The sequence below is a fragment of the Amblyomma maculatum genome, chromosome 10, assembly GCF_055883805.1.
Source record: "Amblyomma maculatum isolate TAMU_Amacu chromosome 10, ASM5588380v1, whole genome shotgun sequence".
Lineage (NCBI taxonomy): Eukaryota > Metazoa > Arthropoda > Arachnida > Ixodida > Ixodidae > Amblyomma > Amblyomma maculatum.
In genome coordinates, this window is record NC_139353.1 from 89,042,299 (window position 1) to 89,114,387 (window position 72,089).

Genomic DNA, 72,089 nt, shown 5'->3' on the forward strand with positions numbered 1-72,089 from the left:
CTAACTTATTGAGGGATTTGTGTGGTGTTGGGTACTCCTTTCTGGCTGTTCTGTATGGCGCGAGATTGTCAGCATACACTGCTAAACCTATCAGGTCACGGCACCCTTTATGGTCATCAGGGGGAGACGCCCGGTATAGAAGAGCTCGGGCATGCCTGTGAGCGGCTTCGTTTCCTCCTGGTAGTTCCAAGTGACCGGGAAACCAGATGATTGATGCTTGGTTGGGTGGGTGCTTAGTTAGCAATGACAACCCTGACTTATGAATTAATCCGTAATTGAAGTTGCGACAGGCGTTTTGAGAATCAGTGAGCACAACGGCGTTGGGGTTAGATGCTACAGCTAATGCAATAGCTGCCTCCTCTGCGTGAGTGGGGTTAGATGTTTTCACCGAGGCGCAGTTCACCATCGACCCCGCAGGCATTGAGACTACGATAGTCATGACTCCATTGTGTGGTCCTGCTGCGTCCACGTAAAGGGTGTTAGTCTGCTTGTCCCATTTCTTCTGCAGGGCCTCCCCTCTTGCTATCCTCCTCTCGATGTTATATGCGGGATGCATATTCCGCGGAATGGGGTACACGTTGATGCGTCTTCTCACATCGCGTGGGACCTCTTCCCTTTGGTCAATTGTATAGGGCTGATTAACATGGATCTTCTCGAGCAGTTTTCTGCCGGGTGTTGTAAGTGCGAGCCTATTGAGTTGTGAGAGCCATTGTGCTTCCCACATCTCTTCGAGGGTATTATGTACTCCTAGAGCCATGAGCTTGGCCGTTGGCGTGGAGTTCGGTAGCCCCAGGGCCGTCTTGTAGGCTTTCCTGATGAGTGTCTCCAACTTTTCAATTTCCGACCTGGAGAGGTTAAGGAATGCCGTCCCGTACATTATCCGCGAGATCACGAAAGCTTGTACCAAGCGGATGGTGTCCCTTTCCTTCATGCCATGGTGTTTATTTCGGATACGATGTATCATCCGGAGGATTTGCTCGGTGGATGTTGTAAGCTTCTTCATTGTGGTGGTGTTCTGTCGCCCCTGCGGGATATACTGCCCTAGGATCTTGATCTCCGTGGGTTTCTGTACTGGGTGGCTCTCTATATACACCGAGATGTTCTGTGCTAGGGGTGTCCTCGGGTTCTTCAGAATTAGCAACTCGGACTTTTCCGGCGAGCACTGGAGGCCTCTCTCCCTGGCGTACCGGGCCACCGTGTCCGCTGCTGCTTGAAGACGCTCCTCGATCTCGGCGTCACTCCCCGAGTTGCACCAGACAGTGATATCATCCGCATACAATGTGTGTTTGATGCCGGGAATTTCGGAAAGAAGGCCTGGTAGATCTTTCATAGCTAAGTTGAACAAGAGGGGTGACAGTACCGCCCCTTGCGGAGTTCCCCTCGGGCCTAGAGTGATGAGATCTGATTTTATTCCACCGAAGTTTATAGTGGCTTGCCTGGCTGATAAGAAGTTTTTGATATAGTTGTAGGTTCTTGCGCCACAGTTGGTATCGGCGAGGCTTTGCAGGATATTTTTATGTAGAACGTTATCGAACGCTCCTTTCAAATCAAGTGCCAGGATGGCCCTTGTCTGTGACTTGGGAGGTGTCTCAAGGAGGTCTTTGTACAAGTACAACAAGGCGTCCTGTGTTGATAGGTGTGGGCGAAAGCCGAATTGAGTGTTAGGTAGGAGGTTGTTATCTTCTAAGTATCTACTCAGTCTCATGTTGATGACCCTCTCTATGAGTTTCCCCAAACACGAGGTCAGCGATATCGGTCTTAGATTATCCAGTTTAAGGGGTTTGTTCGGCTTCGGAATGAACCGAACCTCGGCTGTCTTCCAGGATATTGGTAACGTTCCTGTAGCCCAATGCTGCTCGTTGAAGCATTCCACCAGCGAGGTGATGGTGTCATCGCTGAGGTTAAATAAGAGCTTCGCTGTTATCTGATCTGGACCTGGAGCTGCATTTTTTCTCATGGCCGCGATTTCTGCTTTTATTTCTTTCGTGAGTGGGATGTCCAGCTCGGGTTTCGGCAGCCCAGAATACACCGGCTGTTCCACGACTTGGTCAGTGCACAGATACCTGGTCTTGAGCTTTTCCATCAACTCTGTGTCCGTACCCGGGGTGGCGTGCACGATCTTCGTGAGCCTGTCTTTAGTGGCCGACTTGCTGCTGCTGGGGTCGATTAGGACACGTAGGAGCTTCCAAGTCTTTGACACCCCTAGCTTCCCCTGAATACCGTCACAGAGCGAATTCCAGTTCTGTCTGGCTAAGGATATGGCATAGGAATCTGGCTTTTTGTTTATCTCCTCTATTTTTTTCTTGAGTTTGCGGTTAAGCCGCTGTCTGCGCCATCTCTTTGTCAATGAGTGCCTCGCTTCCCATAAATGTAGAAGGTGCGTATCGACCGCTGGGCAGTCCTCTGTCGTGCAGACCTCTTTTGTAAAGGCTTTCAAAGTGTGCACCTCATCTTTAACCCATTCCTCTAGGTCGGTAATAGGGTTTGCAGGAGATGTCTGGGCCTTTCTCCACCTGTCCCAGTTCGTAACTCTTGCGATACCTATTTTGCGCTTGCACGCATTTGTGCTTATCTCCAGAGAGAGTATGAAGTGATCGCTTCCCAGGTGCTGTTCGGTATTCTTCCAAATGGCGCTTTGTATGTTCTTGGTGAACGTCAGGTCAGGACACGTATCTCTACTGACACTGTTTCCCAGCCTCGTAGGGTAAGTGGGATCGGTGAGGGTCGATAACCCTTCTTGCGTCACTACTTCTTCCAGTTTTCTGCCTTTTGGTGTCGCTGCCGGGTAGCCCCATGAAGGGTGTGGTGCGTTGAAGTCGCCCCCAATCACGCAGGGGGAATGGCCTACTGAGGTCAGAAATTTCTTTATGAGGGAACCAAATTTTGCGTGCCTGTCTTTAGGAGGGCTGTATACATTCAATACGTGCGTGCTTGCCGCTCCTCTTTGGAGAGGAAGAATAGTTATATAGCAGTGCGCAATATCCGGCTCGAAAGGGTCGTGCAATATGGCAGTGTATAATTTGTGCACTAACGTGGCAGTTAACTGGTCCTGCTGGTAAGTGACATAGTCTTGCAGTTTAATAGGTATTAGGTGGGGTTCTTGAATTAGGATAGCTGCCGGTGGGTCAGACTCCTGAGATATAAGTAGATTTAGAGCAGCCTGCTTTCTCCTGTATCCCCGGCAGTTCCACTGCCAGATCTTTACTCTAGGTTTGGCTGGCATGTTGAATCCGTATCGGATGGCTCGTCCACTTGCATTGTTCGAGCGAATTTCGACTTATGTCTTTTATACGCATGTTCCTTCCGAAGTGCAGAAATTGCCGTCTCCGTGTATCGTCGGTTGTTTGCAATCTGCTCTCGAATTTCTTGGAATTGGGCGTTCACGTAAATTGGAAAAGCTTGAAACTCCTCCTTGAAGGACCTCAGTTCTTGGATAATTTGTTGATAGACCTCGCCTAAGGCAGGCTGGGAGCTAGGTACTACCTGCTGTTTTTGGTTTTGAGGAGTCGGCTGAGTTACCGGGGTTATTGCGCTAGTAGTAGCTCGCTTAAGCTCTTGGTTTTGGATTGTTAAAGCACTGACTTGTTTTTTCAGACTTTCTATCTCTTTTTTGAGTGCTGCCAACTCCGTGTTATTCTGAGGGGAGGACGAGGGGAGGGGAGGCCACTCTGCAACGCTCACCTTCGAATCTGAAAGCTGACCCGAGGACGTCTTCTTCGGCGCCCCGGTGGTCTTGATGAGGTTCTCTTTCCCTTGTTCTTTACCCGCCTCCACGTGACTAGCGTTCTGGGTGGAGCCTGTTGCCCGGCGTCTTGAGCTGGAACGGCCGCGGGAGGCGGAACGAGAGCGGGAGACTGATGACGACACTCCTCTGTGTCGCTGTGCAGGCTGCTTCTTCTGCCTTGGCCTGCTCCTATCTTCTTCATCTTCAAGTTTCGTTGTTGATGCCGCGTTTGATGACGCGGCACTAGCGTTCTTGTTCAGCGGTCTCTGGAATTTCTCCTTGCAGTCTCTTGCATAAGTCTTGTGCGGGCCCTTGCACAGTGCGCAAACGGGTGTGCACTCGTGCGTCTCATCTGGACTCTGCGTTCCACAGGTTTGGCAAGCAGCCCCCTTGGGTTTCGGGCAGACATCTGCTCGGTGACCTGGCGTTCCACAGTTTATACAAGCCGCCCTTGTTTTCCGGTAGATGTAGCAGCGGCGCTCTGACCACCCGTAGTTGACCGTGAAGGGAACCTTCTGCCCGGCGAAGACGATGACTGCCGACGTAGTCTTGCCCAGTCGGCGCGCTCCCAGGATGGAATGGCTGGGTGAGGACACGTCTTGGAAGATAGAGTCATCACTCACTTCAGGCTTGATATTATGTATGACACCCCTGCAGACATCATCTGGCAAGGCAACATAAGCGGTGACCGTTATACTCTTGCCGTCGAGGTGCACACAATTAAGCTTGGCGAGGCGGAACGCGTCTTCCTCACAGTGAGTACACACCATTATAATGTTCTGCTGGCTAACAACGCGCAGCGTTGGCTTTTCTTGTAGAGGGGTGTTGAGGGCTGCTTGGATCCCTAATTCGAGATCGTAGGAGCGTGGAGCCACAGATTGCAGATCCACCGTGGTTTTAGGTCGGATGATGACTTTGTATGGAAAATTCCTGAGACTCGGTAGACGCGGAGGTCTCGGTGCAGGAGGCTCTCGGTGTTCTTTGTTCCCCTGCTCTTTCTTGGGAGGCGTGGATTTAGCTTGCGCCGCTCTGTCGTTGTTGCGCCGGGACCATATGTTCCAGCCATGGCTGTTGTCTTCCTTCGGGAGATCCTGCGGGGGCATCAGCTGCTGCTGGGATGTTGGTACAAGAGTGAAGTCCATCTCCGTCGGGTCGTAGCCTCTTAGAGAATTCATCGTGGTCGTGGTAGTCATCAATGAAGCGGGAGCACTCACTGGCGAGCGTCGTTAGACCCGCGTTGCGCGAACGCTATGCCGCGCATCCGCGGGCGCACCGGCGTCTCCGCGGCGGTAAGGCACCCCAACCCCTTGGCCGTTAGGGTTAGCGCTCTTCGCGGGGTAGCGAGAAGTCAGACAGCCGAAAATGTGGCACTCACAGGCTCACTGGTGGTATCAGGCGATGTCAGGTGTTGAAGGCAACCCGTGGATGCTAAATATATGGTGATCCAGTATTCTAATCCGCCGCAATCGAAGATTGTCAGCGGAGCCCATGAATCGCACGTCCGCTCCCAGTGGTGGAGGAACGCGCTCTCCCCGGCAGGAAGTAAACAAACTCTGTTCGGTGCCCGATTATTATCGCAGCATGACTCCCGCCCTGTAGCATTTTTTTTTCTTTTTTTTTTACGTCTTGTGGTGTTTGTACAGAGCGCACTCTGAAATGTCGCGCGAATGGAGCCGCGTCCAAGTTCACCAACCGGGGCAGCCAGGAAAGAAACACGTGAAACCGAGATGGGCGTTGATAAGAAGAAAGAGAAGAAAGGTGGGACACTGTCAGGAATGAAGAGATGGAAACAGAAAAAAAAAAAAAGTTCCAAGAGGCTTTACCCTTCAGCAAAAAGGGGGGAGGGGGGGATCGCAAAATAAACGTTATCACTCGCGTGAACTGGCTTAGTCGCTCAAAGTTGTGCCTCTTTATCCCTAAGCGATCAGCTGCCGGTCGGAAGTGTAAGAGTTGGTTTTGACAGGAGCATAGACAGGAGTTATACACAACTAGATTTTTCCTGCGGAAAGGGCGGGGAGCGGGGGGGGGGATAAACCGCAACAAAGGAAGAGAACTTCTCCAAATGGCTCACCGACAGCAATAAGAGCAGGAGCCTTCTCCGGTTCCTAACGGAAAATAATTTGCACGGGTTCTTATATATGCCTTATGGCAAGCTTGCGTAATAAAAAAAGAAAAAACAGCGCGCGCATGCAGTAGTGCAACGATCGAGTGACACAGTTCGGCACAATGTTACAAGTGGCTCACAAATGCACATTTATTTTTGTCCCAGATTTTCCAGGAACAGCGGGTACAGATCATCAGCCAGCTGGATGGAATGGAAGTGGACCTCGCAGGAGATGGGCGTTGCGACTCCCCGGGCTACAAAGCCAAGTACTGTACGTACAACGTTGTTATCATTCAGACTGACCATATTCTACAATGGGAACAGGTAAAAATAGGAAAGGTAAGGCAATGCTGCGATACGAAAATTGGCAAGCTGCAATTCCTATTAACTGTGTGAAGTCAGCTGCAGTGCCCAATAGTGCGAGCATGGGGCCTGGCCTCAACTAACGAGTCTCAGTGCAGTCTTTAACAAAAGGCGCCAATTTCTGCATATTATAAGGAGAAATTTATTTCAGCAGCAGCGCTGTTGTGTCCTCCTCTTGTCCCGTCCGTCTTTGCGCTGTAATAATGAACTCACCAAGAGTGCTCTTGGCAAGTGCTGCTTGCACGTCTATATATAAAAAGAATCAAATTAATCATTATATAATACAAACAATTGAATTACAAAATGTTTTATCGTTGCAAACCATTGGGGAAGAGGTACATTTGCTGACATATATTATTATGTAATGAGGTTTTAATTTCATCTATCTACAAACTGCCACCCAGCTATCTGGACATATTGCAAGAGCAGCAAATCGCCCATACAGCACTACTTTGATGCTTGGTGCATTACTAAAGATGCATGCAGTTGCTTGCTTTAATAATTAGGGCGAATACATGGTAATAACATTATTCTATACTGTATTTACTAAGTTAAAAGCTGTGAGCAGGTCAAAGGGCTGTGAAGCAACAGAACCATGGATCCAGACAATCGCAAGTCTATGTTGCTGCCCTGGGCCAGGGTAATGATGACCTGATCATCAGCATGTAGCGCAGCCTGTTGAACCACATATGCGATAATCGTGATGGCCATGATAGACCATACAGCAAATGCCTGCATTAGCTCCTTGCAAACAGGCAATGGATGAGCAGAGGTAATCTGTTTTGTATAGGTTTTTTTTTCTACAGTTTTTCACTTTCATGTTGTTTGGAAGGTGCACGGCTCACACTTGTGGCATTTGTCAACCAATGCCAATGATAAATTTAAGAGATATGTAATGCAAATAGAACTTCACGGAAAAAACTTTTTACATATCTGCACATTACAGCAAGACATAGCCAAGAAAGAAACCCATAATGAAGTGAAGAAACAACATAATGTAAATGTGAGTGCTGAGACTGCGAGATTAATGTAATACTGAGGCAGCTTGGTTATAACGCCAGTAAGAAACACAAAAACAATAGGATGTTCTATACTTTCTTATACTGACAATTGTTGGTCAACAACACCTCTTAGATTTCTTGTCACAGTAAAATAGCAGTACAAGACCAGGTGTCTTTTAACGAATATGTTGCTAAAACTGTTTTCAACTGCAATGCAGCAGCTGTAAGCAGGTTCAGCATCTATGATTGACTAGAATACACACCAACACTACCAACTCATCAGTCAAATATATATATATATATATATATATATATATATATATATATATATATATATATATATATATATATATATATATATATATATATATATATATACCGTCGGCGCGTTGTTTTTCCTTCCGCTTTGCATTTAATGCTCTTTATTCCAATAATCATCATAAGAGGAATTCCTGTAAATGTCAACAATATAAACATAAAAAAGAAATGTTTGCCTTGCACTCGCAGACTGTTCGCTCCTTTAAATGCTATATATAGATATGTATATGTATATATGTACATTTTTACAGATTCATGTGTTTTAGGAAGCTAAACTGCATTCTCATGAACTCCCTGTTCCTGAAGGTCATTCGACAACTCTCCCCCAAAGCCCAAACATCCTCCCTTGAATCATTTCATAGTTTGGTCATCAGATTTGCTCCCAAATCAATTGCATACTCGGATGATGGGATGCAAGCAAGGTAAGTTTAATGAAAGAAAGGATACAACATTGTTTTTTACTCCAGTGCCAGTACGCATTCCAACTTTTCTGCATTGCATATGCAAACAATCAATCCTTGCATGAAGCATTTAATGTATGTTCATAATATTGTCATTGTAAAAGGAACAGAGGCCAGATAAAATAGAATTCAGTAAAAAAAAAATCAGAAGTTCATCTATGAAAGCCTGTGCTTCATTCGCACCATATCATTTTCCTCCTTTCGATTCTTCAACTTGCTAAGTAGCCCAACTAAGCAGATCGCGTTTAGTTAATGCTACAATAGCCACTACGACCAGCACTCCCCTTAGTACAGTGCTTGATCTGGAGCTGTCATGTTATCAGGCCAGGTAATATGAGACCTTACAATTATGACTCACAGGAGTCAATTCTGACATCTGCCAAAAAAGGGCACCCACTATGTCAAGTGAATCCCAACTCCTGCTCGAAGTATGCACCCATTGAGAAATTTTTCACAATCCTTCCATCCTGACATTAAATACTCTGCTGTAAAATTAGCTGAACCTATCTTGTGTCTTTCTCTTCGAATCTCAAGACTGCTGCCATGTCAGGTAGTTTTCATACATTTTGAGGAGACTGCGATGCACATTTCTGACATTCTAAGAATGCTTCATATAATATCGTAAAAACATATTTGCTAGCATGGTAGCACTAGCCATTCTATAATCCCCTTCCATAGAAAAAGTGAGACAGGAGGCTGCAGACTGCACAGGCCATCTAAGGGTCCTCATTGGAAGTCACTGCTCTTATGTTGTAATAGGCAGATGGGATGACATAAAGAACGAAGTTGAGGACAAGCATGAAGCGCAGGCTGAAAAAACACCTCGTCTCTCTTTTGTGCTCCTCATCTTAGTGCAGTCCCAAGACAAAGGCAGTTTTTAAAGAACTGGAAGTTATCAGCGCAAGTTTCCGACCCCACTAGAACCATCTCGAATGTCCCGAAGCTACTGTATTGAAGCTGCAAGAACGCTCAAGGTTCACTTGACCACTTGAACTAATGATGATCGCTAGAATACAACAGCAGGGAGAACACAGGTGATTCACGATATGATGTTGTATAGCCCATGTCATACATTCATTTTGCTGCTTGGAAATCATTGCATCACATTCTTAATTCTAAAGGCGCTGAACATAGTAGCTAAATCAGAAGCAATTTCTTCTGCAGTGTTGTGAATATAATGCATAATGGTTCCTTATGGTAGCCTCTTCTGTATAATTTTGCTGGTAGGCAACAAGAAACACATTTTTTTCCAAAGTATGAAAAATTAATTCATATTTACCTTCTTTATAGGTCACATCTGGCTGTAAATCACTTTAATGAAAATTCCTCAAGGCTCCAGGCACAGACAAAAAAGGAGATGACCGCTGGAAAGTAAAGATGGCAAAAGCAAGGAAAGGACATTTCAGTGTCGCTCCAGTGAAAACGCAGCCTACGTTTTGTAAGTTCAAAGTTTGTTCTACTTATAATATTACACGAAAAACTAAGTGCACTGTTGTAATCTCGATGACTATTTCATGCAGCGTACGTCCACAAGCTCCTCCAAGATGTGGAGAAAAGGTCTGAGGGCTCTTCGCACAGAGTGACAGCTGCAAGCACAGCTTCAGAGCATCACTTTATGACGGATGCCTGTGAAAGACCGTCAAAAGAAGAACTGATTGCTGCTCACAGACACAGATTTGCTCTTCACAATGACTAGTCAATTACACAGTACAACTGTCAGTGTGCTGAACCTAGATGCTAAACAGACTGGCATCATTTTTTAAAAATACACAGCGCAACAAACATAGGACAAGCGAGTAGACGGGAACAGCGCTGACTATCAACTGCATGATTTATTGAAAGAACGCTAATATATACAAAAATGCTCTGACAACCAAGTGCGCATGTTCGCAGATAAAACTTGAAATGTTGTTTTATCTGCGAACATGCGCACTTGGTTGTCAGGGCATTTTTGCATATATTAGTGTTCTTTCAATAAATCATGCAGTTGATAGTCAGCGCTGTTCCCGTCTACTCGCTTGTCCTATGTTTGTTGCGCTGTGTATTTTTAAAAAATGATGCACCAACTAGCTCAACTCACAGTTCTTTTGAGACTGGCATCAGCGCCGCAAAGCATTGGCCACTGGAGCCAAGAAAATTGTTTCAATATGTTTGCTGCGGCTGACAATAGCTGGAGCGCAGTTTCATATGACATTTGTTGTCTGAGTGAGTGCAATCTTTTTACCCATATCTCTGCGTTTTCCTTGTGGCTGCGGCTAAGCAAAAGTGCGCACAAAACATGTTGCTGTTTGCTTATCGCGGCAACTACACATGGTGTGCGACCGTTCGCAGGCCTTTCCAGTATTATATCAAAGCTGCCACTTGAAACAAAAGTAAAAAAGGCAGAGCAACAGTGGGTTCAAGGTGTGTAAGGCTAGATTGCGAATAATTATGCCAGTCAGAGTTTTTCAGCTTCTTGAGGCCAAACTAGAAGTAAATGGAAATTTCAAGTCAGCCCGCTTCACAAGTGACCATGTAACATCTTTTTCATGGGCTTGCTGTTCCCCATTCGTTAAGCTGCACAGTTTACAAGACACCCACATGAAAATGAATTTTATTTCCAGCTGGATTATGAAACCGGAAATGTTTCCAGCTGGAAATGTTTCCAGCTGGAAATAAATCCAGCTGGAAATATTTCCAGCTAGAAAAGTTTCCAGCTGGAAATATTCCCAGCTGGAAGCATTTCTGGTTTCATAATCCAGCTGGAAAATTTTCAGCTGGAAATTGGTAACTTCTAGCTGGAGGTAGGTTGCTGGAATGTGGCTGTTTGGTTTTCTTGAAAAATGAAAACAGTTGTGATTTTCATGTAATACCATTTATTGGCAATGCATGCTTGAGTAAACAGCTGCAGACCTACATATCCTTGGACAATTTTCTCTTTGTGTCCTGAATTTTTTCACTTAGTGTGCGCATCACACTCTTCTTCGCCGATGACGTGTCGACGCCATTCACTTTACCCCAGTGGGCCAGGCAACCTGCAACAAAACAGTATATCCAGAATAGCTTTCCATCCTGAGGTAACAGTGAAAAACAAGAACGGGAGCAGAAGACGAGAAGACAAGCTAAGTGCAGTCTTCTCGTCTTGTGCTCCTGCACGATGCCACATATATTACTTTGTGGCCAACAGTCCCGAATAGTAGACTTGAAAATAAGCTTACCATATACAGCTTCCACCTTCACTGGAGTCAGCTGCTTTGCCGGTTCTTCATTGCTGCCCATTTTTGTTGGGGCTAGCCTTCCACTTATACTCCTTTTTGCAAGTGTTTCAAGGCCCCAAATTGCCTGGGCTGCTTCTCTAACCATAATAGTAGGCTTTTTGTTTTTGAAAAGCTTGTTAGCCTGCTCCTTGGTTATGAATATTTTGTTTTGAAGATGGAACTAAAAAAAAGGAAAATGCACAGATAATTATTTTGCATAACAGCCAGCACTTCCAACAAGACTGTAGTTTAAAAGCAGTATTCATGCATTTTATAGTTGTCTCAATGAGTGGCAATTGTATACTCACACGTCCATCAGGACACAGCGAGTAATCTTCATTGATGCCAGTCAAAGCACAGGCGGCTGTAATACAAAACACTAGTTCAAGATATAGTGCACACAGAAGTGATGACAGCGAAGTTCCAGACTTGAAATTAAAGCACACACAGGTTCTAAGAATGGTGCGTGCACCAAATTTAGCCATCAGCACATTTAGCATAACTAGACTGAAATCCTTCATTTACTTACACTCAGAATTTACTGCATTTTGCAGAGAAGTTTCTGCAGTGGTGTCGGCACCTTCACCTGACCATTCGTTTTGATCAGGATCCACGTCAGCATCTGCAAGATACAATAGACCATGTGACGACTCATTTAGCAAAATCAAAACTCAAGTTTCACCTTAACGAAGTGTGTATGTGACGAAATCAAAAAACTATCAGAAAAACTTGCTTACAGTTCATGATAGCCTCCTGGCCTTCTCCAATTTGTTTGTCGGCCAGGGTAGCTGGTGCTGCAACAGGGGTTGCTGCAGCCACGGGGACTGTGGCGGCCACGGGGGCTGCGGCGGCCACGGGGGCTGCGGCGGCCATTTTCACCACGCCTGCAAGTTTGAAGAGCACCAATAGTAGCCATCTTACCTTTTTGGCCCACATAAGTGTAGGCTCTCAAGCGACATTATTTTACAACTGAAGGCCATAGCAGCATGTCCATTAAGATTTTCTGCAGACTTACCATGCTGGCCATCTGCTACCTTCTGTAGCGTCTGCTGGACTGAAAAAAAGAACAAATTTTTAGAATACATAAAATGCTCACACCAATACAAAATCAGATGCTGAAGGTATGACTTACATGAATCCAACTGTTTTGTTATCTTGCTTTCAAGGAAAGCCACATGCTTGTTTAACGACGCTATGTATTCTTTTGGCCATAGTATTTCGTTTTCCAGTGCTTCGCCTCCTTTTGGGCAGCCTTCAAATCTTTGGATGACACCAGGCTCTCATCCGAGCTCGAAGTATCAGCTTCGTCGTAACTCTTCCTTTTCTGCCAATGATGAAAGTTTTGAAACACCAAATAAGTATTGTGACATAGAACCATGTTTACAGCTGCAAGCTGCTGTAATACAGGGCTTTTAATTGAGTCAAGATGTTCTTATGCCATGTGTCAATCACAATAAACGTTGCAGACATTACTTTGATGAATTAAAATGTTATCCAAGACATTTAAGCAGAGAAATGAAGGGGAACTGAGGGGCTCGTTATTATAGAATTTAAAGGAGCGAACAGTCTACGAGTCCAAGGCAAACGTTGGGGATTTTTTTTGTTTTCTTCTTAGTACTGACAACAGCTAATCTCATGATGATTTTTAGGGATAAAGAATATTAGATGCAAAGAGGAAGGCAAACAATGTGCCGATGGTGGGAGTTAGCCCCACTTCATAGAGGCACCTGTCAGTTGCCTGCAGTGTGTACACCAATGGATTAACTGCAATGTCATGAGAAGCCATTGATGTGACTGGTTCGACGGCCTTTTTGAGTGGCATTTTTTGCTTCTGCATTCTTGAGCTGTAATGCAACTGTAGCTCTCAATAGTCTGTAAGGTGGTACTACAAATTCAGAAACTAAAAAGCAGCAAAACTGACTAAAGTTGTAAGCATCAACTATCATCTACTATCGTAGGAATTCACCTCACCCTTTCGCTCAAGCTGCATGTTCCAGCAGCGGATGTAGCTGCATTGTTTGCCAACGTGTGCTGGACATATTTCCCAAGCACAGCTGAAAACTGCTTTTTTTTTGTTGTGGCTTGGTATTGCCGTCTTTTCTTTGCATCCTGAAATGTTACAGAAATGGTAAAACATGGAGTAAGGGATAATGCATACTCAAAAGCACTAACACATGCTCTATCGCCACAAGCACAATATACACCTTCTACAAAAAGAAGGTCACCTGTTTTGCAGCCTTCTTAGCAGCAGGCATGTCATCTTTGTCCTCAAAGTCAGACTTATTAATTGGAGGGACTACCACTCTTTTCTCTGCGAGCTTGTCTTCCATCTCTGGTCTTGACTCTGCAAGCAGTTGACACCAGGCAAGACACTATTAACCACTATTAACAGCTCAATCATCAGGGATAGGAAACATTTAAAAAGAATGCATATTAATGCTTATGTGCACGTAATATATCCCTGCACACTCGAAGGTGATGTTTAACAGATACATGCATGCACTTGCTATTATGCAGGCTATAAGGAATAAAATAATCGCGCGCGACCCGGAGCGACCGATGATCGCTTTTGCCACACCGCCTCATCGTGTCAGTCGATCTCACTCACTCTTTAACGATCTATTACGTAATTCCAAGCAATTCCGTATAATCCAGTAATAACAGCGAGCAACAGGAACCAAATTACAGAGATTTAAACTGCCAGAGTTTTACCTGGTCCAACTTATTAAATAAAGCCTGTGTTGTGTGGATCGCTGCATACTGACGGCATGCGGTCGCAGTTATTCACGATAGCAAAAACTAGGAAAAGCGGGCCTGTACGAAAAAGGTTGAACAATTTGTTCACTTACTGGCAAGCTTCAGAATTTGCACGACATATTCTCCGCTGTTCTCTTCGTCCTCCGGATCGTCCCAGTAAGCGCTGTATGTCTTCTTGTTCTGAAAATCTGCTTCATGCTTAGGATGGAAGTCTATAATAGCATCGGCAGGTATAATATGCAGCCGATTGTCTGTTGTGTCTTCGACAAAGCGCACTAGCGCGAACATTTCTCGGCTGAACTCGCACACACCGCTTGGGCCGAAAAAGTCACGAACGTCGTCGCCAACACTTCGACCACGGGTACCGAGAAAACATGCAACGTGCAACAAAGTATGGACGTTCAGGCAGTACAGGCCTGCATGTGCGCCACAAAGAAATGCGTAGCGCCACCTGGCGTTCGTGGCGCCAAATTATCATCTAGCAGACAATCTTGCAGAGAGCTACGCATTTTATATCATTCAAACTATTTTTTTTTTCATAAAATGCAAACCAACTTTTATTAACAATATTACAAACTAATAATTGTAAATTATGAGGCTTTCATTATTAAGAGGCTGGGGTCACTGACGTCTCCGCTTGGATTTTGGATTTGGATTTCTGGCTTGTAGCGCATGGCGCGTATCTCCTCACGGACCTCGAAAGCGCGATTGTGTTAGTGCGGGCTGATTCCTTGTTAACGCGTTTCGCGAACGGTTCTAACAGCCATCTAAAGCAACAACGTAGCTCGATTTTGATAGCCGATGGCTCCACGCAAGAGGCGCAAGACTTATCTCGACCCAGACTCAAATGACTGCGTGCCAAAGGCAACGAAATGGCGTTTGAACGCTGGTGCTTCGCCGCAACATCCAAAGAACGTTGCAGCTGCGTCAACTTCGCAGGACCCGCCGCAGGACAGCCACAGAAGTGTGCCTACGTCTCCCAGCAGTGAAGCACTCGATGCCGCAGCGCCATCGACTTCCCAGCATCTCGGGCAGTACCCGCTTCAGGACGACCGTACATCTTTGCCTACGCACGTGGGTGCGCCGCTGTCACCTTCACAGGACTCGCTGCACGATGACCAGAGAAGCGCGCCTTCTTCGTCCGAGTTCAGCAGTAATGATGAATCTTCGGAGGGGAGTTCCTTTTTTCAATCTCCCGTCGAAACATCGCCGGTATCTCCTCCATCACTGCAGAACCTACACGACTGGGTTAAGGACGCTGAGCCGAGTCAACTTTTTGACGAGGAAGAGTTGAATGCCCCATTTATTGATAGTGGTAGTCTTACTAGAGGGGATGCATTTATGATGTTGCTGGATGTTGCCATTAAGCATGGGCTGTCGTGGACAGCGATTGAGGCAATTCAAAAGTTGTTAAACAATCTTTTGGGCAAAAAAGCATTTCCCGAAAGTAAATATTTATTTAAAAAGTTCTGTGGTGTGGAAATGTCTGACATTGTGTTCCATTTTTACTGCCCATACTGCAATTCCTTGCTGGTTGAGTCACATGGCAGTGCCGAAGAGCGAAGGAAGCTCCAAGTGCAGTGTACTGTTTGCCACAAAGCACATGTTGGGCATGAACTGATGCGAGATGGAAGTTTTTTGTGAGTCTGCCACTACAGAAGCAACTCTCTACAATATTGTCAAGCAAGACAGCAAGCAACGCAGTCATGACCACCCTAAGGCGTGTACCCCCTAACAGTGGTGTTATGACTGATATTACAGATGGCCAACAGTACCGCTCAGTGCGTACTCAAGTAGGCATGAGTGAGTATGACCTAACACTCACTTTGAATTCTGATGGAAGTCCCGTTTTTAAATCATCGAAGTATAGCATCTGGCCTGTGCAAGTGACATTAAATGAACTGCCACCATTGCTTCGTTGGAATAATGTAATGATGCCATTACTTTGGTATGGCAAAGAGCACCCTGACATGACATTGTTGATGGAGGCCTATGTCTCTCACTTGAAGAGACTCAACATCGAAGGCATCACATGGATTCATGAGGGAAGGCTTGTACGCTCAAAGGTATGACACCATATATATAATTATCATATATGGCTTCTCTTTGTGGTTTATTTTATGTTCTCACGATCCCTGAACCTTTAATAAAGGGCAGCTGCCAACACAAGCAGTGACAGTTCTCGGACATTAGAGGTAGGGGGAAAAAAGGAGAGACGAGTCAGAGAAAAATGAGCTTACAGAATTTTCTCAAGTTCTGATGTTCTGTTATTTGAAATATCTGATCACCATTAATTTGTAAACATGCTGAGTTCTTCAAATAGAGATCCTCTGTCACCTTTGTTAACACATCAGCAAAGCTTGACAGAAACAAAGTTCAGGATAGCGTGATTATTTTACCAGCAGATTATAGAAAAGTTTATTTTGCAGGTGTTCTGCATATGTTGCTGTGCTGATGCTCCAGCCCGGGCAGCAATGCAACATGTTATCCAGTTCAATGGATATTATGGTTGCAGCTGGTGCTACCACCCAGGGACCAATGTAGATGGTAAGTATTTGCAGTGAATGCAAGTTGTTACTGTTTACTTTTTGTTTCTAAAAGGAGCAGCATATTCTTTGAAACTATTTACACTAGCTGGCGTTTAGCAGGGAAAGTTGAGAGGGCCAACCTTGAACACTCTTTGACGCATGAGATAAAAATTTTATTCAGAAAAGTTAGAAGGTATTGCTACAGGTACAAATCTTACTACGTACTGTGCATCAGTTTTTTGTGACCCAATATAAAAGGGACAAATGTTTTGCTAAACTTATTAGAAAGGAATAACTTTACTGGCCTTAACTATATATAGTAGCAATTTGGCTCAGTTAGCTACTTCTTAATCTTAGCTTTATAATTATGCACATATTTTATCGTTAGTGTAATCAGGTTTCTATGGCCATTGACTTGCTTCATCATTAGCACTTCTTCTGACTGGCTGTTTATGCCTGAAATGGAGCTGAATTATGTGATTTTTCAGATAAGGACATGGAGTCGACAACAGCAGTAGAATCGCGATATTTTGCTTGGTATTCATAACAAAATATCATGTTTGAGTAATATATATGACAGCATAATGTCCATCTCGTGTTGAAGCAGTTATGAGCACCTGAATATAGTGTATAGTGGCTCATATCATAAAATGAATTAAAACATTGTTACATGCTTTAATGTAAGAATGCATCAACATTAAAAAAAATAATTCATAGCACTGAAAAAATGGGTTTACTAGCAATGATTCTAGGAAAAATTATAACACATTGCTTTAAGGGTCACAGTGTTTGTGGGCCTAGTGAGTTGAGCATGGCCGAGAGCAGTGGTTATTCAGTACTAGCCCAACAGGTCTGCTGCCATCACCTGCACTGTTTTTCTGATTTCTTTGTGAGACAAGTCAACCCAGTAAAACCTAAGTTTGAAAGAATTTGCCTTCCTGCTTTTCATGGTGCTAAACCATTTAATGGCAGTATGATCAAACCCAATTAAAGCAAGTGTTAATCATGTTCTTCTGTTATAACTTCTGCAGGTACTGTGAAGTATCCAGTGACTGAGCCCTTTCCTGACCGAAGTGACGAGGAAACTCTGTCAGACATCCAGAGGTCCTACCACACCAATACCATTGTACGGGGGGTTAAGGGCCCAACTCCTCTTATAAATCTTACTGGCTTTAGCCTCACTTGGGCTTGGTGCCCTGATTACATGCATTGCGTGCTGCTGGGCATTGCACGAAACATGACAGAACTCTGGCTGTCAGAGACAGGGGCTGATTTCTATTGTGGCAGGCCATCTTCAGTGGCAGTTATAAACAAAAGGTTATGTGGGATCAGAATGCCAGGGTGCATAAATCGCCAGCCGAGATCACTACTTCTGAGAAAGTATTGGAAGGCATCAGAATGGCAGAACTGGCTGCTGTATTACAGCATCCCATGTCTCACTGATGTTTTGAATTCTGACAATTTGCAACACTGGAGCCTCCTTGTTGCAGGAGTGTACATTCTCCTTAAGGACTCAGTTTCTAATGCAGATGTCGAAACAAGCTCCAGGTTGTTAACAGAGTTTGTTGTGACTATGCAGTTTCTGTATGGGGAAAGTGCTATAACGTACAATGTGCACCAACTATTGCATATTCCAAAATCAGTTATTCTTTTTGGCCCTTTATGGGCACATTCTTGCTTTTCGTTTGAGAATAATTCCGGTAAACTTCTCAAGCTAGTGACATCGGCTAATGGAGTTGCGCTGCAGATTGCTACACGACTGCTTCTGCAAGGCAGCCTTTTTGCACTAAAGGCACTGGCAAGTGAGCAAGCACTAGAGATGATATGCGAAAAAAAAAGTGATCACACTGCTTGTGCTCTTGTCTCCTTGGGCAAGTCTAAGAGGCTGGATGGTCATTTTTATGCAGACCATGCACATCTGCAACATGCTGAAGCTGTTGAAATCAAAAGAGCTAAAGTGAATGGTGCCACAGTTGCAACAGAAAATTACACAAGGCACAAAAAAATTGACAATTCGGCATTGAAATTGGAAGATGGCACATACCTTAAAGCTCAAAGAATAATTTATTCAAAGGGGCCATCGGGCAGTGAAGAATTTTATGTCTTATCACATGTTTACAGTGCACTGCGCACAGATCCATGCAACCACATAAAGGCTGCAAGAAGGCTAGGCCAACAGAGGCTGTTCAAACTAAATGAAAAAGCACGTCCTTGTATTTATTTTTCTGTTGAGGACAAGGAGTATTTCTGTGACTTAGTAAATAGTTTTGAATGGTCATAAAAGTATTCCAGTAACAAGCAGAAAGATTGTTATATATTTTTTTATATATTTGTGAATAGTTCAGAGTTCAGTAAAGCTACAACGAAAAATGACGTTTGTGTATTTATTAGTTTTGCAAGGTGTTATTCAGAATATATTGGTTTATAGTTAAGTTTATCCGGTTTAACATCCCAAGGCGACTCAGGTTATGACAGATAACAGTGTGGGGCTGCACACATTTCGGCCACTTGGGGTTCTTTTATGTGCACTGACATCAGAGAGCACACTTTCTTTTTGGCTCACCAAAAAGCGGCTGCCATGGCCGGCATTTGTATTACATTCGGCACGGGCGGCATTTGGCATCCTTGGGCAAAGAAGTCGAGTGCCCTAATCACGGCATGACCGTGACGGGGTTAATCGAAAATAGAGGTCCTAGGATTCGAAGCATGCTAAAATTGAAAGTGTATAATATGGCTGGTGAATTTAGTATTAAAGTCTATAATAACATTTGCACTGGATTAATGTCCTTCATATTTGTTCCTGCTGCTTGGCAACGTGAACAACCTTGCTAGGATCAAATGCACAGTTTGTCTGCAGAATAGCTTTTTGTTTCCTAACCTGTATGCTTTTCTTTATGTGCGTGATATGTTTGAGATGCACTGTCCTTATTTGTTACATGCATAGACTTTTATCACATTTCAGAGCCAAACGAGCATTGTGTCTTGCTTAAATTGCATATGTGCTTAAATCTAGAATTTTCCATGCCATTTTATAAACCTTGAACACTACTGTAACTATAATCAGTGCACAAATAAAGGTATCACCTTCATGTACCCATTGAGCTTGTCTTCTTAGCCGTTTGTGCTTTGCAGGGTTGTCCTACTTCCTTCAAATGGACAATAGTGGACCTATATGTACCATATTTTTGCATCCAGATATAATACTGAATTATCAAAGAAGCCGTTCAGTGTCTTTTTATTTGGTTAATAGGCCTCCTTGGTGAATTTGTTACATTTCTCTGGCTGGATTTTCTATTTCACCAGGGAAAGTTTCAGCTACAAAATTTGATCTGGGAAAATTCCAGCTGGAAAATACCGTTCCCCACTAGAAAAGTTCCAGATAGAAAAATTCCAGCTAGGAAATTTTCCATTTAGAAAATGCCATTTCCAGCTGGAATTTTTCCACCTGGGATAATTTCCAGCTAGAAAAATTCCAGCTAGGAAATTTTCAAGCTAGAAATGGCATTTTCCAGCTGGAAAATTTCCACCTGGGATAATTTCCAGCTAGAAAGATTCCAGCTAGAAAATTTTCCAGCTGGAAATTTCTGTTTTCCAGCTGGAAAACGCCATTTCCAGCTAGAAAATCTTCACCTGGAATTTTTCCAGCTAGAAATTATTTTTTTCCAGCTGGAAAATGCCATTTCCAGCTGGAAAATTGCATTTCCAGCTGGAAATGACACCTTCATTTTCATCTGGGAACAGTGTAATTATGGTGATTAGTATTATGTGCGCGATATAATAGTGTTCTTAGCGGCAATTTAAACTGCTGAGCGACTCAATCAACTTCATTCAGATTTTTTTCCTCCTGTCGACAGAAAAACAAATGCTAAGGTAGGAAGAAAAGGCTACTAATACAGTAGCTTGACGAGGTTTTTACCCCTGTTTGACATGGACGACAGACAGTCATATTTTTACAGTGATCTGCTAGCGAAAAAAAAAAGATCAGCAAGTAAAAGAAATGTGCAATATGGACAGGTGCTGTGTCGGAAACAAAATGTGAGAAATGTACATGTATTTACATTCACTTGCCACTGACTCTTGTACACACTTTGAGTATCTTTAACGCGCAGAACATAAAAGAAAGACATGGTGACAAAAAAAATATTAAAGTGTCACATACAATCGAATGTACACCGGCTCAAGCATAAGAAACAACAAGGTGGTCAGTTATAAAACTAAGAAAGCACAGTTTTTCGCCGAGGAGAGCAATTCTCTAGGAATAATCTCGAAATAAAGTCGTTTTCTTTGTTTCTTCGGTGCGTCCTCATCACTGCACGTCATGTGAAACCTTGCAAGGGCCAGATACAGCATGCGTATCCTAATACTACATGTTTACCGCGGCGGCTTGTACCTCTCCGGCTCTACCGCTCAGTCGTTTGTGGTGAAACTGCGCACGGAGCTTTGATATTACGGTAAACTTTATTTGCTCGTGGGAAGTTAGGTAAGGGTGCTTAATTCGTTGCTGCTGCGTACAATTCAAACCCGCAGTCTGTACCGGGATCAGGGCCGAAAGCCGCCAACGCCGGCGAACGATTCCGCTGGTTCGCGCACGGCCGAGCCAGGTAGGCGCGGTTGTCTTAGGTAATTTACTATAAGGCAAAAGTTTATAACCTACAAACTTACTACGACACAAAATGCAACCTCCGTGAGTAGTTTCACGCAATCAAGTCACCGGTTAAGACGGTAGGATTTTAATAGCCGCCACAGTAATGATGCATCACAACAATGACTAACTCATTGCACCTGTGAAACCGTCGCTTATCTGTGCGCTATGTTCAAGCTAGTAAACACATTACTTACCAGCGTATGTTGTCGCCTTGACTTGATCCGAGGTGCGTATTTTGGTTAGGTGGACACAGGAACGGAGCAGCGGTTGCCTCCGAAATTTTGCTGCACTACGTAAGGCGCAGTGAAGTGGGGCCCGACATTTAAAGCACCGACTTAATGCTGTAAACCTGTAAGCCGACTTCGAAGTTCATTCCGCATGGGCGACACAAGAAACGAGAACATTCACAGGCGGAAAGTGCCCCGCAAGTACACTGCAAGGAACTGAAACGAGATCGCCGCTTGCGACCGCGCCGCGTTTGCCGTGGTGCCTGCGCGCCTGCGCTGCCTGCATGCTGCCTGCGCCGCCGTCTGCGCGAAGGGCAAAGATGCGCGCGTGCGCGCGCGAGACCGGAAGTGCAGGAAAAAAAAGCTTTGAAAAAATGTTTCTGTCTACAGAACATCCTAATTTTCTTTCCTGATAATTAAAAGTTAAGCGTATTTCAATTTTTCTGGCATAAGCGATAGTTTAATGGCTGTGTGACGTCGCAAAGAAGCAGACCAATAGTCATTCGAAAACGCATGCACGTAGCAGCGTTGCACCGAGGAGAAGGAGGACTGGCAAAAGTCGAAGGAAAGAACGCGCCAACTTTCGAATGGGATTGTGGGACCTGCACTGCGCGTAGACGTGTATTATTGCGTTCAAATGTGTATCGCAGCATAATCTAGCGACTGAGATAGTTTGTGAGGAGTGCTCGGGAGGTGTTTGTGGGCCCCTTTAAGCGCGAGCGAGATGGGCGCCGGAGACAAGCGATGGTGATGGCGATGCCGCAGCGTTGTTTGTTTTTCGTCTTCTTTACATTTCCCCCGACTCACGGAGAAGAGACGACCAGAGGGTTGTAGTACGGCTTGAGGCGTCTAACATGGACAACCTCACGGCCGCGGCGGCGGTGGTCGGAAGAAGGGGTGACTGGCTCGATGATGTAATTAACAGGAGATGTGCGTTCCAAGATGCGATAAGGTCCGTGGTATTTCGTTTCTAGTTTGCTGGTGGCAGGAAGGCATAGTCAAACGAAGCTGTCGGCCAGGAACGTTGGAGCAGGGGTATCGGTATCATGCTGATCTTTGCGATAGCCTTGAGTGTTGGAGGTAAATGTGCGAGCTAGCTGATAGCATTCCTCAGCCTTCTGTACAATATCGAACAAAGCACTTCACTCAGAGGCATCTGGATGGTATGGCAAAATTGTGTCCAGAGTACAAGATGGTTCACGGTCGTATAAGAGAAAGAAGGGCGAAAACCCAGTTATTGCTTGGGTGGCAGTGTTGTACGTGAATGTTACGAATGGCAGTACCTGGTCCCAGTTGGAGCTCCCAGATTCAGATGTAACATACACTGCATGTCCCCAAGCGTACGGTTGAAACGCTCCGGGAGGCCGTTGGTTTGCGGGTGATACGCGGTAGTAGCCCGATGTATTGGTTTGCAAGACGACAGGAGCTCTTGGACTACTTCGGAAAAAAAGACACGACCTCTATCACTCAGTAGCTCGCGAGGGGCGCCGTGTCAAAGAATGAAGTGGTGCAGAAGAAAATGGGCTACCTCTCGGGCTGTCACCGCGGGAAGTGCAGCAGTCTCCGCGTAGCGGGTCAGGTGGTCGACGGCCACGATGACCCATCGATTACCGGCGGCACTGCATGGTAGCGGACCATAAAGGTCGATTCCCACGAGATCAAACGGGCGAGTTGGATACGGCAAAGGCTGGAGAGGGCCAGCGGGGTGGCGGGAAATCTTGCGTTGTTGACAGGCGGTACAGGAGCGAATGTAACGACGTACGAAATTGTACATTCCCCGCCAGTAATACCTCTGACGAATTCGATCATGGGTTTTCAGGGCGCCGGCATGAGCGCTTTGCGGGTCAGTGTGATGGTGGGCACAAACCTCGTAGCGGAGGTGGCGCGGAATGACAAGAAGCCATTTTCTGCCGTCAGAGTTGTGGTTCCTTCGGTAGAGGAGGCCGTCCCGAATGGTAAAATGGGAGGCCTGTCGGCGGAGTGCCCGAGGATGCATAGCCGCGGAAGTACTGCCTAGGATATCTAGCAGATTATAAACCCAAGGATCTTGTCGTTGCTCGAAAGGCATATCCTCAATGGTGAGTGTTGACAAGGATGCTTGAGGAGCGGATCAGTTAGGCGAACGTACCGGTGACCGAGAAAGAGCGTCGGCATCAGAGTGCTTGCTGCGGCCAGAGCGGTACACTACACGGATGTCGTATTCCTGAAGTCTGAGAGCCCAGCGCCCAAGACGGCCAGACGGATCCTTGAGAGAAGCGAGCCAGCAGAGAGCGTGATGATCTAACTACCTCAAAGGAGCGGCCATATAAGTATGGGCGGAACTTCATTATAGCCCACACGATTGCTAAGCACTCCTTTTCGGTAACGGAGTAGTTGGACTCGGCTTTGGTAAAAGCACGGCTTACGTAGGCGACAACGTATTCGGAGAAGTCAGGCTTTCGCTGGGACGAGCACGGCACCGAGGCCGGCACCCCTGGAAGCGGTGTGAAGTTCTGTAGGTGCAGTAGGGTCGTAATGGCGAAGGATTGGCGGTGACGTCAGAACATTGCGCAGCGTCGCGAATGCATCATCGCAGGCTGGCGACCAAGAGGAGAGGTTAGGGCCGGCTTTCAAGAGCTGTGTAAGGGGGTCTATGATAATTGCGAAATTCCGAACAAAACGACGAAAGTACGAGCAGAGGCCCACGAAGCTTCACAGTTGTTTCAAAGTGGTCGGTTTCAGAAAGTCAGCAACGGCGCGCAGCTTCTCAGGATCAGGCAGAACTCAATCTTTGAACACAACATGTCCGAGTATTGTAAGCTGGCGGGCACCGAAGCGGCACTTTTTGAGGTTCAGTTGAAGACCGGCGCGGGTTAGGCAGGTGAAGATCTGGCGAAGTCGAGTCAGATGGGTCGGGAAGTCGGTTGAAAAGACGACGATATCATCGAGGTAGCGTAAACAGATGTTCCATTTCAGGCCACGCAGTACTGTGTCCATCATTCTTTCAAATGTGGCTGGGGCGTTACAGAGTCCGAATGGCATGACATTAAATTCGTATAGTCCGTCTGGAGTAATAAAGGCGGTCTTAGGACGATCCGCCTCTGCCATAGGCACCTGCCAATATCCGGAGCGTAAATCGAGTGAGGAAAAGAATTCTGCGCCTTGCAAGCAGTCTCGGGCATCGTCGATTCGTGAGAGGGGGTAGACATCACGACGAGTAATTTTGTTGAGGCGGCGATAATCAACACAAAATCGTATGGAGCCACCCACAGGAGACGACCATGGACTACAGGATTCTCTGATTGCTCCGCGTTGCAGCATGTCATCGACTTGTTGGGCGATAACACGGCGCTCAGTCGGGGACACCCGATACGGCCGCTGATGGAGAGGTGGGTGAGCGCCAGTGTCGATGAGGTGGGAAGCGGTCGTTGTGCGGCCCAAGGAAGATTGCGGAATGTCGAAGGAGGCTCGGAATTGGTGTAGAAGGTCAAGAATTTGCTCGCGGTGGCGCGGTTCTAAAACGCTGTCCACAGAATGGTCAAAAAGGTCCCGCTGTAGCGGATCCGAAGCCACACGAGTTGGAGTCAAGGCGTCAACTTGGCAAACGGGAACGACATAACATCAAAGGCGTACAGAAGTTCCCAGCACCTCCACCAAGTGAAATGTGGATTTAATAGTTGGTTGGAACGTCTAGCGCTGGCAGTAATTCGGACACAGCAGGATCGAATTACCAGCCGCAGGGCACAACTTCAGCGCGAGCGAGATGGGCGCCGGAGACAAGAGATGGTGATGGCGATGCCGCAGCGTTGTTTGTTCTTCGTCTTCTTTACAATATGAATAACATGAGATACTTTTAAGTCAACAAAGCATGCATTACCTTTGCCCTGACAACTTTAGGAAGTCAGTGACATCCCCATTTATCTAAATCTAGTTATCATTTTGCTTATGTATGTTAAAGTTCTTCACATTATTAGCGGGAAACACAATCTTCTCGCCGTTTCTTAAGGTGCATGAATTTGCTAAAAGGCATTCTGAAAACATATTTCTAGCTCCGATTTTTTCATGTCGCAAACGCAGCCTGTTGTAAGATACTGAACGTAAGGTTAACGTTATCCCCGTCAGGATACTAAAAAGCTGCTTTGTTTGCATGAACCTTACTTCCTGTATGGTATTAAATAAAGCGCCCCCTTTAATTGTGAAAACATGCTATGACCAGGCTACGGAAGCGCCGACGCTCTAACGATCGCGCACTCTTCATATTACAGAGACGTTCGTCCTCAGAGTCACACCGAGCCTATTATCTTATGGTTTCGTTGTGTTCATTGTTTCACTGAGTGGTTTAAAAAGCAGTGGTTTCAATCAGTGGTGGAGCGAGGGGTACCAGTCTCGCTTGCTTGCTCATTCTTGAAACGTGCCTTAGCGGCGCCATTGTTTCGCTTTTGAAAGCGTTTCTGCCGCCATACATGTCCCTCATTCTGAGACGCTTACCCGTGAATGACGGAGTGCCAGGGTGTTCGCTGACCCGCTGCTCACTGCTTGTTTTCTTAAATCCAGTGTAAAATATTCTCTTGTCGCACTTGTGATGTGCTCCCAATGGGTTGTTCGCCGTAACCCGTATTCCCGTTCTGAAGCGTGCTCTTCTTCTCGGCGCAGAAGAAGGCGTTCATTACCATCTTAACACATGGAGTCATCATTAACGCAGAAAGGATATGCACCCTGTGGTCACAAGCTTCATAAGCATGTCTTTTTTAAAACCAGTCCGTAGTGCCCGAAAACGCGATAACTGAACAAATGCTTCAACGCGCTCCCACACCTCTGGGGAGAAGGGGCACAGCGACAATCGCACAGTGGCGGCTGACAACAAACACCCAAAGTGAGCAGGTTTTTAAAAAGCGTGTGCTGCCGCTACCGCTCAACACCAGCCATGATCAGTTATGCCGTAGCATTTTCTTCCAGGCTATATACCGTCTAGATTGGCTATTTGCACATGCCCACGGTAGACGATCTTAAAGCTAATTGTAGTGGTGATTGGGAAACGTCATCGTGATGTACGGAAAAGGCGAGATGCTTCAATGAGGACTTAGATTCAGGTCTCAGGGTCTCACTGAACCGCATTAGAGTTGTCTCCTGATTTCCTAGACACTTTACATCAGGGAGGTTTCCCGGATTATCGTGCGCAATTCGCCATAGGTACATGTTTTGAGAACTCACGTGAGTTTCCTGATAACTGGTTTCAGACTTCGGCCTTAGAGTTGTCGACGTTAACGACTCGCAGGGCACAAGAACAGATTCCCCGTTTTTTCCGCGGGTCAAGCGGAAGCAAACGTTGTTAGCGAAGACCGCAGCTGGCGGTCCCGGTCTAGCATCGGGCTTTGGATTCTCCCTGCTGTTGTGCACTTCATGCGCCGTCACTCCGACGGCGCTTTTGCCATCCTCTGCGTGATCATCCTTGACTACCTGACCGTTGCTGACACTGACATTTGTCTGCACGACGGTGTAATCGTCGACAGGCTCGCCGCCTCGGACGCCGGCAGCGGGCTGCGAGTCGACCTTGACCGAGAGGTGGATGACCGTGTCTCCACCTGTTGTTGACTGCACCGTGTCCGATGTCAACGTCTTTTTAGGTGCTGCGTGGTTGTGCAGAAACCAATGCTCGATTTCACAAATGTGTATACGGAGGTGGTTTCACATTTAAAAGCACGGCATATCATACCCGGACGGAAAAAGCTTCTCACTGGACTTGACGGGGTTCACGGCCCCGCAACATGAAAATGTACAAACGAGGATACAAACACAACACATAAGACAAAGGAGAATCTGGCACAAAATAAAAATATAAGAAAGAACAATTGTAAGATAAACAGAGTGCTTAATGAAGTATACAGTGCATGGTGCCGTGCAGACAAAGACAAAAAATGCAAGGTATTGTGGCTTCGATATATTTACAAAGACAGTACTGTGGCCATGAAACAATTTGTTTGTTTAGAAGCAATCGGGCATATTACGTAGCATCTGGTAACCATAGTACGTGCGTGCTCGAAGGTTTTCCCACAGTTCAGTACTGTGAGTGTTTCATGTTTTTCTTTTAGGAGTCAGGTCTCCTATGCAGCCTAAAATGTTTTATTCTGTTTAATTCGGTTAACATAATGCCTAAGGGTCAATTGTTTTATAAATGTCAGAAATTTTGATAACGTTCAGTTCCTTTATGAGAGGTGCAGTGTGGCTATCGTATAGAGGGTTTGCAACTATCAGAAGTTTGGTTAGTGAAGTTTAGTGGCATTTGACAAAGTAGTTTCACCCCACGCTAGGTGACAGTAGTTAATATGTTAGGTAAACAAGTCACTTAAAATAAGGCGTTTATGCAAGCTGGGGTAAAATATTGAAATTTGCCCAAAATTTTCATAATATGCAAAATTTTTGTTACAACTCTATCTATTTGAGCATTCCAGAACCTGTATGTTCGAACTCAAGACTAAGACATTTACCTTGCGACAGTATCATAATAGTTGCAATACGGAGATGGAGTACGCCCTCCGTGTCTATGTTAAGCTTTATCGGCCAGAAAACGAACAGCTTTGGTTTCCCTGTTGTTTATGGCGAGCGAGTTAACGATACTCCAAGAATTTAGTTTATTTACAAGTAGATTTGCGCTTGAAAGAAAAGGCTCGGCATCAGACCCCAATAAAAGTATGCTGGTATCATCGGCGTGTATGGCAAATTTCGCTGTTGTCAATGTTAACCAGATCATTAATGTACACAAAAAACAGCAGATCCCCCAAAATACTTCTCTGAAGCGGTCCTGCGTTAACTGCTCGTACATCAAACAAATTATTATTGGTAACTTGCTGGCAGCGACTCTGAAAGTATTTTTGGTAGCAACTGAAGAAAAACGCCCCGGAAGTCATAATGATGCCACTTTAATAACAGGGTTTCATGGTTAATAGTGTCGAAAAAATTGGAATAATCTATAAATTGACCTCATCCGCACATTTCTATTAAAAGCGTCTAATATTATTTCCTTCGGTGTCAAGAGGGCTGTCTCGACAAACAGCCCATCATAAGCCTACATTTCGCATCTGTGATCAGTTTGTTTTGTTGCGAACGACACCACACGAGAACGGATGATATGTTCTAGACCTCTTAAAATAGTGGTAAAGTTGAAACAGACCTGTAGTTAGGGAGTTCGTTTCTTTTACCGCCATTGTGCAAAACTATTAGCCTTCCAACCCATAACTGTTTCGGGAAAACCCCATGCTGTAAAACAGGATTAAAAATATGTTCATGTGTAGAAAATATTACGTCTGAAGCCTGTTTGATCGGTCGTAATTAAAGCTTGTCATGTCCCAGCAGTTGCTATCTTTAACTGACTTTGAAGGTAGTTAAATATTCGTCATCAAGAAACGTGCACCACCGGTAATCCTATCGTATAACACTAGTCATACACTCTGCCAAGACGACATCATCCATAAGGTTAACATTCACCCGAATTTGACCTTATAGGCAATACCAAAATATCGACAGATTGCATTACCGTCACAATGTGCCCCCACGGCGGCATATCCGCGAATCTTAACCGTTCACTCTATTAATGTACTGCAATTCTAACCAGTAGAGTGACCACACAGTCCCAATCACGCTTCTCACAGATACCGACACATGGCTTCACTTAGCGGCGACCGGCAGCCAAAGCGGCTTGATCGGACCGGTCAAAGGATGTCGACGAAGGCCAATCTCGTCGGCTACAGCCATAGCAGGAAGAACTCGCATATCGACGTTTACCTAACCCTCTTTAGCCATTCCGGTCACAGCGGCAATACTCCGTCGTCTTTGAAATAAATCTCTCACTCAAGTGCCCTAAAATCTTTGCATTGTATTTGATCGCATATATTTTACAAATTACATCTCTGAATTTGCCCTTCTGCCACAGCTAACTGCATGACAAGCAAATGTATCACTAAATTACTGCAAAGCGTTAAAAATGTTCTAGTAGTCCACATCGGGACCCATAGGCCCTTCATTCTTCGGTCCGATATATGGCTGCGCGATCTCCAACTTTGAACATGGCCTAATGCGCCGAGAGTCTCAGAGCCGCTCTAGTTACGAAACAGTCGCTCATGGTACGGAACCAACTTAAATGCCGGTGCAGTTGGGCAGGTCGGGAAAGTGAGCTGGAAAATTCACTAGTTTGTTTATTGCGCAAAATCTTCTTTCCGTAAGTATTTTACCAACGAGATAAAGGTTAAGTAAATAAGTGTTTTTGTTCTGAAATTCAGTATCATTATCAAAAAGGGAGTATCACTGTCCAGTTATAGTTGTGTATCAGAAGTTAGAGCGACACCTGCGGAGATACTTTAAATTTACGGCATATTGATAAAAACAATTAGAAAGCGACATGCGTATGTTGTCTAGTGCATGGAGAATATTTTTTATTTCCCCCTGTGCTACAACTACAACGACACGAAACTCAATCAACAGATTCCTTCTTTCCCGGTATGCGTTCTTAATTCCACGGTAAGCTTGTTAAGCCTTTACCCGCCAAATTAACCGTAGTCTGCTTGGTTCCCGACGTAACATTCCTTCAATTAAGCACTCAGGCTATTAACACCACTATACCGACGCGAATCTAAGGGAGTAGGATTTACCTGCCATCTGTGGAAAAACGCTTGCGAAATTGCCCTGATATATGGGCCGGTTTCGGTGAAGGTCGGTATAATACATATATTGTTGAGGGTAGCGAATGTTTTAGTTACACCGATCCATCAGTAATTGGTCTGTCTCCCTCCAGATAAAAAAGGTCGTATAATACTGGCAATGGGCAAAACATTGCAAATTCCAAGCAATATACTGGTGGAGAGAGGAGGAATGTGTGTACAGGTGTGAACATAAGTAAAAGGAACAAGTCAATCGCATGCACGTATTTTAGCTGTAAGTTTATCTTTGACGGTGTGTCAAAAATTTTCAAATCCAAATGAGTGCTTCTGTAAATTTAATTGGGCTTGTACAGTCAAATGTTAGGGTTTTATCCAAGCTTCTTGAATGCTCAATTGTAGTGTGTGTTTACATATTAGGGAAAAAACATAGTTTTTATGGGAAATAAGGAGCGCGGCTGCAGGGGACAAATACGAAAAGGAAGGACAAGCGCTTGTCCTTCCCTCTGTTCTTTGTTTCCTGTCGCAGCGCTTGTCAAGTTTCCGGAGATGAGCCATCTCGTTCAAATGTCTGTTTTGCTAAACAAGGTTTCAAAATGAACGTTAACAACGAAAGTGCGTGGTTGAAAAAGCTTGTGGCGCATTGTAGGTACTGTTGTTCGCGGTAATTTTGTAGTTATGGACAGGGCTCAAACATTGTTCTTTCGGCCACATTTTGATGAAGGCGAGAGGCTACGCCCCGTGTGCTTTGTGATGACAGTGCGCGTTGCAGAAGCCTAGTTGGTCAAAATTATCTGGAGTCTTGTACTATGGAATCTCTCAAAGTCTGAGTCGCTTTGGGACGTTAAACCCATAAACAACCGAAAGTTAAGAGCACCATCAGCCCAACTTCATGCTCTGAGATTAATTCAGTTCCGGGATATAGTAGGGCCATGTGGTAAACAGTTTAATAATATTAAGCTAGACTAAAGTTGTAACTAATCTTGTACTTCTTGGAGGCATGTGGGGATGATACTTTTAGGATTACATTCAAGGGATTTCACCAACTGCCACTGACAATATGGGCTCGTTTTTTTTTCCTGGTTTCTTGACAAAAGAGCACGTAATCTTCGTGTATTCATGATGCAGTGTATGCATTCTATTTACGTCAAACTGAAGGGCCGCGCCCACCGACTGGTCCGTGTTTCTTGCGAGAGACAGAGAGAGAGAAGGTATTTTTTGGTAATCTCACTGATAGTATCCTCTTTTGAACACTTTTTGTAGATCACTTGCGTCAATGGGGACAATGGGAAAATCCATAAACAAACCTAGTAATACCTTTGAAAACCTAATAAAACACTTAAATATATCAATCAGACCACTGACATTTACTCATCGGGGCCTACTGAACTGGTAGTAACTGGTGAACTGGCAGCAGCTGAAACAGTGACTAGTCAAGCACAGCGCTTACACGAAGTGGACATGCCGTCGGTGAAGGCGACCAAGAAGTGGCGCATAGCGTAGAAGCGCCCGTCCCTGGCGAACACTGCGCAGGATAGGCTGAGCGGAGCATCCAACAAGGTGACCAGGACCAGTCGACCGCCAGCCATGAGGCGGACACTGGGCGGCGGAGGGGAGAAGCGCACTCGGGACAGCCGGCGCTGCAGTAGGTTGCATACGAGAACGGAGATCGTTTGCTTGGTTTGCGCACATACCATGAACACGGATAACAAAAATGAAAACACCAAAAGAGGGAAGACCCTCAAAGATGCAAAATTTGAACTCCAAACTGTAATGTATTCATTGTTTGCATAGGGACAGCACGAGTTTACTTTTGTCTGTTAATTTTTCAAATGAACAGGAATGCCTGGCTGGCACTCTGGGCTAAAATGGGACCTGAAGGACAAAGATCGCCTTGATGAAGGACGATGTTGTGAGAAGAGATACAGATGTGTGCACGCTAGTTTCAGTGAATCACAATCAATGATTGACAATAAGTAGCTCAATATACTGCCATCGCCTGCGGTTGCACTACGTTTTGCAACAAACCATGCAGCCTAAGGGCTGGCAGTAAGTTCTTGAGGGCTGTCCATAACATGATTCATAAGGAGTACTCTTGTGGCTTTCATGAGAAAGGAACGCTTTACTGGTCAGCAATTTGATAACGCAAGTTCGAAAAGGTTACCATCATTTCCATGTCCAATGCTCAGCTCAGCTGCACATTTTCTTGCATAGCAGTAGCAATTTGTGCAGGAAAGAAAAGCGGAATAATCGCACCTGTCTGCTGGGTGTGACGATCTTTATAATCCTCGTCTGTACTTCCTTCTTTGTTGCAACCGTATACAACATGACTCGTTTTTAGGAGCAGGACTCGATGGTCGGACAACTAACCTTATGCGGTAGGCAGTGCGTGTCACTGACAAGATTGCTATTGCTGTGCACACAGTTAGCGAAGAACAAACGACGACTTGTCGTGCCGCCATTTATGGTATTCCTGATTATTGTCTTGGGTATAACCGTCCTGTGGGAATGCATTCCTGGCGAATTAAGAATTATACTACTAAACGGCAGCGAAAGGAAATATGAAAAAGAAGCCAATACGCCCATGAGCTAACGTGAAGTGCACAGATTTTTTAATACAATTTTCTCAATACCTGCGCTCGCAGTACACACCACACATTATTACCATGTTACAGATCATGCTGAGCCTACAAATCGACCGCTGGTTACTCAGACCAGTCGCCAAGCTCCTCCGAGCAATGATACTGTCCAAGCTTCACTGTTTACAAGTCCTTGGGAAAGGGTGTCAACGCCACATTGTGGGCGGTTGTGGCGTGGATGGTGACGGAATTTCAGGCCTCGATAATTGGTTCGCCTCGGGAATAGTTCGGCTTTGAGCCAGTACACAGTATGCAAAGGGAGCGCCTAAGAATAGTTATGCACCGAGGAATCTCAGCGCGAATGTGGACATGCAAAGGAAGGAAAATCACAGGTACTCCAAAATCACTTATAAGAAAGTGTATAGTACACTCTACTTGTTTGAAAAAAAAATATTTTTGTTAGCACGCAAACTGAACGGTCACGATTCTTGAAATACAGGTAAAAATGGCGAATGATCGAAGGGAGCGTAACTGCTCAACCGTGCCAATGCGTGCTGCTTCTGGACTTCGCTTTGGTAACAGAGTGTCCCACATCTCACACTACCTCTAAAAGCTTTAATAGTCCTATGCGTTGCCCAGATTACTGCTTGTGGCTTGAGGCATTTAGGCACGTGTAGCGAAAAGCGACAAAAGAAAGAGCGTGGACATCAGGAACGTATAGACTATAAAATAGGGCGCATTTAAACGTAAGCGACGGGAAAATAAAGGAACAGTATGATCCATGCCTTCCACTCGATGATAGATCCGCCTGGCGGGAGGGTCACGTATTCTTCGAGAGCCACGGCGACCTCCCGTGATCCATCTGTTGGCTTGAGCACTGCCGCAAATGAAACACGGCAAATGTGAGTATGCAATACAGAAAGGGCGAACCTTTGTCTAAATTCATAGAGAGCAATGGAAACTGCATACGTTCTCAATGTGCTTGCAAAAGGTAATCTTGGTAAATCCCTGTGTTATGACAATGGAGAGGGTCAAAGCTGTTAACTAAAAATCAGGGCCAAGAATATTTGCTGGCTTCGATTTTAATGGCGAGAGGGGTTAGGATCGTAGTGCGCTGCGTCGGAGACCATGCCTGCGCAACTAAGGAATAAGTAATATCGCTTGCCATTCGAACACTGAAAGTACACTGGTCTTTAGGACGATGCGGGTAAGCCCCACCGCGGCTTGTGAAACTGATAGGGACACGCTGTAGAATTATCACTTCCTCACAAGGTAATCGTGAATTAAAATTGTCAATGTTTTGCAGCCTTGGCATTGATTCCGTGCATCTGCTGGTCGGAATACCAGTACATTATTTATTAATTCATTCACCACTTTATTTTTCTAGAAAAAAAAATCTGGAAGACCTCTTGGGCTAAAAGCTCAATAAGCAGCTTGATAAGGCCGGCGAGGCCGTTAAAAGGCAGTGTTGAGACGAACAAAAGTACATAATGATTTACAGCAGTACATACCTTATACTCAAGAAATTAACAGCAAGAACATCATAAAAGACAATGTCATTCGGTAGAGACAAAAAATAGAAGTCAAAACGCATCACAATGAGGCCCGAACTGAAGGTTCAATAGACAGAGTAATATAGTACCACAGCGTGGTAGTGTAGGGTGGCAAGCTAACAAACACACTGGTTGATAATTTCATTAAGTACTTACGCAACTGCTTTGTGGTTAAGTTTTCGTGTATCTATACATGTTAAGCGTTAATGCCGAGTTACGAGCAATTAACTGGCGTTCGTAATTTGTGCGGAAATGCTGGATAAACCAAATATCTGGACCTTTCGCGTGCATATTAGAAGTACGATGCGTTAGAGTGGGAAGAGATGATAAAAGTTTTTGATCTCGGTAGATCAAAGTAGGCTGCTTGCGGTAATCTAGTGTGTGTATAATGTATCTACTAGTACGATATCTAAGGAATGGAAAGCATGCATTGTAGTAAACACTGGTGCAATATTTGCAACATATCGGATTACCTTTTTCTATAAACTTAGATGATTAGTTTGCGAGGTTGTGTTCCAGCCTAAAGAAGATATTAAATAGAAATGGCACAAGACGTGATGTAATTGAAGTAAGCTTTTACTGGGAGCAGGCTACGCCACCGCGACACAATGCCTGCTACAGACAAAAGTTTTTTTCCCAATGTAGTTAGTGCCTATATCCTAGCTCAAGTTTGAGGAACATAAACCACAAGAATTTTATGGTCATTAACGACATCTATATTCAGGAGTTTAAAAACAATAGGGCGGCTTATTGTAATAGCTTTATTTCTAGCACGGAATATAATGGCCTGTGTCTTGTTAGGATTTATCTTAACGGCATTTTTTGGCACTATGTAAGAAGACCTTCGAGAATTTTATTGCACTTGATTTTAGGTATGTCGCTATTGATCCCAGAGATAAGGATAGTGTTATCCTCTGTATGTATAATAATTGTATCGATGCATCTATGATAAAATATCAATTCTTTATATGGTAGATAACAGTGATCCTGTAACTGGTAGGCGAGAAGACATGTACCCGTTTACAAGCACACACTGAGTCTTGTCGTTGAGATAATATTCAAGCAGGGTATAAACAATTTCCTCGAATACCATGATACTGCAGCTTATTAAGAAAGGCGTTGTGATGAAGGGAATCAAATTTCTTAATGAAATCTACAAAAACACCTACCGTAAGCATATGCTTTTCAATATTCAGGATGAATTTTTTTTAGTGATAACAAAGCTGATTATGGTTGAACTGTCTCTCTTATATCCATAATCTGCACCTGCGGTAATCAATCTTTGGTCGGAAATTTATTTATGCGCGTATTTGTTTTTCAATCCCCTTAGAAAATACTGGAAGAACAGATGCCGGTCTATAATTCGTTGTCATGGTTCGGTAACCGCCTTACAGTATAAGATATCCTGGCTGTTTTGATTTTGTCGGGAAACATTTCTAACTCTAATATTAAATTATAAATATAAGCAAGGACGCAACCTAATATCAGTAGGACATGTTTTACTGCCGTTATCTGCAAGTTTTTTTATATATACGACCTTACTATTTTGAAGGCACTTAAAAATACTACACAACTCAAAATTGATCAGTTGGCTGTAGGAATACGGTTTCTGTAATATTTCAAGAGGGTTCATTTATACAAGGAGGATTAACAAAAAAAACTGCAGGTTTTAAAAATGACTGCTGAAGTACTCTGCTACTCCTTTCTCGTGCAATTCGTTCCCCTTGACTGTTATGGTATTTGGCACGCAGCTCGTTTTCTAGAACTAAAACTTTATTCATTGCGCTCCAAGCAGCCTCTGGTCGCTTTCGCCTAACATGAACGAAAAGGTGATCCTAAATTTCAAACTGCTCCCGTAAATTCACTGTTCAGTTAATTCCTGATTTTCTTAAATTGTTTTAATGTATTTTTATATGCGTGTTTGCAAGTACGAATGGTAAAGGCGGTTTTGTGTTTAATTTTTTTCAGAGGCCACTACAGCATAGCTTCGGTGTTGCCTACAAAAGGTAGAAATTGTTTGGAGGTCCACAACTACAAACTTGTAGCATGGGCGACATCTGCAAAAATCACATGACTGATGCGGACTTGGAAATAAGCTGCGCGGCCAAGTGTGCAGCACCGGTTCTTAGACGCAAAGCATGTCTTAATCAGACTGCCATATTCTTAATTTGTTATGTCAATCTTAAATGCAAGCTAAGCACTAAATCAAAAAATGAGTACCGTTAGCAGCAAGAAAATTAAATGACGACTAGTCTTACGGCGTGTGGCCGGTTCGAAACCTAAGCCTGCCACGTTCCCCTCGGCCTATCACGAAGTATACCATCACTAATGTAAACAGACGTCTGGTCTTGGCTGGAGTAATTTGAGCGGTCAAAGGGCAGAAACGAAGTATCCATAGAAATAGAGTAGGCAATGGCATCGTAAAAATATGACTTGCAGGGCAGCTATCCAAAAGTAATGCCGCATTCTTGGCGGTCTTTTATGGGAGTATGCAAAGCCCAATATGACTACAAGGTCTATCAAGACGCAGTCTAAGCGGCCTGTTGCTCTTTCGTAATGAGACAGGCAGTACAAATTCGTAACTGGTTGCTAAAACGCGTAGAAAGTTGTCAAACTGGTCCAGATGAACGGTGTTTCGGCATATAAAACCGCCTATCCTGAGTTGTCCAAATGCACGAGGATATTTATCGTAGTCCATGATCTGGATACAAACTGTACATTGAAGCAAGCACATCTCTTTGGCAAAAATAAAACTTCACTTCGATTCACCCATCAAAGTACGTAATTAGACAATCCAACACTTAAAACGGGCATACCAGCTGTATCCGAATCGATGATGTAGGTGAGCTGCCCATAGAGGACTTCCCCCAAACCTGCCGAGCCATCACCGGTACCTCCCCTCCGCACGTACACCAGCGCCTGTATCTTGTTCAGGAAGCGATCACGATCCGACAGCGGGTTCAGCTCCAGCGACAACGGGTCACGAAGCATATCGGACGAGCCGCGTGGCCAGCCTGCACTAAACGATGCCCACGCGTAAACAACTGACGCGAATCTTGTTTATTTGGAACATTCTGGCGTGAGTTCGTATTTTTATCTTCCTCTACGTATACTGACAGACATATTAAGCATGAAGGGGTCATTACTTAGGTATATCTTCAAATAAATAGAAACGTCATTATTGCACAAAACAACAATAAGCTAAAATGTGTGGCAATAAGGTAGATATTGTTATCTCATATTCGAGAGGGAATATGCTTACACGCAGGACATAGGCTCCAAGCAACTGGCATCAAGTGAACTGGACTGTGCATACCGAAGAGAAACGTAGTCTCGGATTGTACAGGGTGTGGTGAAGTGAACCATACAGTGAATTTGTTGGCATGGTAGCAGCGGTTTCCGCATGAAAACAGCGTAAAAGACAGTAGATGTTTGTCATTGCCAGAGGCCATTGTTCTCTACTGAGCTCACGCGGACTAACGATACAACCGCTCTTTTCCACTGCAGTTCAGGTGTGGGCACTCCAGAGGCGCGGTTAAGCTCCGTGAACGTCTCTGTTCCACACATCAGTGGCTTATCGACTCCTCGCCGAAAGTAAACAAGCTACAGAACTTGCCACCAAGCCGTTAAAGAGAGCGTTTAAAGGCAAGAGTAGTGCTAAAACAAAGAAATATGGATTTCCATGCCTAATAGATACTTAACGCGTCTGTTGCCATGTGTGCTTAAAACGTGGCTGAGAAAGAACCTGAGCTGTCCAGTCACATTTGCTAATAAGTCAAGTCTTCATGCGCGTTTGGGCGCTTAAGAGGAAACGCGTCGGTTATATCTCTTCAGAAACATTATTGTCCCGTTTAGATTGTTGAACGTCACGACCTGCCTCTCGCTATGATGAAGGCCGTACAAGAGGTTTACAGATACTTTTGAATATTTAGTGAGCTTTCTCGTGGCTTGGTATTGTACATTAGAAGGGCGCTTTGCGTTTCGCTTCCATAGAAGCACAGCCTACCCGACCTCAATCGAACTGTGTCACCTTGTTCTCTAATAAAATTCGCTACATTTCACATACTTTCCCAGTAATAAGCGCCAGGGCCTTACTCCACGTTGCCGGCGGAAGCCTTTGTCGGGCGCGAAAGCGTTTCAGGTCGTTCCACTGTTACTGCTCACATGACAGAAGAACACATTTTACTCGGCTGCGAACATTGATCGTGATAGTTAAGGTTGTTCTCAAATCTCAATATCTCAAAATTGATGTGCATCATAAATGGGCATGAGATATTTTGGCATGCTTTTTTCTTTAACGTCGCTCTCATAGACCGTTCTTCTAAGTTGCGGTGGAGGGGTTACGATTTCTCGAGGATTCCTTGTTGGAGGAAACGCCGAAGGCCATTATCAATAAAAAATGATGCTCAGTTTAGGAATCACGGCTTTTTTTCTCGAATGGCAGGTTGTGCATCATAGCAAGGGTACGTGTTTTAAACTTTGGCTTTAAGCCTCACCGAATGATAAACCGATTTGTAGGAACGTAGGGAACGTGAAACGCACAGCTGGACGGCAAGTGGCCAACATGGCCGACCCACCTGAGCCGTCGGTGATCTCCTCAACGGCATACAGATTCTGGCCGCGTATTTTGTGCTTTCTCCGCCACGCGACCCGCAGCCTGCTCCGGTCTAGCTCGTCATCAGCGATGCTCAGCCGCAGAACCAGGCGCTGGGTGAGATTCATAGGGCGCACCAGCCAGCAGCTCCATTCAGTGCGGTTGAACAGGTCGCATGGCAACGCCGAGGTAACGCCGCTTTTGCCTGCGCTGGCCCTGGGCGACAGTGATGTGGCGTGCATTGACACACTGAAGTAATGAACAAGGCATTGTGTTTTTCAAAATGTAATGTTTTCCCAGCACTGCCATATATTTCTTGTGTTTGGAGTTCTTTTCTTGGCGAAATAGAATTTTTTCCCAGTGCTGCAATATATTAGTTGTGTTCTATACAGAAAAAAGCAGTACTTTGCATATCCGTCATAGTAAAGGATGGCTGGTAAAGCAGTTCTATTCTATCCAGAGTATTTGCTTGCGTATACTGTCGCTAGGAAGGAAATTTGAGGATGTTGATTGCGGGCCAACTGCGACGTAGCCTGCTAGTTACGCTGTCTAGATTTATGAGTGCTATTGAAATATAAAAATGATGGATATCTGATGCTGATCGTTGGTGTACTTCGACTGACCACGTTCCCCTCTTTCACAACACGCAGTTTGGGACGCAGCCTAACGTTGGGTCAATACAAGATGGGATTTCATGCTGCCTCCACTTTTACCCTTGCTGCCGGCTAGAAGTATCCGCCAGGACGTCTGCCCCAGCCACGATGGCACGCTCGCGAATCCGGTCCATGAGGCCGACCTCTTCGCTGCGCTGCCAGTAGCCTCTGTCGACGAACGCAGACGCTGTTGACAGCAACGCCACCTGTTAGAGCATTAAAACACCACAGAAGTAAAATGTCTGATAAGTGCTTTGTGTGAAGGAGCGGTTGGTTTCAGCAGTATACGCGGAAAACTTGAGCGGTAGAGCCGCAATTACCATTCTTTATTTCACTTACCTAACCCACTCTATATGCAGTAGATAGCCTTTTCAGTGCTCATTATATGGTGGATGACCAAAAGACCTTAGCGGAGATCGCATTCTTTTTTTCATCATCCTTTTCACAAAATAAGCCATAAAACACTCTGGCCATTAAGGGTCATAGACTCAAGTCTTGAGCCCTTTGATGACTCGCTCTGCCGCCAACATTCAGTACTGCACGAAAGTGCTACGTTTAGGCTGTGCCTTTAGTTCTCGACAGCGTCCCGCAAGGTTTTTTTTATGGGACTGTCATAGTCATGCTATTTCGTATCATGCCCAAGAGGTTTAGAGCAGTCTTATTCACTTGATGCCTAAAAGCGTTAGACCAATCAAGTGCGAAACTGTTGCACCAAACTCCTGTATCAGACTACTGTGTAATGCAACGCGTGGGCCGCTCAGAAACGAGAGCTCATACTAGCTGCAAAATTTGCACAATCACACCATCATCATCTACGTTTTTGTTTTTTCACTTCATCGCCTTGATTACCGCATATCGTGATTATTGGATGCCTCGATACTTCTCGTCTTATCTTTTTGGGTTCCAAAAAATGCCAGCAATGATACCAGCAATGCCTGAGTCTTATGAAAATATATTGCGTCTTGATCAGATGAATTTTAAAATGTTTTTCATGGTCTTCCAATTGTGGGCTGGCGTAAAAGTTGACATTATTCGTGCAAGCTTTCCATCACGCTTTAATATTTATTATCCAAAATCCAAAAAAGATGTACAAATCTTTATATATTATTGGACTTTCTGTAGGTTCTCCCGACTGAGGGAAAAATGGAGGAAAATATGAGTATGGTTCAGATTCTCCCCACAACTTGCTTATTGTGGTGTACTGCTATCACATAAATTTTAAGTGCAGTCTTTCTATTGTCACTATAAAACGCAGCAATCTGTTTTTTTCTGAGCTGCTTGCCTGTTACACCACTGTTATGCAGCATAATTCTCTGAATGGAGGCAACGTTCAGCCCTCAAGCCCACGATGGCTGAAAACACAACGTTGTGTGAAACGCAGGCTTCCTTATGAGTGTCCTACGCCTTTTCTCGTGGCAAGAGATGCATTTATATGCGACACTACTGGACATGTCCCGCAGATTCATCGAAGAGAAGGAAAAGGGCGAACGTGATCGCGACGGCAAGGATTGATAAAATGCAAGGCGAGCGGCCAACGATTGTTGTGTGAGAATACAACTGTAGCGTGGCCTCGCGGCCAGACATTATGGTTCGACTCTCGTACTAGCAGCCAAGCAGTGCCTGAAATGCTTCCGGAAAGCTTCGTCCCTCCCTAATATGCTGCAGCCTGAAGGCAGTAGACAGCGCAAAACGAAAACTGAACCGGTATCTGACGTCAGCATCATGCGTCGGCCGCACCGCAACGCCGTTGTCATACTAAGAGAGGGTACCAATAAGGCAGCGCTGCATTGCCGTAACGCTCGCAATATTCCGCGCACAGTAGGGCGGCATTGAGGAATTGTTTCGGCTAGCCGTAATAATGGTGAACAAAATGCAATGATCTGCCCTGAACTGATTTTCTCATTGACTAGGCCGCAACTTTTGCATTTTTTGTCCGCGAAGCGATTCCTTCAACCCTGACAACATTTCGTGCACAGTAGGGCGGCATTGACGCACTCTTTCAGCTAGACGTAATTGTGTTGAAGAAAATGCAATGATCTGCGCTGAACTTATTTGCTACATTGACTAGGCCGCAACTATCACATTTTTTTGTCGGCGAAGCAAGTGCTTTAACCCTCACTTATGATGTCCACTTTACTAAGCGAGCCAATGTCCTAAAGATATTTAATCGACTGGCCTTTTTATTGAACGCTGCATGGGCGGTATGACGACTGATGATAACATATGATACAAAGCTACTCTAATACTGAGGTTGAACGGAATATTGCACCTTGAACCAATTTTAAGAACTTCACTTGATCACAGAATACTCACAACGCGCTTTTCTTTCCGTGCCATTTTTTGGTACATAAAAATCATTCAGGAGAAAGCCTTTATAAACTCATCAGGGTGGAGATGATTCGTGCGATCGGGGAGAGGGTCACATCGGCATCATCGAGAAATAAATTAATTGATGAGCAAAAAATGGCTACATGATATTGGGGTGAAAAAATGTTTCTGCTAATTTGGTTTATGAAGAGAATAAGAAGTTAGGTAATTCGATCCAGAAAAAAAAAATTCGATGTCAAAATAGCGAAGGACATCGGTACAATGTGCAGACGTCAAATCCGCCAGATGTGCTCTTGAGTTCCAATAAGGCGATAAAACTTTTAAGGTGAAAGCCTCTTTTGGCTTTCACAAAATATGTTCGCGAGATGCTTCAGCGAGATTCTGCAAGATTCCGTTAGATGTATCAGCGAGACGACGCATTAAGTTCTGACGTCAGCATAATTTTACCGGTAAGGTTGTCGCAATATGTTCTGACGACAAAGCCGAAGAAAGGAAAGAAGTCTATAACGAAAAAAAGAGAACCGGGAAGTAAAAGTGGAAGAAGAGAAGAAGGAGTAGAGGGGCTTTCGTCATTAGGCATTTAAGTGAAGCTAAGTGAAACATTGCATTGTCTCAAAAAGTACGAAGCTGTATGTGGACATAAACGTCCCGCTTCTGGATGCTTGCCTTCAGAACTGCAGCAGAAGAGGCTGCAGGAAATTTTCGATCGCCTGGCTTAAAATTACGAGAATCGAGAAACGGCAGGTATTGTGCATTTTGTTTTACGCTTCGTAAGCATATCATTCTCGGGCAAGATTAGCGAAAGGATGCCACTTGCGCAGGGGTTCCTTAATTAGAGGTTTTAACCTAGCAGCGATAAATATTGTACAAAGTCCGAGCGCACTATTGAGTTTCCTCCTCCCTCTCGCAAGGTTCTTGTGCTGTTCTGATGCATACAAGCAAATCCATAGAGAGGCCGGCTCTTTGGATTCAGTCTCACCTGAAGGAGGCACGTTCTAAAGCAGCAAAACGGACAGGGGCCGGTGGAGTCCCCGTTGGCTTGGGCGCCCATGTGCACGGCTGTACTGCGGCTGCGGCTTGGCTGGGCATCATACGAGCCACATAACGCTTCATGTCCTGGAAGCAATAACAATGCATGCCTTAATGACGCTGCCTTTACAGAGCATACTTACACGCAATAATTTGCGAAGTATGATGTTGTGGCAACAAAAAAAGTGAATCCCGGCCTCGGCAGCCGCTTTTCGATGCAGGCGAAAAGAAAGGTGCCCGTGTGCTGTGCGATGTCAGTGCACGTTAAAGAACCCCAGGTGGTCGAACTTTCCGGAGTCCTCCACTACGGCGTCTCTCATAGCCGGAGTCGCTTTGGGACGTTAAACCCCACAAACCAAACCAAAAAAGTTGAATTATGCTGGTCTCTGATGAAGGAATAGCGACGACGAAGTAGCGTGGCTTAGGATACTTTTCTTTCTTTTACGCCCTACGTTTTTGCCCCAGAACCTATGGCGATATTATATTGTGGTGTGTGGTGATGTGTCCTGAGCGGATAGCAATACCAATAATTTAGAAGCTTTGTTATAGCTCGAGGTAGCAGCTTTTAGTCTTTGACAAGCATCTCTGGCGTGATTATACATATACTGAATAGCACTTACGAGCGACAATATAGAGAACAAAGCTATCAAGAGGGATGAGGTAGGAATGCAAAATCAGGTTTACAAAACCAATTCGTTTGGCATTACAGTCGTTTAATATGGGCAGTGGATAGAAACAGCGAGGATAGCGGTCTCAAAGAATTTGCTACATTTTCCCCGACCCTTAACATGCTTATTTTTCCTACCGGAAGTTCCAGCAGCTTTAAGGTTCAGTTCTTAATGGAAACATTAGGCCACGGATCCAGAAGACACTAAGTCGGCGACACACCTGTAATCGGTACACTATATTTCCAATATAGTAGCCACTACGAAGAAAACAAATTCGTAAAGTTTGTGATGTTTATAAGGCGAATTTTTTCGTGATATGTAAAAACGTAATTTGAGACGCATGTATGCATATATAAATATATTGTATATATTCATTGGCAATGTGAAAGGATTTGACCCGGTTAAAAGCTCAGCAGCCATGCAAGCATTGCGAGACGAGGTTGTAAGTGAGCTATATGTGAAAGTACTGCAAGATATCTGTAGTGTCGGCACATCAACCATAATTCTGTATAAAGAAAATGATAAACATCAAATTAACAAATACGTTATGGGCAAGGAGACACCTTTTCCCCAGAGCTATTTACAGCGTGATTAAATCTGTATTCGAAGACATGGAACTGGAGCATTACGTATTAGGGTCGATGGCACTGCCTTGTAAAGTAGCTCAACGAAACAATTGTAACAAATTATTAATGCTTTAGACAAGAGCATCAGAAAGATAATCCTAAAGATTCGTAGGCAGAAGACCAAGGTAACGTACAGACTGAGAAAAAAAAAATAGTTTAAAATAGGTAGCGAAGCGCTATATTTCGTAAGCCAAATAATTAGGCGAATCCACTTAGAACAGATAATAACAGTACATACGGAACATGAAAGGGAAGTAACTAGGAGACTAAAACTGGGATGGAGCATATTTTGGAGTTCTCGCACATTATTACTAGCTGCCTACCGATATCACTCAGAGCAAGGTGTAAAACAATTGCATCCCGCCGGCACTCACCTGTGGGGCTGAAACCTGCAGGTTAACTGAAGGGTTCTACTTAGGTTGAAGACTATGTAGAGGGCTAAGAAAAGGAAAACAGGTGTAAAATTACGAGATATTAAAGAGGTCATAACAGCTAACAACTGAGCATAAGCTGAGTATTACAGTTTCCTCTTGACACATTAAATTATAAATCCTCGAAATTTGAGCTCATTCCGCGTAATAGATAGTTTTAAAAGTAATTTTTAATATTTGTATCGGAATGAGCTTTCTGGTCTGGCAACCTTTGGCCTCTGATGCCACAGCGCCAACGTTGACGTCTCAGTCTCGTCTGCTATTCGCGGCGCCGGCTGCACTCTTGCATTCACGTCGTGGATGGTGGTCACTGAGTTTTTGTGTTCTTCAACAAAAATATTTTATTCGCATATTGTCTATTCTTTGAGAAGCCTTCACTATGGTTTGCGATCTTAGAGATCCTCGGACTTGTTTTGGGATTCGTCTAAAGATTACCTAAGAAGCCGAAATCCACGCGCTCATGCTGTATAATTTAGGCATGCAGTCAAAAGCGTATTATTACTTTATGAGAGCTTGTTTTACCAACAAGTGCTCCCGCATATAAAAACCTAACTTGTCCAATGTTTCCTTCGACCGTGTGCACTTGCCGCGAAAGCAGGGAAGGGATAGCGTTATGTTACTGATTGTTGAGCTATTACCGTCACTGTTTGGTCCAAATATTAAGAGTAAATCTTAAACAAGCATACCTAGACGCGCAAGCATACCTTGTGACATAAGAGGAGCATCAAAATCTTTTGCACGAATCGCTATCTCGTGACGTACTCATATATGCGCATGTTAGATTTGATTATTTTCGACTTGTAAACCATTGTTGCAAAAATACGTTCAGTCTGGCTACAGCCAGCGCACAAAAGCATGTGCCGCCGCCGCGGCCGTTGCTTTTGTCCCGTAATCCGAAACTCGAACGCGATTCGATTGCTCTTCACTGCATGGCCGCACGGAATAAGAGCCTCCCAGTCGCCGCCGAATTCGTCTCGCTTCTCTCGCAGCCGCCCGCGCGATTGCGACGGACTCCCGAACCTCACCTTCCGTTTTTCTAGTGCTTCTCCAGGAAATGACTCGTGAGTGCTGCGACATAAGCTTACACCATTTAGTATTTAATGTGGGAACCCTAAACTTCCGCAGGAAAGCGCCGATTCGTGAATTACGACTGCGCACCCGGCGGGTTCGTTTACATAGATTTTGCAATGACTGCATCTATACTGCTCTTTCGCATGACATAAAATGCAGGCTGAGCTAGCAATACCAAAGCTATTCACTTCTTTTCGCATCAGTTGCTCCTTTATTTGTTCGCAAACTACAACTGCGCTGCAAGAAGCGCCGTGGATGCCACGTCCACTGCATGCGCCTGATATACACACAAGGGGGCGCCGACAGCTGCCGGCTACGCTCACTGGACAGGGCACTGTCGCTCAATGTGCACTCGCTTTGTGATGTAGCAGTCGTCGATTTTGGGGTCGCTACTGCCAGAACTACACTCGATCACCACATGCGATGGCTAAATCTTGTGAATGCGTGCTCCGTGATCGCCGAAACTCTAGACCCGAACGCGCGTACTCGCGCTAGGCCTACTCGTCACTGAACGAGCCGGCAGTTCCGCAATCCTTCATGTATGATTCAGCGCTGACTAATAATTCTGGCCAAGGTCATTGCCGATGACAAGGGCGAACATATAAAGTGTAGCTTCTTGTTTTCATTTTTCTAACTCGGTTAAGCTACTGACAAACACCACTGTTCCGGCCGTTGACTCGAGTATCGGGTGTCAAGTTCTCGCTCAGCCTCCGATCTGAACAAAACAGATCGGACGCCTGTCCCCAGATCAATTCCGTCGGCGTCGCGGTGCCGAAAACCTCACACTACGGTGTTAGGTGACCGTTGGTCGTGCTGGCGTCGTCACCAGTGTAATGGGAAAGATCAGTGCATCAATAAGCTAAGGAGCCGTGCAGCCCACTTACTGTGAGTGTGCCTCATGCAGAAAAAAAACTTGCCTTATTCTATATCGCTTTCGTAAGGCAACATCTTCATCAAGAACTTCTGCGTGAGGGACGACCACTGTGTCAACCGTCCCAAGAAAAGGAAAAAAAAATACGTGTCCCTGATATTGTAGCCTGCATTGCAGACGACGCTCTGCCGCGTATCATCTATGACGTCACACGAGCATTTCAAAATGGCGGTCGCCCTATCTGGGAGGAGCTTCCCATTTCTAATTTCCATCGCATTTTTTGGTAGTGTGCACCGCGTGCTAGGCACTACACTTTTGCGAGTAGAATCACAGACGAGAAGTATGAAACGGCAATACATCGAACGAATCTGTCATCACCCCTTTAAGCGAGCAGTGGAAGGGGGAAATAACCCAAGTTACTGACATTCTAGAAGAAATTGAGAGGAATTAAACTTGCGCAGGATATGTAGTGAAAAAAAAAAGGATAACCGTTTGTCTTTGAGAGTAGTCAATGGGAGTCTAATGACGCATTCTGTTGGTGGGACAAAAGCAGAGGCGCCGAGCAGTAGAGAGCAGTACAGGAGCACGCCGAGCGAGGGTGTAACCGTACACCCTCGGCAACGCTCTCTGCGAGTCGAGAGAAGAGCGCCACGACCATGAGACCGCACTTCTCTCCCCAGCATTCTTCGTCTGCCTGCTGTGGCGGCCGCAGCAACCCAAGGAGAGGCAATGCTCCATACAGAACCGCTTGTTTTGTATGCCTTTGTTCTCACATCACGGCGAGCTGCCTTCTGGCCCTTTCGATGCCAGCAGCGACTGTCAAACATGCATACAGCACCTGAGCAATGCTTTCCGCTCGCCGAGCGCCGACGTTTTGCAGCCGCTATTTTGAGCGTCGCCGACTCAAGAAGAAACATTACAAGGGTTAAATGTGGCTGCACCAAATATTAAGCGAAAGCATTAGCTGCGGGTCACCGAGCGTTCCTCTCTTTTTCTTCTTCTTCAGCCTACATATAAAGCCCCGCTTTAACCAACCCATATGAACGTGCCTTATTGGCTTATAGGGATAATGTGAATGAGAGGGTCCTAGCAGGCTGATTCTGACATAACCGTCTCATGTGAAACGAGAGACCCAAGATGGCAGCTCCTGCCAGCCCGTGAGTGACATGAGGTGTGACGTCACAGCGTCACATGGGTAAGACGTAACTGCAGCCGGGTCACACGAAGGCTTGAAAGTGCGAGTAGTATTGCTTTCGCAATGAAAAACGATGGCCCGGATATGACGCTATATGCCATGTGACTTCCTCTACCTTCGCTTTAAAAGAGGAAGCAGCCGGGAGTGGCCGGCAGTGCACTCGGATGCTCTCAGCGGAGGAAAAGCCCTCCTCCTCTACCATTGGAAGCCAGTGATTCTACTCCTGCTCTGCCACTGGAGGGCGCCCGCTTGTCTCAGAGCACTTTCGAAGTGCTCTCGAGTGCGCCTGCTCTCCCACTCCAATTCGCCAGAAGAGAGGGAAAAGCGTAGCAGGGGCGGCATAACATTATTTTGGGGGATGAGGTCACGTTCGCAGGGGTCAAGTCGATATAGCTAGCACGCAACCGGGTTAATTGGAATAAAATGGGAGAGGCCTTCGCCCAGCAATGAGTATAGTCCAGCTACATACATACATACATACATACATACATACATACATACATACATACATACATACATACATGCGCACATACATACATACATACATACATACATACATACATACATACATACATACATACATACATACATACATACATACATACATACATACATACATACATACATACATACATACATACATACATACATACATACATACATACATACGTGCGTACATGCGTACATACATACGTGCGTACATGCGTACATGGGTACATGCGTACATGCGCACATACATACATACATACATACATACATACATACATACATACATACATACATACATACATACATACATACATACATACATACATACATACATACATACATACATACATACATTGGGAAGATTTTTAGATGGTCAAATATTCTAAGACTAAAGATAGCTGGCTTTCAAAGTAACTTTAGCTCTGGGGCTAAATTGGGGGATTCGACGGACACGTCAATTATTTCGCTACTTAAATAATTCGAAAAGTAAATTTTTAATTTCTAATGCTAGAGTACTTCTGACCAATGAATAACTCTCAGTGCTTTAAGTATTGAGGTGACATCGTGCGTGACGTCTCTATCAGTGCGCTTGAAGTGTGGCCGAACTGATGTCATTACCTGTGTAATTTACAGCCCTCCTGATATGACGTCTGTTCTAAAGTGAACTCAGCGAATTTCATTCAAGCTTACAGTTCATTTCCGTATTCTAACATATTACTATCAGTTGATTTTATATTCCCGGCGATCAACTAATCCTCATCACCTATTCCGCTAATGATCCTGAGGCATAAGCATCCCTCTAGTATTGCCTTGATTTCTCCTTGCATCAACATGTTAAGGCGGAAGCCCCTAATGACTCATTGTCAAGGTCATGTACCGTTAGCAGGAACTGTCACTGCATTCCGGCCTCCTTACTGGTCTCCTCCGTGTCATGACATCACTGTCGCTAGGTGCAGGTGTGCGCCTCCTGATTGGCACGAACTTCATTTTCATTGGGCGCAGGCATGGCCGCGGGTGTCGGAGTCGTTCGGCACTGCGTGGGAGGACTCACTGCATCGGCGCGCACGGTGGCCGTGTGCTCGACGGCGCGTCCTGACGTCCCTGTCGTCAGACGCTTGAGGTGGTCTCCCGATTGGGCGCTATGTAGCCTTACGTTACGAGAGACTTTCAGTATAGCGTATGGACGCTTTCGTACGATAAACGCCAGCAAATTATGGGACGCTAATCCGTGTGTTGCATCGGCGCTTTTAGTTGGCCGTACGAAAGCGCGAACGCAAAGTACGGTGGCAACATCTAGATTTAAAATAAAAAAACACATTCAAGCTTTTCTGTTTTTTTTAGTCCCAAGCCAAAAGTAGCCAAGTCGCACCGACATTTTAGCTAGTTTCTTTGCTGCGGCAGTTTCGTTGTTCTACCAACGTTGGTATTCCCGTGTTGAATACTTTTACCTTCTGTTGCCGTCATGGTGAGTAGCGGCCTCCTTTCAGCCCCGTACTGCCAAGCATATTTTTACGGATACACGCGTGTAAGCAGTCAAGCCAAGGCGATCTACTTCATGGCGTTGCCATGCCAGCAAAGAACGCTACTCGTCAGGCTTAGGGGCTGCGCTGCCGCCGTTCAAAATAAAAAGCAAATTATTCACTAATTATTTGAGCTGAATGCTACACGAGGCAAAGCGAAGACCCCGTGTGTCATTTATAGGTAGCAGTGCGCCCAAAAACGTGGTAACGAAGACAAATTCACTCTGAAGCGGGCGGCCTGGACGCCGCCATCTTGTCACCGCTGATCTCCCATCGCACGTGAGGGTCGGGCCCAATAAACTCGCGCTTCGGCGTACGCTGGCCGATCGTACGAAAGAGCTCGGTCTCGGGTATCGTACAGCGCATGCGTAGTGCGCCGTGCGCTATACGATACTCCAGTGCGTGTGTTTGTGCACGCTATACTAAAAGTCTCTACTGTCGCGAGGCGCATTTGACGGCCGTCTGTCAGATACGGTGTGATGGCGGCGGCGGTAGCGGCAGTTTGCTTTATGGTATCGTGTGGGACGAAGTGTACGAGTTTTGTGCTTCCGCGGCGATTTCAATACAACCAATCACTTTTGGCAATGGCGTCAGGCCTTTTTGCAAAGTGTCTTCCGCAATCTTTTTCGAACTAATGCGTTGTTCCGCCACTTCTAGGGCCAATGTACATGATCTTTTCCTAAATATATTTCTCACCATTGTTCTAAAATTACGCGCTTAGAAGGCTTTTCCGATCATTCCGTAATCACGGGTAGGCTGAATATCAGGGCTTATAAATAAACAACTCGCAATAATCAAATCAGGTGTTTCAACAAAGCACTTTGAGGCAAAAATCTTTGAGTTGGCTATTTATGCTGTGGACTTTTTCGTACATTTTTCGACTCGTTCTGTTCAGCAGAACTCGACTTAGAAATAAACATGATGTTCGTATTGAAAAATTTATACCCGTCATAAGTATGCCATGCACTAACACAGCTACTTTGATGCACTGGGCACTTAAAAATAAAAAGTGCGCTTACATACATGCTGACAAAAACGCACTCAGACTCTTAGCAACGCTAGAAAGCATGTTATAAGAAATATAAGACTGCTCTGATATCAACTCGCCCTCGTTTCTTCCCCCTAGACCGTGCCCTAGACCCACCATAAATGCCCTCGGAAGTTTTGATAGACAACACTCATGTATTATTTCTAACGTAGCGGTAAGTAATACGAAGGGTATCAATGTTCCAGCCGCTACATGTGCGCAGGTTCTCAGTGACGCGGTCATATCAGATTTTAGCCAAGAGGCCTGAACTCCAATCACAATGAATCCTTTAATGCCTACATCGTGGCAATACTTATCGATACCGGTATCTTATCGTTACTAAAGAAGCCTAAAACATCATCATGTTATCGCCATGGTTTTAACAACTAAATGCGAATGCACCTGAAACTATCCATCCGCTTTATTTCCCGCTTTATTTTCAGTCTCGTGCATCTGGTTTAGTTAAGCACGATTGTAAGTTGTCTAAGAAGGAGTAGCAAGAGGAGAAGGAAACAACTTTATTCAACACACTATTGAGCGTCGAGAATGTTTATGATACTAAGAAAATGTTCTCTGTCCTTGTCAGAGAGATTTCGAATGAGTGAGTATGTAATCTGGTCTTCACCTGGGACTGACTTCAGCTTTAGCTGTTCTAGCGCCCAGTCGAGATCCCAGAGGGTAAACGGCTGATCGAGTTCTACATTGGAAGTACCAGTGTACGGAGTATAAAGGCTGGGTAGGGGAGGAGGAATGTAGAGATCGCGGAATTGGGCTGTTAAGGCATCCCCGCCTAGTACCGAATAGTGCTTACCGAGAATGGGAACAGGAGCCGGTTGAGACCCGAGGAGTTCTAGGAGTGAGTGTCATGTTCTTTTTGATTTAGCGTGCCGTTACTGGTGTTGCAAATTCTGGTCCATTGATTTGTGACAAGTGGTCAAGTGCAACGCAGTGTCCTTCAGCCTGTCGCGTCAGATCGGTGAAACGCTCAGAGAGGCGAAAATTGCTGCGCTGAGTGCGAAGGATGCGCAAGAGTCGTTTCCGCCTCTTCCAGATGCATACAAGGTAAGGATCCGGATTATCTGAAGAGGCTGAAATAGAACGATCCTGCGTAGTTTGGTTCTGGGCTTGTTGGAGTGCTTCTGTTCAGCTCTGAAGATTGCCAGTAATATGAAAGGTGTCACGAATAGTGCGAAAGGTATTCCAGTTTGTGTAGAATATTTTACATTGTAAAGTAATGGTCGTTAATATAATGGTCGCTGAGTAGTTTTTCATCTGTAACCTGCCAGGTGACATCTCGTAATCCGCGGCCCACTATGAGGTCTGGCATGGTGCATTGTTAATGCCTGTATTCTTCCCGAATAATTTAAATGGCGGTGTTGTACACCATTATTTGCTCTCCGTTTATAATGTCGTTAAGTATGCGGCCAAGTCGGAAGGTGCGTGAGTAACCCCATATAACGCCCGGGGCATTAAATTCGCAAGCCATCAAAAAGCCAAAATCTCAAAACAATCTTAAACACAAATGCATGAGCTGTTTTAAAATCGTGTACTTTTTTGGGGGGTGATAAAAATTGCGAATGTACAACGGGCGAGATGAAGGATCAGAATACAGTGCAAATGCAATGAAGTGACGTTCAAAATGGGAGAGAACGTTTATGGCTTGAAAACGGAGGTGCCGATAAATATAAGTGCTCACTAATGGGGCATAATCGCTTTTATATATCGTCATGCAGGGCATGGTAGCCCGGAATGCCTTTAAGAGCACGAGATTCTTGAATGAGAATTACGCGGGGCTGAGAGGTAAAGTCAAGAGCCATAGGATAAAGAGCGTTCGATTGGTACTGAGGGTTTTGCTATTCCACAGAATGGAGGTGTTGTTTCTCTATTCTACATATCACCGCACATCTGATTCCGCAAAGCCAAATACATAAGAAAGCCATTGCCCCTTTGATATGATACATAATAGAAAGGTAGAATATGCTGTTTGCTACTGTACCAGCAGCGCCTAATTGTGCAATCCTGGCTTCCTATGTAGCTCGGCCTAGACTAATTCTGATTTCCAGGTCTTTTATTATTACGAGATCATTTCTTCCGCACTACGGCGGCCGCCACATTTTTCTTGCTGTTCGGTAAAATTATATTCCGCCAAAGAAAGCATGCCTGATTTTGATGGTGAGAGCTATGGAAAAACAAAAAAGAGCTTCGACTCACAGGGCTCCCCAGTCGAAAAAAACTACAGAACTGTGTCAAAAATACGACAAAATATCCCGTAGTTCTGTCGTAACCATCAGATTTTTCTGTAGTTCTGTAGTACTTTTCCGTAGTTCTGTAGTTTTTCTGTAGTATATATCTGTTGTCTGTAGTTCTGTAGCACTTTTCTGTTGCAACTACAGAAATTTCTGATGTTACTACAAAATATTCTGTTGTCACAGCAGGTTTCCCGTCAAAAACCGTACAGAAATCCTGTCGTAACATCAGAAAATTTTCTGTAGTTTTTTTTTGACTGGGTCGTTACAGAAAAACAGAAGAATTATTTGCACATAAAAGAAATCTCATAAAATCTCAGTGCCCGACAGTAACAAACCTCCATTGATCATCTCGTGAGCTGCTAAGTGCACTCATAATGCACATACGTGCTTAGTCCGCTACGTGTTCGGAGCAAAGCAACTGATGTGCAACGTCTCATTTTTTTTTCAGGGTTTCTGTAATCAATACTCACCCGATTGAAGTTTGTTAAAAAATGGGTAATTATTTATTTTGTCATGTAAAGGAACGCGTCTTAAAGTATGAAAGTAAGCTGATGCCTATAGAAGCAGTCAAGTTTTATTATTGCGACAAGCCGCGATTGGCTCGCTCCAAAACGAAGCTATTCCCGCTTTGTGCAACCATGGAAGTACACAAATTAAATCTAGGAAGCCACCCCATCATGCAGACTTCACACATGCACACACCGTTTATTCTAAATAGAATGCTTTTTTCTAATTTGTAAAGCGTGCTTTTATTGGCAGTAGGAATTTACGCAACAAAAATAACCATGAATCAAAAAAAAACTGCGACGTTTTATGCAATGTATTAAATAACATCCGCCTGAGTGTAGAATTAAGCTATACCCACACAAACAAGCACACCAAACCTCTTGTTCTCTGTAACTGTGACACTGAAAAGCCGGTGTGCATAGCACCTTCTACTTAAAGAGATATTAACACTACGCAGCTCGTAATTTCGATCTCTTAACGGTGGGTTCTCGCCAATTCTTTCTTCGCACTGTTCGTATGTAAGTGATTTTAACGGTTATTCTGACGCAGAAGTTACTGACTGCAACCTAAAGGTGACACGCACGAATTAATAAATAGAAATAATTACCTAAATAATTGCGATAATAAAAAGTGTGAAGCTGCCATACCACAACAATTATGTTGCTTCTCGGCTTGTACACGGATGCTTTTTCGGGTACTTGTAATAAAACTTGATTTAATGCAACCAAAAAGGGAACTCGCGCTCCAGAAATACGCGAAAATAAACAAAAAATGTCACAGTAAGTGTATTCCAACCAGAGTTTCAGGGTACGAAAATGCAGCATTAACATATTTTGCCATGGAAGCTTTTCCTTTTCTTGACTGCCGACTTCGACGTTCCACAAAACACGCAATACGGTAGGTAAAACGTGCCAGCCGCACTTCGACTACAACGGTACCAAACGTTTTTCAACATCGAAAACTCATTCAATACAGACGTGCATTGTGCTATATCAGGCAGTGCTCGGTAGGCGTTTCCTAAATTCAATTCAATTCAATTTTATTTTTCAGAAAGCTTCTGAAGGGTCACTTGGGCTAAAAGCTGTCATGTCAGCTTAACAAGGCCCAGATGCCCGATGTACAAGGCAGGGCAACACTCTGCAATGCACAACACTCTCAATAAAGTGCGCCGGACAGGGCGAACAACATATCGGCATTTCTAGAAGCGACGAGAGCAACGGGCTTTCATTCCGCTATTGTTCGTTTTAAAACTATTTCTGCTATTAGTTGTCAGGTGACGCTACTTCGTTTTCTTAACGCCTTGAATGGCGGCCACATCGTGACTCTCGAGGCGTCGGACTGCAACCGTGCCCGGTGAACAATTTGGTGTTTGTTTATGGTGACTCTCTCGTGTTTCATCTGTGTTGTAAAGCCTCTGTGTTATTTTGAATAACTCTGGAGTTGCATGCTTAGCGTTTGTTTTTCTGCGAAACTCTCGTCTGTAATTTTAGCGTATGTGTATTCCTCTGTATCATCTCTTGCTGTGCATAAATTGTGTTTTCTTTGTTACTTCTGACTCCGAACCTTAATCTGGCTTGACCGGCGACAGCTGGACACCACACGGCCACCCCCTTTTGTCACTACAAGGTAGTTGAATTCCGGCTGAACTTGCAACGCAAGTCGAGGGCATCTCCTTTGAGACCGGAACAACTACCCCCACTCTACCCCCTACAGCTACCCCCTTACGTTCAGAAAACGATGTCATGCCAGCGCAGCTCATTGAGGCTCGTGAAAGATTGTATTACAGTCCACGCCAACCGACGCACGCAAATGTGCCGCGCCACAAAAGTTATTCCGGCTGTCACCCTGTGCACGAAGATTAAAATAATCGGTCAATATCTTACCATGAAGAACATTGGTGCACCTGAAAATAAAGTGATGATAATGCGCGAAGATATAACCAGTTTCTAAATGCGCCAGTTAAAGGGACAACGAAACAGTACTCGACCTTTTCTTCACACACGATTTGCCAATCATGCCATCGTGAACGCGAAACTTCAAGCGAATAAGAAGACGGGGTAGAAAGCATGTGAGTTCTAAGAAATGAGTAGAAACTATCTACAATCGGCGACGGATGAGCAGTAGGAACAGTTGTGTGGCTCAAAAGCGGCTCCTAAAATATTTATCGAAATCTTCGTGACTGTTTCCCGATTATCAAGAAACACGCACAGCTAACGACGCTCGACCTAGCCAAGAGCGCAGCCGGAAGCTACGGCTGCGGTGTTGCCAGACCACCAAGCAATTTCGAATATCATCTATCCGTGGCATCTAACCACGTTGCGTAAACTTCCTATACCTCCGATATCTTCAAGGTATACTGCGCACACACAAAACAAGGACGAGAAAGGTACACAACAAGCGCATATCATATGTCTGACCGACTCGTCCAACAATGCACTCTCTTAAACTATACCTCCGAGCGGCCGAGATTTACAGCTCTAGCACCAATTCCTCCTTCAGTTAGGACTTATAGTTTAGAAGCCCAGCTATGGACCGAGAGATTTTTGGTGCGGGGTAGGGGTCATTTGCCCAGCCGGGTGCCTGCAAATGCCCTCTGAGAGGGAAGGTTGATGTGGGCTCTCTTCGGAGATCGCACGCCGTACGCGCGTATGCGCGAGCGAGTTGACTGGAACATATTTTTTCTCCTACTTTAGCATGTCTGCTCGAAGCCGGCTACAGTCTCACACCTAGCGCGACTACCTCGGCAGCAGCAATGGCAAGGCAGTCGAATAATTGCATTGAAGGCATCTTGCTCGTAGGCATACGCGTGCATAAAGAGTGGTGAGCATCTAAAACATCAACCAAACACCACATGTAGAACTATCTGCTTGCATCTGCAATCAAAAATTAGGCAAAAAAGGCAATAAAGGGAGCTTGTGAGACCTGTCGCTCACACCGCGCAGTGCATGCGATCGCGCTCGTGCACAAGTAGGGTGCACCGAAGCGATAAAAATGCGCGTAACAACTCGACTGAACATTCACACGTCTTTTATTTAAAATTTGCACGTTAACTAAATCTCTGTTTTAAAACTGAGGCTACATTTGTGAAAGCGCAGCATACATAAAATGCATAGGGAAAGATGACTATGCACTCGCCTTTTTGTGCTCATTCACTGTGCTCCATGACGTACCGGCTCTTCCGTGTGTCGATCCGTGTTGTATCCGAGCAATTTTGGGAATAGACAACGCGTACGCAGCGCCGTCCAAAGCTACGTACTGCTCTTTAGTGGCCTTTAGGAGCAGTATAAGGTGCAAATCGGGGCTCCCTTTCGTTGTCTAAGACCGTGATGGCGCGCGTGCCCACCGCGCACGAAGGTCCCAGCGTGGCTGTCGTCTAGCGCACACAGCTGGATTTCGGAGGTGTAGGAGTTCGATTCCCGCTGGACCACAATTTTTTAAACAGTAAATAGCGCGTATTTGAGGAAGCTGATGAAGTGGAGGAATACATGAAAACTTTTTCGGAGAGAACCACGCAGGTAATTTTGTATCAGTAATGTGACGCAACCTGGTGCGGCTTTCAGGGTGGTGTCATATCATTTTGGTTTCCATTTAGTAAACATCTGCTAGTGAACTTAAAGGCTAATTTGCGATGAGGATCTGAACTGACAACACATGTACACGGTGGTACACACCAAGTACGAACACGGCTCAGCGTGGCCGTGCTCCACGGAGCGTCAGCGCATCCGGCGCGGCCGCGCTTCCAAGGAAAGTGACGTAGGCGCACAGGGGCTTGGAGGCGGTGCTTCCTGTCGTCTGCTACAGCGCAGAAGCTCACCGTGCTTCCATTGTTGCAGTGTTTTTATCAGTGCGACAGCATAATAAACAAGCAGCAAAAAGAAATCGGCATCGGTTCTTTCAAAATTGTTAGCCTGTCGTTTGTCAGACGACAAACAAAAATAATGTGAATAGATCGAGATTTTACAAATCGTCCGAGAATCACTCCCCTTAGCTCGGAACTTATTTGCAGGAGCTTATCAGCCTCGCCAGCGTGTAACAGATTGCCGTGCCCCAGCTATAATGGTCCGCCATTTGATAACTTTCCGCGGGATTTAACAACACGCTGTAGTGAACGCAGGTAACGCCAGGTAATGCCCTGCAGGTAACACCATCTCGGCGCATTTGGCCACTGCCAGCGATACTTTTTTCAATAAGGAAAGTACGGTGCCCTTCGGCGCTGCAAACAGACGCCAAGAACCGCCTCCAGGCCCCTGTGAGCCTGCGCACTTTTTTCGATGCGGGGCCGCGCCGGATGTGCTGACGCAATGCGGAGCACAGCCACGCTAAGCCGTGTTCGTACCTAGAGTGTACCACCGTGTAGAGCGTTTTTCAAAGGTTAAGAGCCCAGAGTGTTTGCTTTGTAGTCGTATATTATAACGACTTTAACAATCGTGTAAGTACTAGTGATTGGAGAACATCGGACGAAAAATCTTGCCTTCAACAAGTTAGACACTCTCTAACTGCATTACGATCCACATAGTATGGCTGAGAAGTAGACCCCCAAGGTGCTAAACCTTTGACAAAGGCTGTACCTCAGATGAGAAAAGGTGTCCACAGAGAAGTGAGACTAACATAACGTCTTCCTTTTATTAAAACTAACCTAAATAAAAAAGGTTAAAGGGTCACTTAGATATATCTTAAGAGGAGAATGGCGAAAGCCTTCCTTCCTCTCCTATCTTTTGCTTACCATCGTTAGCCTCTCTTTGCTGAGGCCATTACAAATCGTAATGTGACGGAGTCATTCCGTAGTCATGCTGAGTCATGGCTAGTTTTATCAGTACATTTACTTACTCAAGCACATTTACTCATTTCCAGTTGCGGACATTACACGTCGTCGTTTGACACGTCTGTCATTAGGTATCATACTGAGTAATGCAAAGTCGTTGTTGTCATGCCATTCAATGTTAAGCTTATTTATTTCTTTACAGTCTATTGCAGACAATTACAAGCCGTCGTTGGACATACTGCTCGTCCTGTATTCATGCTGAGTCACAAAGGCTTATGCTTAGTCATTGTGGTCATTGCCATTTACAACTAAGCATGTTTACTAATTGTTCAGTCAATTTCGGACATTACAAGTCGTTGTTTTACATACTGATAGTTCCGTAGTCTGTCATGCCTAGTCAATGTAGTCATTAGCGCTCATAGTTAAGCATGTCTACTCGTTTACAGTCAGTTGCGGCCATAACACGTCCTCGTTTGAAACTTTGGTGGTTACGCAGTCATACCTAGCTAGCTATTATAGTCATTATCACTAAAATTAAGCACGTTTATTCATTTCCAGTCCGTTGCGGCCATCAAAAGTTTTATTTTCTCGTATTGTTCGTTCCGCAGTCATTTTATGATCATTTTATTAGTCCTTATTATTACTCTTTGACTATATCAATATATGTTGTATAACTTTTATTTGTTACCAATCACCATTAATCACTTTCATTCTTACTTTCCCTCCTCATACATTCGCTTTAGCTAGTGCCCAATCAGGGCACAGATCTCGCGCTCAACTCTCCCGCTCAACTCTCCCGCACGGGGTTGAGCCTAGAGCACGTTTTGCGATGCAAGCGCACGTTAAAGATCCCCAGGTGGTCGAAATTACTCCGTAGCCCTCTACTACGGCTCCTCCTCTCTTTCCACTTTCACTCCCTTTTCCTCCCTTCCCTTACGGTGCGGTTGCGGTGTCCACAGAAAAACAAGTGAGACAGTTACCGCGCCTTTCCCTTCCTATAAATAAATCATTCACGGTAGCCCGCCCCGCCGGGGTGGTGCAGTGGCAAGACGCCCGACTACTGTGCCGGAGTACCCGGGCTCGAACCCAACCTCGGCGGCTGCGTTTCGGTGGAGGCGAAACGAAGAGGCGTCCGTGGGCTGTGCGATGTCAGCGCACGTAAAGATCCCCAGGTGGTCGAAATTACTCCGTAGCCCTCCACTACGGCTTCTCTTTCTCTCTTTCCCCCTTCACTCCCACCTTCCTCACTTCCCTTACTGCGCTGTTGAAGTGCTCAAAGAAAACAAGTGAGATGGTTACGGCGCCTTTCCCTTTCTATAAATCAATCATCGCTCAAATTCAAATTGGTTCATAGGAAGGGAAAGGCGCAGTATCTGTCACACTTGCTCCGTGGACACCTGAACCCTAGAGCACGTTAAAGATCCCCAGGTGAAGAAAATTACTCCGTAGCCCTCCACTACGGCTCCTCTTTCTTTCCACTTTCTCTCCAACCTTCCTCCATTCCCCTACGGCGCAGGTCAGGTGTCCACAGAAATAAATGACAACTGCGTATTTCCCTTCTTGTGAACCAACTATTTTTTTTCATGAGCCTAGAAAGGTATTCACCTTACAGAAGGCCCCGCCGGGGTGGTGCAGCGGTAAGACGCCCGACTACTGTGCCGGAGCACCCGGGTTCGAACCCGACCTCGACGGCTGCGTTTCGATGGAGGCGAAACGAAGAGGCGTCCGTGTGCTGTGCGATGGCAGCGCACGTTAAAGATCCCCAGGTGGTCGAAATTACTCCGCAGCCCTCTACTACGGCTCCTCCTTCTCTCTTTCCACTTTCACTCCCATTTTCCTCCCTTCCCTTACGGTGCGGTTGCGGTTTCCACAGAAAGAAAAGTGAGACATTTACCGCGCCTTTCCCTTCCTATAAATAAATCATTCACGGTAGCCCGCCCCGCCGGGGTGGTGCAGTGGCAAGACGCCCGACTACTGTGCCGGAGTACCCGGGCTCGAACACAACCTCGGCGGCCGCGTTTCTGTGAAGCGAAACGAAGAGGCGTCCGTGTGCTGTGCGATATCAGCGCACGTTAAAGATCCCCAGGTGGTCGAAATTACTCCGCAGCATTCCACTACAGCTACTTTTTCTCTATTTCCACTTTCAGTCCCACCTTCCTCACTTCCCTTACTGCGCTGTTGAAGTGCTCAAAGAAAACAAGTGAGATGGTTACGGCGCCTTTCCCTTTCTATAAATCAAACATCGCTCAAATTCAAATTGGTTCATAGGAAGGGAAAGGCGCAGTATCTGTCACACTTGCTCCGTGGACACCTGAACCCTAGAGCACGTTAAAGATCCCCAGGTGAAGAAAATTACTCCGTAGCCCTCCACTACGGCTCCTCTTTCTTTCCACTTTCTCTCCAACCTTCCTCCATTCCCCTACGGCGCGGGTCAGGTGTCCACAGAAATAAATGACAACTGCGTATTTCCCTTCTTGTGAACCAACTATTTTTTTTCATGAGCCTAGAAAGGTATTCACCTTACAGAAGGCCCCGCCGGGGTGGTGCAGCGGTAAGACGCCCGACTACTGTGCCGGAGTACCCGGGTTCGAACCCGACCTCGACGGCTGCGTTTCGATGGAGGCGAAACGAAGAGGCGTCCGTGTGCTGTGCGATGGCAGCGCACGTTAAAGATCCCCAGGTGGTCGAAATTATCCGTAGCCCTCCACTACGGCTCCTCTTTCTCTCTTTTCACTTTCACTCCCATCTTCCTCCCTTCCCTTACGGCGCGGTTGCGGTGTCCACAAAAAACAAGTGAGATGGTTACCGCGCCTTTCCCTTCATATAAATAAATCAGTTCACCTTACAGAGGTAATGAACACAATGTTTAACGAGCAAAGCAGCAATGGGGGCTAGTTGGTTTACCATTTCAAGAATTTTCGCCCTACGATATACACAGATATACAAGAGAGCAGGAACCACGACACAGGACAAGCGCGCACAGACAACAGGTTTATTGATAACAGGGTTACATTTGAAACATTCCACACGCACTCTCTGATACAAGAAATCTCGCACTCACTGAACAGGCAGTGTCACATCCCTACGCACCTACGCTCCTTTATTATCTTTATCTCATGATTAGTTAGCATGACTGATGGGGTGCTTACGCACTTGTCTTCTCCAGCTTCCAATATCTGAAACGCTTCTTTTTATTGTATTTCTCTTCTGCCTTTTGAAAGGCCTAAGATTGTGGTTCCTTCAAAGTCTGGCTTGCATTTGTGTTTTGCGCAAATGCAAGCCAGAATTTGTGTACAGCATTTGTGTATTTGTGAATAGCATTCCCATATCATGCGGAAGGAGGTAAATAGGTCAGACAGGCAGGTGTTTGAACACGAGGTTAAAAGAACATTATAATGATATAGGTAAAATCAATAACCCGGGAAACCTCGCACCCCATTGCGCAAAACAAAATGCAAGCCAGACTTTGAAGGAACCACAATCTTAGGCCGTTCAAAAGACAGAAAAGAAAGAGAAATAAAAGAAGCGCTTCAGATAAGGGAAGCTGGTGAAGACAAGTGCGTAAGCACGCCGTCAGTCATGCTAATTAATCACGAGATAAAGATAATAAAGAAGCGTGGGTGCGTAGGGATTTGACACTGCCTGTTCAGTGAGTTTGCGAGATTTGTTGTATCAGAGAGTGCGTGTGGAACGTTTTAAATGTAGCCCTGTTATCAATAAACCTAAGTTGTCAGTGCGCGCTTGTCCTGTGTCGTAGTTCCTGCTATCTTGTGTATCTGTGTATATCGTGGCGCGAAAATTCTTGGTTTACCGAGCCAAGATCCGCGATCTACTGCCCCCTCCGTTCCTTGTGACGACTACCGAATCTACGAAAGTTGATATATGTATAGGTAGGTCTTAACCCAAAAAAAACATTTGAAGATAACAGCCATGCGCGCCGTGAAAAATGAAGTTATATTTTTGAAACTGTATCACTTTTTCACGCGACTTTTTAACGTAGCAGACAAAATCTTGTGCGCAGATTGGCCATTTGAACGGGTTGTTGCACCTCATATAAACCTTCGGGGGAGAGCACGTAAGGCTTCGTTAACATTATAACGACTGTAGCTGTCGCGTAATAATAGCTTCATTTTTAAAGCACAGAAGTGATGCAAAACTCCCTCAATTCCTCCCTCAGTTGCGCCCAACAGTAGACAGAACTTATTTCGGCGCTGGAGGATAGACGCTTTCCTGCATCGGATTCCCTTAACATTATGACCCTTTCCTGCAGCGAGTTCAAAGACTCGTGTTCATCTCTAAAGCATAGAAAAAATAGGAACGTTTCTGCAGTGGATTCAGGTCGATGATATATGATCATATCTAAACATAGAAGTGATATCAAATGCAGCTCTAGTCAGTGCTAGCGCTGGAGGATAGACGCTTTCCTGCATCGGATTCCCTTAACATTATGACCCTTTCCTGCAGCGAGTTCAAAGACTCGTGTTCATCTCTAAAGCATAGAAAAAATAGGGACGTTTCTGCAGTGGATTCAGGTCGATGATACATGATCATATCTAAACATAGAAGTGATATCAAATGCAGCTCTAGTCAGTGCTAAACACCAATTCATCCTTCAGTTGCGCACAACACTGCACCGAACCATCTTTGTGTGTTATCGGGGGAGGGGACGTTCGTACAGCCAGGCGCCTCCTAACGCCCTAATGAAGTGCGGGAAGTCTCGGAAGATCGCACATCTATTATCCGCTGAAATCGGCTTTCGTCCGTATGTAATTATATCGGTTGCACGATGAAAACTTACATTCCGGTCTGTCCCGCTCTGATTGCGTTTGCGATTCGCGCTGTCGCAGCTTGTCGCCTTTCAGAAAAATGTAGAAGCCTAATTATTTGCTGCCTGTAGTGCTCATCGGAGCATTTGCTGGGTTAATTAACCACAGCACTGCTCGAGTTTTCGATGGCAATAACGAAACGGTTCCGACTGGAAGGGAAAGGCGCAGTATCTGTCACTTGTTTCTGTGGACACCTGAACCGCGCCGTAAGGGAAGGGATGACGTTGGGAGTGACAGTTTAAAGAGAGAAAGAGGAGCCGTAGTGGAGGGCTATGGACCTTTTTCGACCACCTGGGGATATTTACGTGCCCTGACATCGCACAGCACACGGACGCCACTTCGTTTCGCCTCCATCGAAATGCAGCCGCCTTGGTCGGGTTCGAACCAATTTCGAACCCGGGAACTCCTGCACAGTAGTCGGGCGTCTTACCACTGCACCACACCGGCGGACACATCGCTTTCTGTAAGATGTTTTCCTGCCCTAGAGCCAGCTCTAAACCGTCCAGGCGTTTGTCTGTGTATGGAAGTATAACGTTATATGACCACCATGAAAGGAATGGAGGTTCTCACAGCGAATGTAAATTTACTTTCGGCGACACTGCGGATACCAAAACTGTTCACCTGGGGCCGAATCCACGAAAGAGTTCGCTTTGGAACGCGTTCGCTTTCTCTCTCGCCACCTCGCTCCATTGGTCGCGTGTCGCCACCGCTGGCGGTGACGCCATTTCACGAAGGCGGGACCACGGATTTCGTTGACGTCACGAGACATGTCAATCAAATGAAAGCGAACGCGTTCGGTCGCTGTGTGTGGAACTCGGTAAGTGGCGTTCGCTTCAGCGCGAGAATCATGCTGTACGTGCCCCCCGTCGCCGCGCTGTTGTTCGCAGTGTTCAGCAAATGTGATCGGTGGCTTCGGCGGTCGCGCGCACATGACGATCCTTTCGACATGCCTGACGATGCCTTCCGAAGGCACTTCAGACTGTCGAAGGGGCTTTTACGCCGGCTATGCGAAGAGCTAAGACCCCACCTTGGCCCAACGAGGAAAAGCGCGCTCACAACAGAGCGAAAAGTACTCGGCGCGCTGCGGTTCTTCGCTACCGGAGGCTTCCAGGCGTCAGTCGGCAGCGAGGCAACTATACGGCTCCCGCAGCCATCGGTGAGCCGGACAAATTTGGCCGTCGATCAGGCAATCCTGCGTGTCGGCACGGAGTAAAACTGGGTGTCGTTTCCTCCGACTGCCGAGGAGAAGGCCCGCGCCAAGGCAGAGAACCGAGATGGGACCGCCCAGCAAAGCCGATTGGCTGTTCTCTGCCCTCAGCGTTCATCCCACCCTTCTCCCCCCGATGCCTACGTCAAATTGACGTCACGGCAAAGCGAACACGTTCCAGAGCGAACTCTCGTCGATTCGGCCCCTGGCTAGGCAGCAAGCGCCTGAGCAAGCAGGCGCCTGAGCAAGCGGAACGAACCAAAGAACTCGGTGTCTCGGCGGGAGAAAGACGGGCAGCGACGCGCCATGAAGGCGGACGCGATCATGGGGCTGACGCCTTGATGGGATCATCCTCCATCTCGCTTGGGAGCACCACGCAGAAGCATGATTCCTCGGAAGCAGCTCGGCACACTTCGCAGGGGACGCTTTCCCAGCAGAAGCAGAAGAGGCGTCCGGCATCAGACGCTGCACCTAGCAATCGCGCTGTGAGCGGAAAGAGGAGCCGCGTCGCCTAAACACCACTGTTCGAGTGACGCACGCTGGATGTTGGAAGGGGAGAGAGCGAGAAAACATTAAACGCAAGGGTATTGGGGCATCCTCGCACCGGTACCCGCGCGGCCCGAAGGGGAGAAGCGGGTGAGCGAAGATAGTGATCTAAAGAAAGGAAAGGCGCTTGATTCTACAACCCCTGAGGGTGCACGGCGAAACGTAAGGGGCGAGTGGCGCGCCGCATGTCGGGGCAGCGCCGCACATTGCGAGGAGGGGTTCTGTGTTTGCCGCAAGATGGCTCTGCATGTGCGCAGAGCGCAGAAGAAATGTAGCGGAAACGTACTTCGCTACTCGTGTAACTGCGACTTCTGTAAGTAACATGCTCATAATTACCGATATACACCGCAGTATAACGTTCTACGGCACGTTTCTAAGGTAACACCGCATTCACTAGAGGCGCTTTTGTACAGCTTTCAAGCATCGAACTCGTGGCTGAGTGGTAGCGCCTCCGTCTCACACTCCGGAGACCCTGGCTCGATTCCCACCCAGCCCATCTTGGAAGTTGCTTCGTATTTATGAAGTGCATGCCGGGATTTATCGCTCACGGCCAACGCCGCCGACGACACCGGATTTTCTGAGACACTAGCTCCTTAACGCTACCGCGTTAAAACTTTGTCCACGAGAGTACGAGCCATTAAAGGCTTTCGCTTTAAAATCGGCTGACTGCAGAATCTAGTATTCTCTAGAACTGTGGTGAAGACGCGTTTGCTTACAAGGTAGCCTCGCACGTACGAGAAAAAAAAACATTGATTTATGGGAAGGGAAAGGCGCGGTAAATGTCTCACTTGTTTTCTGTGGACACCTCAACCGCGCCGCAAGGGAAGGAAGGGAAGTGGGAGTGAAAGTGGAAAGAAAGAGGAGCCGTAGTGGAGGGCTACGGAGTAATTTCGACCACATGGGGATCTTAACGTGCGCTGGCATCGCACAGCACACGGACGCCTCTTCGTTTCGCCCCCATCGAAAAGCAGCCGCCGAGGTCAGGTTCCAACCCGGGTACTCCGGCACAGTAGTCGGCCGTCTAACCACTGCAACACCCCGGCGGGGCTCACGTACGAGAACCGGCGTATTCAGCAGCGGTACTGAGGCGAGCAGGTCCTGGTGGCAGTTCCTGGCCCTACGGGGTTGGGGCGGTGGGCCAACGCCGCTGGCGGCGGTGGCTAGCCAGCCACCGAATTTTAATTTGTTGTAAGGCCGTCATTGCACCCGCCACCGCTTTGGTGATGATGGACGACGGACGTTGCGGCGCGCGTCTTTCTCTCCCTCTTCTTTTTTTTCTTCTCTGTTTTCTCTGCTCTGTTTTCTCATCTGTCCGCACGAGGCAGCGGAGGTGGCTCAGCTACAGAGCCAGTAGCAGGTGCGTGCATTTTAACGCCGTAGCGTTAAGGAGCTCGTGTCGCAGAAAAGCCGGTGTCGTCGGCGTCGGCGGCGTTGGCCGTGAGCGATAAATCCCGGCGTGCAGTTCATAAATAAAAAGCAACTTCCAAGATGGGCTGGGTGGAAATCGAACCAGGGTCTCCGGAGTGTGAGACGGAGACGCTACCACTCAGCCACGAATTTTTTTTTCTTTATTGCCGACTTGGACATTCAAAACAAGACGATGAACAATAAAACGTGCCAGCACCGGAAGTCATCGCCATCGGAGCCTACTGGATGAGCCATGTGTGGGCGGTTACCTTCAAGAATGAAGACGCCGTGAAGAAAATTGTCAGTTCTGGTGAGCTGGTTGTGAAAAAGTGTCGGTGTCTTGTTGTCGACCCAGCTAACCAGGATGTACGCATGAAAGTACACTGGCTTTTATACAGTGTACCGGACGAAGACATGAAGCTCGCCTTTGCGGCATATGGCAAGGTCACCGACGTCGCCCCCGAGCGGTGGCGCGTGCAGGGCATGGTGGGCAAAAGGTCTACCACACGGCATGTGACCCTGAATCTGAAGCCGGGTGTAAAGCTCGACGACTTCCCCCACCAGGTGAGCGTCGCCGCCGAGCTGGCCCTTGTGGTCGTGCCAGGGAGAGCTCCGCTCTGCCTGCGCTGCCGCGGCACCGGCGGCATTCGCCGAGAGTGCCGTATACCTAGGTGTGGTGCCTGTCGACGGTTGGGTCATGAGGAGGGCCAGTGCGAGCGGACCTACGCAAAAGTGACAGGGCCCGTGAACGCTCAGGACGCATCCGCCTTGTTCATGACGAGGCGGATATGGAAGAGACATTTTCCGCTGCGACTGAGAACGCTGCGGGTGAGAGGGAGACTGCCTTGGGGGTGCCGCCTCAGGAGAAAACCGTGGTTGAGGCGGATGTCACCACACGTGAACCAGCGCCTCACCACGACGTCGGGCCCAAGTCGGAGGGCGAAGCGAAATCTTCAGTCGACACTGAAGCTCCTTGCATTCCTCCAGATCCTGAGGGCATGGACATTCTTCCCGGTGCGGCTACCTTGGTGGCCGGAAAACGCCCCCACGACGCCGTTGACAGCGGGACGCTTCAACAGCACCACAGCGGGGGAGACGGACCGCCGCCCAAAACTCCAGGTTTGAGGCGGTCTACCCTGAAGCAGCGGCCGAACTTTTCGGTCGGTTCAAGGCAGGCGGGGAAACCGCCTCCATAGTTTTGTGCAAAGTGTCATTTTGGGCTAAGGGTATTGGGGTGTGGCGCGAGGGCAGACACCATTTTATAAGGCCTTTTTTTTTCTTTTCGATATGGCGATCACAGTAAGTGAAGCACTGCGTGTAGCATCTATTAACGTGAGAGGCCTTTGAGGAAGAAGGCGACTGTGTCAGCTCAGTCGTCTTCTTGATAACGACCTACATGTATTCGCCGTGCAAGAATCGCAAATTGAGAGTCAAGTTGCTACAGACCGAATGGTCTCCGCTTTCCGTACGCATTTTGATGCATGTGTCTGCCCTTCTGTAGGTGCCTCTGGTGGTTGTGCACTTTTTCTTCGCAATAATCTTGGTATTATGGTACAGTCGATTTTCTCGTGTCAAAGCGGCCGTCTCCTTGTCGATGTTTTGCACTGCGGCCTTGATTTCCGAGTTATTTGTGTGTATGCACCAAACGCAGAGACTGAGCGAAAATTATTTTTTCAAGGATTGGAGTCATATTTAAACAGTGACAAAGTGATAATCCTACTGGGCGATTTCAATTGCGTTTGCCAAGCTTCAGATCGCGCCAAAAAGTCAATTGTACGTGATAAAAGTGCTGATGTTTTGAATGAAATCGTCCATGGCAATGAATTAGACGATATTGGAAGTTTATTTACTAATGGCACCTATACGCAGTATACCCATTTTCAGGACAACAGCCATGCTCGATTAGACAGATTGTATGTCGCAGCTGAACTTGTACCACTTTGCACCTTGTACGAAGTTAGACCTGTGGCTTTCAGTGATCATGCCTTAGTGATTGCAACCTTTGGAAGAAACCAAAGCAAGAATCGGTTTAATTGGCATTTATGGAAACTTAATAATAAGTTGTTGGAGGACGAAAGCTTTTTAAACGAAACAGATCAAGAATTAAATATATTACTTAGAGCGAAACCGTTGAGCTTCGCTGTAAAATGGGAGGATTTTAAGCAGGGGGTGGAAATGAGAGCGATAGAAAAAGCACGAAATTAAGATACGCAGAGAAGCAAAAAGAAGCAGAGCTTCGTAAACAGCTCGAATTTCTGACGTGTATAGAAAACGCCCAACCAGGCGCATGCTTTAATGAGATCAGGGGTGTCAAAGCCCAGCTTGAAAAAATGGACACAGACAAATAGAGTGCGGCAGTCATTCGGGCGCGGACGAAACAGCTGTGGGCGGGGGAAACACCAACAAAGCGTGCGTTATCAGACGAGAAACGATATGCGTGCCGAAAGGACATACGAGAAATAAGAACTAGCACAGGTATTTCGGCGGACAGTAGTGTAATCAAGAACGCAATCTGTGATCATTTCGCAGATATGCTTTGTCAGTCGCGAAAAACTGAACGGGGCTTCTATAGTGAATTCCTTCCACTTATGCCGAAACTTGAGGAAGAAGTTAAAACACGGCTTGAGCAACCGATTTCCGTGAAAGAAATTGAGGATGCAATAAATGCCCTGCCAGCAGGTAAAGCCCCCGGCCCTGACGGACTGGGCGCAGCCTTCTACAAAGTGGTCAAACCTGCAATAGCCCAGGCTCTGCTGAAGGTTGTTTACGAAAGCTATGAGAAAAAACGTGTTCCGCTGTCTTTCACAACATCCCACATAGTGCTAATTCCTAAAACTGATGACCCTAATAAGCGCCTGTTGGTGGGGTCTTATCGCCCGATAAGCCTCACCAACGTCGACTACAAAATTTTCATGAAGGTGCTAGCGAAAAGATTGCAGGGTGTTATAACAACGCTCGTAGGCATGCACCAAACATGCGGCATAAAAGGGCGAAGTATCGCTACTAACATACACGTGGCACGATCCATACTAGAATGCTGTGATACATTTGATGACCGAGTGGCGATGATACAACTAGACCTGGCAAAAGCCTTTGACGACGTTTCTCACGATGTTCTGTTTGCCGTATTAGATCATGCAAATGTCGGCCGAATAATATTAGAGGGCGTTAGAATGGCATATAAAAACTGTACCACACGTATTGTTGTGAATGGAGAACTCACTGAAAGCCTCCAAGTGCGATTTATTTATTTATTTATTTATTTATTTACCAAATACTGCAGGCCCTAACTGGGCCCTAGCAGGAGGGGCGAAAAGAATACAATGCAATGCAATAAAATATGAATTCATCAAAGTAACATACTAAACACAAATGAGAAGCGATCTTCTGTGAGGCAGGGTTGTCCACTGTCGCCATTATTATTCGCAGCCTACCTTGAACCGCTTTGCTTGGCCACCCGGAATAATGAATGCATAACGGGATTCACGCTACAATCAGTGCATGTGAAAATACTGGCTTATGCCGACGACATCGCTGTCTTTTGTGCAAATAGAGAAAGTATTTGTGAGGTGACGAATGTAGTACGGAAATTTTGCAGCTGCACAGGTGCCCAGATAAACTGGGAAGAAAGCTGCGGTTTCTGGCATGGTAGCTGGGAGGTCACACCCGAACACTATTTTCGGATGCGCTGGTCAACCACTCCAGCATTGTATCTAGGAGTGCCCCTTGATTCTTACCGGGACCCAGATCCGTACTGGCATGCCCAAGCATCGAGGGCCAAGGAAAAAAGTGATGCGTGGCAAGGAAGACAGTTGTCCATGTTCTCGCGTGCCACTATATGTAGTCTGTTCCTTACTGCTAAAGTGTGGTACGTGATGAATGTGCTCAGTGCTTCGAGGACAAACATACAAAAACTTCACCGTGTTTTTGCCGTTTTCATTTGGGCGTCGACCTGGGAAAGGACGAGCCGAACAAATTTGTTTCTTTCCGTACGAAAAGGAGGGCTTGGTCTGGCGCATTTATTTTTGCGACAAGTTGTCTCGCGTTTTATGTACCTTCGTGACCAAAATGATGTCTTCCTCAGAACAGTAATCCAAGTTCGGCTTGGTCGACTCCTTCCTAATTTTCTTGTCAGTTCGTGTCTCAATGTAGGTGGTACAGTAAGAGGGTACTTGCGAGAAGTGGTGCTCGCGTACAGATTGCTGCATGTGCACTTTTCCATGGAGTATTTTGTGCAATGTTAAGCGGAAAAAATTGTATGCGGACCTAGTGGACACAATGCTTCCTGTACCGATATACCGTTTGTCGCACTGTCCAGGCCCAGGAGATGATGTACTCAAGAGAGTTAAGAAGATGCCAATATCACCACCAGTCAAATCATTTTTCTTTAAACTCCACACTAGCATATTATCGGTCAAAACATGGATGCACGCTAAGGGCCTGTTCGTCCATGGTCAACAAACTGTTTCTTCTGTAACAGACCAGAGACGATAGAACACGTGTTTTTGGACTGTTGGGATGCCATTTTTTTCTGGGATGTGCTTCAGAGAACTTTAAAAAAAGAGCTACCTCTAGATGCATATGGCATACGATTTTTACCTTTTCATATAACAGAGGAGTTTCCCTTTGATACAATAATGCTCCTGGGCCTCCACAGCTTGTGGAAAACCAGAATGCAGATATACAAGTCAATCCTGTACGAGAACATTTCATACACAGTGTTGTGCGGTTCAGGGAAGTGCATATGACACTCAGCCACGAGTTCGATGCTTGAAAGCGGTACAAAAGCGCTTCTAGTGAATGCGGTGTTGCCTTAGAAACGTGCCGTAGAACGTTATATTGCGGTGTATATCGGTAATTATGAGCATGTTACTTACAGAAGTCGCAGTTACACGAGTAGCGAAGTACGTTTCCGCTACATTTCTTCTGCGCTCTGCGCATATGCAGAGCCATCTTGCGGCAAACACAGAAGAACCCCTCCTCGCAATGTGCGGCGCTGCCCCGACACGTGGCGCGCCACTCGCCCCTGACGTTTCGCCGTGCACCCTCAGGGGTTGTAGAATCAAGCGTCTTTCCTTTCTTTAGATCACTATCTTCGCTCATCCGCTTCTCCCCTTCAGGCCGCGCGGGTACCGGTGCGAGGATGCCCCAATACCCTTGCGTTTATTCTTTTTCTTCTTCCTACAGCCACAACAACAATAACACATGTACAATCCAGCGTCGTCTCCATATCGCTTGGAGTTGGTGCATACCAAGCCTGTAGAAAAGCAGTCTTGGGTAACCAGAATATACCTTCGGGCCAGCTTAATGATGGCGCTTGCCTCGGTAGGAGGTCGAGAGGATATTTCCAAAGCGAACGCTGCTTGCCTGCTTTTACTTGTTTTGGCGCGCACGAAAGAACAGGCGTGGCCCTCTCTAGAAATAAATTTCCTTTAACAAAACAATGAACCCGTGCAGCAGTTGCTTTCTACAAAATTCTTTCGCTTTCGATCATCTGCAGATTGGGAGGGAGCGCGAAACAGTTTTCTAATGGCAACATACTGAACTGCACCCTCCGGATTGTCGCAGCGTCAGGTAAGCAATTTGCTAGTGATTTCAGCATACCTGCTTAAATAATATTTATGTTTGCTCTAGTCTGTTCTGTTCATGTAGACCATTTACTACGTTGAGCGTTTCCTGCTTGGCATACAATAGATTTGGCATACAATGTACGTGTGCCTTGAGTATTACTTTATAATTTCTCTGCATTTTACATATTGCCGGGAACTATTTAAATATTTATTTGTTGTTATTGTACAGCCGCTGGCATGCGGCCTAATCATTGTGAATGTAACGCGCTAATTGATTCCATGCTTGTTCATGTTCGTTGTCGTTAGACAACGCTTTATCATTTTCTTTGTCGCGCAAGATGCGTCCGGACCACGGTGTAAGATTTATATAGGTGGGGACACAGCTGGCCG

The 72,089-nt window shown here is 45.8% G+C and overlaps 1 protein-coding gene, 1 long non-coding RNA gene and 2 pseudogenes across 3 annotated transcripts; 1 reads left to right on the top strand and 3 right to left on the bottom strand.

Annotated features, from left to right (window-relative positions):
• Positions 1-6,186: 6,186 nt before the first annotated feature.
• On the bottom strand, positions 6,187-21,650 carry LOC146176973 (uncharacterized). Its single transcript, XR_014701243.1, has 3 exons — positions 21,332-21,650; positions 9,251-9,335; positions 6,187-6,437 (listed from the first exon to the last, which is right to left on the bottom strand). It is a non-coding gene; the product is annotated as an uncharacterized LOC146176973 (long non-coding RNA).
• Positions 10,810-14,373, bottom strand: LOC146176974 (uncharacterized; annotated as a pseudogene). The gene is made up of 10 exons (XR_014701137.1): positions 14,057-14,373; positions 13,433-13,551; positions 13,179-13,316; positions 12,340-12,531; positions 12,223-12,261; positions 11,945-12,091; positions 11,737-11,829; positions 11,516-11,571; positions 11,169-11,388; positions 10,810-10,985 (listed from the first exon to the last, which is right to left on the bottom strand). The product of XR_014701137.1 is annotated as an uncharacterized LOC146176974 (transcript).
• LOC146176975 (uncharacterized) lies at positions 15,267-19,702 on the top strand. Its single transcript, XM_084583046.1, has 3 exons — positions 15,267-16,030; positions 16,394-16,511; positions 17,524-19,702. The coding sequence occupies exons 1-3, from the start codon at positions 15,671-15,673 to the stop codon at positions 18,771-18,773; spliced, it is 1,728 nt and encodes a 575-aa protein (XP_084439172.1). The 5' UTR covers positions 15,267-15,670; the 3' UTR covers positions 18,774-19,702.
• Positions 21,651-24,927: 3,277 nt separating the features above from the next.
• LOC146176976 (uncharacterized) lies at positions 24,928-42,749 on the bottom strand (annotated as a pseudogene).
• Between the last annotated feature and the right edge of the window lie 29,340 nt (positions 42,750-72,089).

Bases quoted from the DNA above. Each gene is read 5' to 3' on its own strand.
- LOC146176975 (XM_084583046.1), top strand. From the start codon at position 15,671: ATGACCACCCTAAGGCGTGTACCCCCTAACAGTGGTGTTATGACTGAT. The intron at 16,031-16,393 runs GTATGACACCAT...TTTATTTTGCAG, and splicing joins GAAGGCTTGTACGCTCAAAG to GTGTTCTGCATATGTTGCTG. The intron at 16,512-17,523 runs GTAAGTATTTGC...TAACTTCTGCAG, and splicing joins CCCAGGGACCAATGTAGATG to GTACTGTGAAGTATCCAGTG.